Source organism: Taurulus bubalis (genome assembly GCF_910589615.1).
Source record: "Taurulus bubalis genome assembly, chromosome: 10".
Lineage (NCBI taxonomy): Eukaryota > Metazoa > Chordata > Actinopteri > Perciformes > Cottidae > Taurulus > Taurulus bubalis.
The window spans coordinates 16,578,221-16,650,309 of record NC_136598.1 but is presented as its reverse complement, the minus strand read 5'-3'; the positions used below and the strand labels follow the sequence as shown (position 1 = coordinate 16,650,309).

General features: G+C 39.5%; 1 protein-coding gene across 1 annotated transcript; it reads right to left on the bottom strand.

Annotated features, from left to right (window-relative positions):
- Positions 1 to 14,258: 14,258 nt before the first annotated feature.
- Positions 14,259 to 63,221, bottom strand: LOC306742952 (leucine-rich repeat and fibronectin type III domain-containing protein 1-like protein; the record flags this gene model as incomplete). Its single annotated transcript, XM_079225412.1, has 8 exons — positions 14,259 to 14,311; positions 19,073 to 19,722; positions 58,922 to 59,302; positions 60,329 to 60,486; positions 60,595 to 60,838; positions 60,998 to 61,251; positions 61,498 to 61,649; positions 63,029 to 63,221. The coding sequence occupies 8 exons, from the start codon at positions 63,219 to 63,221 to the stop codon at positions 14,259 to 14,261; spliced, it is 2,085 nt and encodes a 694-aa protein (XP_079081538.1).
- Positions 63,222 to 72,089: the final 8,868 nt, after the last annotated feature.

The window sequence follows — 72,089 nt, the reverse complement described above, 5'->3', positions numbered from 1 at the left end:
AAAGTATTTTGATTTTCAAAGTAGAACTCTCGACCTGTAAACGTATTCAGCGATGACAGTGATGATCATTTTGATGAAGATGAAGGCTGATTGGCGCGATTTGGCTTACTCATACCCTGCTACTTTATTTTTTTAATCTCTATCTATTTCCTTCTTGACTTGAGACATGTGGCTTTCATCCGGATCTCAGGGTCTGAAAGAAAAAGGAACACAAAAGAGAGATACATTAATTAGCTTGCATTTAACATCGTTTAGAGTCAGAAACAGTTGAAGTTTTGTCAAAACTTGTCATAGCTAATGGTTAAAGGTGTTTGGGGTATTGATCCACACTTGAGTTATATACAACCCAAAAAGTTACAGAATGTCACAGTATTCAGTGTTTCCCCTAGGTTTACAGCTTTAGGGGGGGGGAGCGACTGACGGACATACTACATCGTGGCACCTCACAGTACTACAAAGTAATACTTCACAGTACTAGTGACTCCATCTGTGCTTTTATAAATAATAGAACATTGAAATCACTTTCAATTAAACCAGATTGCTCCATCAGACAAAAACAAATGTGTTATCACTTTGTTAGAAAAATGAAAATAAAGTTATATCCGTGCAAAAAATAACTAATATTTAGTTACAACTAAATAGCTTATTGTGGAAAACAACAAGCTATTTTTTTGCAAAACAGAATGAGTGCAGATGTGTGAGCATAACGTTGTCATTAATAGTGGCTGCAGTGAGCTGCTTTCCTCTACAACTCTTTTTAAAACGAGGTAGATTTGATACAGCCGTTCTCAATTCATGCTCCATGTTGAGCGACGCAACAGCAGAAAAGACAACCTCACGGAGATCTCATAAAGATCGGCTTTTGGCAAAATGACAAGAATCGGCGAGTCGTACATGCGCATGTGACCTATTAACGGCGTACGGTAAAATCAGCATTTCCTCTTGCGCCCCACCTGTAGTACGCCCCAGTTTGATAAATACTGACTTAAAGGAAACATAGTGTTCATTTATTTTAATGATGACCACCAAGTGAGCAGGCTTTGTCACTTGAGTGTGTTTTTCGGGCTTTTGGAAGAATATTTCCAGAGCCTCAGAAACGTCATTGATGGAGCGCCAGGCTGCAGCCTGTTGGATGTTTGTCTTGACCTACAAATACCTTAACTGTTGGGCTTTAAACATGAGAGCTCATAGCTTAAAATAGTGATAGCTTAAAGCAGCAAATCCCATTGTGAAAAGCACGCGACATATTTTTCGGCGCTCTCTCTGTCCACTGTGTGCTCTCCTGTGTGCATCGCATCGGGGCGGAAAGAGTTGTAGACGCGACCCAGAAATTACAAGCTGTCGTGTACGATCAATAACATACGGCCGTTTAGTTTGTTTAATAGCAGAACAAGGTGCAGACCTGTTCTATAGGAAACTACTAGGCCAGCCACTATGTTGCAGGCTCAGACGCTCAACAATGGAAAATGATTTGCGGCAGCTAAATAATATTTTTTTGGACCAATTAAGTGAAATTGGAAATTTTCTCACGGCACACCTGACGATCTGTCACGGCACACTGGTGTGCCGCGGCACAGTGGTTGACAATCACTGAGCTAGAAGTAATGTGATGTTTGTCTGTATAACATTTGTGCGTTGTGTTTCATGGGCAAAATGCTGACAATGTGTTTCGCTGTGTGTATATTTGTGTGATTTATTTCTTCTTCTATAAAACAAGGCCACACAGCTTTTGTTCTGTCAGTTGCAACTCTTTGGATCAAACCAGGCCTAATCAGCAGCTGATTACAGCTCAACTTACGAAGAGCATTTCATCCACCTGAACTTGCAAATAGATGGCCATGACTGGCAACTACTTCCTGAGCAGCTCTGATGTGAAACGTCTTCAGCCTACATTATTTACTCAAAAAATGTTTTCCCTATTTGAAAAAAGAAATAAAACTAACAGTCAGGCAGACACATTTCCAGCTTTCTCATTATTGGTGCTCTACTGTAGATACTGGAACAAACTGGATTTGACATCCAGTGAACTCAAGTGTTTCACAAAAAATAATCTAATTTTGTTCAACCTTATACTGATCCGTATAATATCTGCATTCTGTTACCAGCACAACTGTTAAAACTGTCAAATTACAGGGTTTCTAAAATAGCATCCATGTCAGAAGAACCCCGAATCCAGAAATAACCTTAACACTTCATGATGTCGGCTTTCAATTCCTCTGTTAGAACAATTTAATAAATGCATTCGGTTAAGTGACGATAGATTTATGGGAAAACATGTAACGGCTAGCCCACCAACCTCCTTGTTAAACTTGGAACAAATCTCCCACTGCTGGCGTCATTAGTCGTGTAATGTGAGCATGCTAAAATGATTAGCTGTCACATGGTAAGTATCCCTTGTGGGGGAAACCTGGTGCGATATTGAGTGGTCGCAGGAAGAATATGGTTCAATATTAATAATAATAACTGGACAGAACAAATAATCCCTGCTTACACCCAAACTAGATCTAAGGAATTTGAACTGACTGTCTAACACTGGCCTTCTTTTGGGATACGCACTCTCTCTATGAGTGTTAAATGTTGTTAAATGTTATTAAATGTTTGTCCAATTGATTAAACCACTGACCGCCCTTCCTCATACACTGCAACATGCGCATGAAATTGTACTGACAAAGTGACATGGAAGTTGTCTCTTATGTGACTCTCTTAATGTGAACCATAACTTCATGAAATTCAGGTGATGAGTATTCAAAAAGATGTATCAACCCATCTGGACAAGGATGCAATGACACTACCGTGATTTCAAAGCTAATGTCTTTATGTCAGACTGCTTGGTATATGTCAAAAACTGTTATTTAACATGTGAAGTAGTAATGCATCTAGTCTTTGGTCCAAGCTGCGCCATACATGGACAAAACAAATCCTGCTGTGTATAGCAAATGAAGACTAATCCCCTAAAAACCTGTTAAATAATGACAAATCTAACATCTAATGCATAATAGACCTTTACCCACAAACCCATCTCAACAAGTACGTGATGTGATAGACGGAGCATTTACCGGCAACAAAAGACACTCAAACCCCAGAGCTTTGTTCCCCCTGGTATTTTAAAACAAAAGCTTGTCTCTCAATCTTTATTTTCACAGCGTTCCCCTTGAGACCATTATTTGAGTAAAGCTTTGATTCCGCCAATAAGCCAATAGACCACCGCTGAGCACTTTACACACATAAACACATAAAAAAAACTCCAATCTCTAAATTCAACGCCCTCAAATCTCACCATTGTCTTATTCTTTTCCCAATACAAATACACAGAAAATCTCCCGATAGAACAAGCCAAAAGCCTTTCTGAGGCTAAAACCTTGAACCTGCACAATATTTTAATTTAAAAAACAGTCCCGTTTACCAACAGGGCCATTTTCTCTCCTGCCTGCAGAAGGAAATTGTTTTCTGCCGAGAGAGATAAATGTAAAGGTGCTAACTCAAAGTCCCTATCGTCAATAGATGTGTGAACACGTGCAATGCCATCGGTTTAGTGGATGTGCTATTAACACGTTACATTAAGTGTCACATGTAAGACAATATAATACATGGAAATCACATTAAGACTAGGGTGTACTTATAAAAGTGACTAACATACATTAACACACTGCATACTTAACATTCAAATTATATATATTTTTAAAACAGTGTGAGAGTTGATGCTTGTTAAATTATGTTAATTAATATCATACTGCATTAACATTCTTTAGTAAATTACATAATGCACTGCAGTGATACCGGCTACTGTGCTAAACCTTATATTACTATGTCAGCCACATAGATGTTTAAGCTTCTGCTGTAAAGTACACAACATAGTGCAGTAACAACCTCTGCAATCTTCAACCCTGAACTAGTTTAAAGGTAACATTGCAAAAATACAGCTGCCACTATTTCTGTTTTGCTGGATCATTTTGTATATATGTGTGTGTACATATATATATATATATATATATATATATATATATATATATATATATATATATATATATATGTATTTATATATATATGTATATATATATATATGTATTTATATATATATGTATATGTATATATATGTATATATATACATATATATATATACATATATATATATATATGTATAGCCATCATCAGTAGTATCCTATTATATCTTTACTTTCTGCTGCCACAGCTGCTATACCGACACGATCTCTCACCCATTCACACACACACACACACGCACACACACACACACACACACACGCACACACACACACACACACACACACACACACACACACACACACACACACACACACACACACACACACACACACACACACACACACACACATATATTGCTGCACCCTCAATGGCCTCACAGGCTCTCAGTGCCAATTCATGATTATTCTGCTGTCTTGAGCCAGAAGTTTAAATCACTTTCATTGCTGCAGTATGTTGACTGACTTGCTCGAAAGCAAAAAATATAACATTGCAGCCAAAGACAACCACCCACACTGTTTCATTCAGCACTGTGTCATCATTTAAGTATTGTATTGTTTTCATTGCATAAGTAAAATCATCACTGTTGATATTCTTTGCTTTAAAATTCAAATTCTGAAATGTATTTGATGGGATAAAGGTGCTGGTGACTTTGATTGAATACATGAATTGACAGCAGTGCTTTTTAAACGGTTGCTGCATTGCTGACCTTCAAAAGCTGACGCTGGAACACTAACACCAAGATCTTTTTGCAGAACAAATCCCACTGGTGCTCACATTTTAGTGCTGAACACCGCCCAGAAAGCTTTTTTTTTTTTTTACTGCATCAGTAGTTTAGTATTCACAGCTCTTCAGATGCTTTTCCTGGATGGGCAACTAGCAGAAATGTCAACTTTTTGCTGTGACTGACACATGAATCCTATCACTGAATAATTCAGGCGCTCACTCATTCATCCTGAAGTATCAGCACTTGCTCTGTAAGGTAATATTGTCCTCACAAACGTAGATGCATCATTAAAAATGGCACGGGATCTTTCCCCGGACATTTTCTTTTGACTCACTGAGTACATGTCTGTGTGTTGACGTATATGTTTAAATGAGGGCATCATCTGCTCCGCTGAGTAGATATATTTTTTCAACCATTTAAAAAGGGGATAAGGAGTCACATAATAAACACTTACGAAAATAAACATGCATTGTGTGTACGTGTCATCTATTATTCATACTCCTATGTTTTCTTTCTGAGGAACCAAAGGCACCTCACTGCTCAATACAGCTGGAGCTCAATACACACTTGAGTAATCCTCCACACATCCCACTCGCTGTTCTCCCTGTTCTTTTTCTACTTCTCCTTCTTAACTCCTGCCCATAGCCTTCACATATCATATCCTCTTTTAAAAAAAATTAAAAATCTTGTCTTTTCTCTTTTACCGCCTCTTATTCATAAAGCCGCTTATCTTGTGCAGCCTCTCTTCTTTATTTCGCTCTTCACCCGAAGAATACAATTCAAGAAGCCAACACGGACATGGTACGATTTCAGCTGGAGCATCTGAACATACCCGACGACCATGTTAGTCTACACTGAACAAGCATGTGTATGCAAATTATCTCACGCAGCCCAGCTCCTCTTATGTTTCTCTCCCTTGTATAATTTTTTTATTTTTTTCTCCCCATACGTTATCCCTTTCTCATGTACTGTATACAATATGGAAGTAGTTTCTGTGACAACAAAGGTTTCTGAAGAGCAATTGTGAAGCTCGTGGTGATAGGCTTTGAATCTTGGCACTGCTGACACAGCCTAACTCCCGAATAATTCAAACATGGCCAGAGAGGTGGATCGCTGTTGGAGCTGAGGCGGGCCTGTGTGATGCAGCAAAGGAGACAGCTAGCAGTAGTGGGGAACCGCCTCTTGAGTGCTCCTCTCTGAAAGCATTGTCATTTTAGACAGATTTTCTGCTTGCACTATCCTGAGCTAAAAGATGTAAACTAACTGACCTGTCAGTGCACCCTAGTTGCTTGTTGTTGCTGACCGTAGCAGAGATACACTCAGACCAAATCCCTCCTTTGTTTCCAAGAACTTAAAGAGTTCTTTCAGGTCAAGGGTCATCCAGCTGGGTGTTTTTTTCTTTCTTCCAACATGTCCAGAGGACAGGGAGGCAAAATTAAATTTGCTTTTGCATTTGTTGAATGCAGTACCCATCCGACACAACAGCTATTTGTGTGCTTTGGGGATAGATAGCTGGTAAAGCTCTATCCAAGGATTGTTTTGTATTCTAAAAAGGACACGAACCCTGCGGGGTCCGACCACGGCTCTACCCAGTTAATTTATGTACTACATGGGTAGGTGGGCTGTGATGACTAACACTTAGTCGGTCAGGATGCTCTATAAGCAAAGGCGGCACTCTTTGCCGAGGGAGACCTGCTGCTGCTACGCCGTGTTCAGGATGTCGAGCAGCGTATGCTATCTAATGTATTGTGGGGTTTGTACGTATTTGGATATATTACCCATCAAGTCTAGTCGAGGGCTCCAAATGTACTAGTAGAACTAGGGTTCCAATTTAGTAACCATTTCATCCCTCTGTTTTCTATTACCTGTCCTCCCTCTGCACATCCTTCTCAATTAACTTTTCCACCCTCCTATTCCTTTTTCTCTGATTAACTTTAGTGAAGCATTGTTCACCTTGCCATACTTTTGTAGGACACTCCTCTAACATCAACATTGGGGTACACACACACACACACACACATACACACACACACGCACACACACGCACACACACACACGCACACACACACACACACACACACACACACACACACACACACACACACACACACACACACACACATACACACACATGTATACAGTTGAGAGATACACTCTTTTCTTGGATAGAACCTCCGGTTAAAAATAAGTTGGAATGTATGGAAGTCTATGACATAATGACTCTACTTCTCACTTGATTTATTACCTCAGTAACATTTGTGAACATAAGTTTATGGTCTCGGTCGCTAATTTTAAGTCTTCTTAAATACAGCATGATGTTAATTTAGTTATGGTCCAGTTTATAGTAAAATAGACTATAAAGCAGAGTATGCTTTAGGACAGGCTTAATGTGATTGACAGGTTGCTGCTGCTATAAATACAGCATCTCTACATAACTTATTAATTGATGTAGAGATTCCAAATATGTTAACCTCTGTTCATTGGCTGGAAAAAAACAACAACAACATTGTGAACTCGAGGCATCAAAACGGCAGTCCACAAAACAATGGCTTTTCTTCTTTTGTATGCTTCTCACTCAAGCAGCATGAAAGTCATGTGTAATGAGTGCAGGATGTGTTGGAGAACCTAATGTCATTTTTAAATATTCAAGCGTACATGCATGTGTGTGAGAGGGATGTCAGATAATTCTACATAAATGCAGTGATGTATGCATGGTCACATCTAGCTACGTCACCACCACATCAGCTACCAGATATGACAGAGGGTCATAGAATAGCCCAACAGTACACATAGAGGGAGCACACATTGCATCTCATCTATATTCAATTCGTAATAACAACTACAGTATGTGTGTCTCACTGTGCCATTTTAGCCTCAAATTAAATTAACTGAATGGTTGCTCATAAATGCCCCTGCAAAACGACCACAGATGGAAGCTGTCACAGTAAGTGAAAAAAGGAATAGTTCGACATTTTGTGAAGAATGCTGGTTTTCTCTGTCTTATAGAGTCTCTATACAATAATATGGCATTAAATAACTATTTTTTATGTAAAGCTATAGTGGAGTGATGAAGTCACTCTCCCTCTGTATGTGTTGTAATCCGAGTTTCTCTGTGTGTTGCTTCCATAGCCAGGCTTGCCTTGAGGGTCTTCTGGTGCGTGTTAATGTCTGAGCGTGCCTCACTGGTTAGCGCACAGCTTCTGCTCTGAACTCTGCTCATACAGCGGTAAAAGCTGATAACCAGAAAACTACTATTCTGAAAAGTTAAGCCAATACTGAAGTACCTTAAATCTGCATTCTCTATAATGGCCATCAGGGAATGGCTCCTCTGGTTGCAAAAAGCAGTCTGATTCAGTCTGATTGTATCGAAGTCTATGAGAAAATTACCCTACTTCTCACTTGATTTATTTTCTCAGTTAACATTGGAAACATGAGTTTATGGTCTCAGTTGCTAGTTTCAAGTCTTTTTCAGTATTGTACAATATCCGTTTTGTAAATCATGGTTTACATCTCACATTTAGTGTGATATTGACGATAAAGCCAGGTTAGCTTAAGGGCTACCTTGTGATATACAGGTCTCTTACCAGAGCCGTATAAGGCGTCTCTACTACGGCATCACTACTCTGCAGTCCAAATATAGTCACTTCCGTTCACTGGTTGCAAAAAACAAGATGCCGAAGGTCAAAATCCAAAATGGCAATGGCCAAAATGACGAACTTGAGGCTTCAAAACTCCAGTCCAGGCATGTCACAGTGTAAGTCAACATCACAGAACTTGTTGAAAACACAATTTAGCCTTTTTCCCAAACTGGCTCAATAGCCGAACCAAGGCATCCATAATCATGTAATGCAATTACCATAATCATTGTTTTAACACACAGGACATGCAGCTAAGTGGATGCCAAGTAAAGGGTTTTACAGTCCCTCATGGGTTCAAGATTTTATACCTTCTAAAAAAGTTGGAATGAAATGACTACATGTGTTCTAGTGTGGTGTACGACAACCATATTAATCACCATAAAGGGGATCACAAAAATCGAAGTCCTTTCTACCTGTTCTCCCACTGCATCCTACCCCTTCGGTGTAACAAATTCAGCATTAGATACTGTCAATCACTATAGCCTAAAATATATTTATTCCATCATGCCTACCCACCAGCCAATACGCTTTTCACTTGGATTAAAAATAGAAATGCAGCATACAATCTATTCAAAATATTTATGTCAATGGAAACAAAAACTGCAAAAAGTCCAGAGATAAAAATAGATGACAGACCGGTATTCTCCTTCACTTTGAAACCCAACTGAAGGCACTTTCGGACATGCACTTACAGAGGTATTTCTATTTTTAAACCATGCTTTTAGTTAATGCTGTTTTGTGTTATCTCTCTCTGGTGTGTGTGTGTGTGTGTGTGTGTGTGTGTGTGTGTGTGTGTGTGTGTGTGTGTGTGTGTGTGTGTGTGTGTGTGTGTGTGTGTGTGTGTGTGTGTGTGTGTGTCTGTGTTTGTATGTAAGAAATAGGCAAGATGGCTCAAACAATCACCAGCAACAACAGAGAGAGGCATTGTTTGCTATGAGTAAACAGCTTCTGGTGTCTGACATGTGTAACCATACTGTTCATACTGTCTTGAAAGGACAGTAAAACACAGATGCACAGTCGTAGGTGCATATAAGGGGAACACTATAATGCTCTTACTTGTGTCTGTTTACCTCGTCCAATAAGGATGATGGAGGCATTAATATTGTCACTGAACAAACAACGAAAAGTCTTTGTGTCACTTTGTTATATTTTTAAATTAGAGATAGTTGTCAATACTGTCCGTGCAAGATCTTGCAACCATAACTTACAGGAGAATATAATGTATTTGTATTGCTGCCTCGTCAAAACACAGAAACGGCAGAAATTACTGTATTATCTTACTTAATTCTGTCCTTTAATATTATGTATCTGATATTAGCATATAATAGGATATCAAAATACAATTGCCAAACAAACAAAAAAGATAAAGCATTATATGGACTCTTCTTTCTTATTTTGTTTCCCTGGGAAAAGATGAAATGTAGAGACTATCATTAAAAAATCATCCTTCATTCATTCATGGGTGTCAGGCTGAATAGATTATCTTGTCAAGTAAAGTAACAATGGGTATAGAAATTCCATAAAATCTACTTAGTTATTTAGCACAACCGCACAAACAATTAATCAGATGAACTGAACTGCAGATAGAGTAAATTATTGTTTCTTAACAATGAAGGGCTAACATATCTGTGCATGATGAGATGTATTACTGATAATTATATGCCATGGTAATTGTATATGCATCTTTTAATAAGCTTATTACATACTCTTAGGTATATAATATAGCTATGTTGCTTGAAATAAACAATGCAGTTTGCAGCATCATGAATCTTTGATTAGCAAATGTTTGGACCAATGTGTCCGTTCAAGTCCAGTAGAGAGCACTTTAAACAGCAGTTGTGTGCCAGGAAAATGACATGGCAAAGAATGATTCAAAAGTGTAAAGGGCACTATTCAATTACTGGTGCTGTGTTTGTTTACGCCCACATTAAATGGGATATATCATACTTTCCCTGGAGATTAAAAAGGTTTAAATATGTTAATATGTTTGGCTGAGATATATAACATTTGACTACAGTTGATGCTATCTCTCATAAATGTCTAACTTAATTTTGAGAGTGAAAACCTCTCCAGCCTGGGGACTGGATGAGTTCAATTCTGCTGCAGCAGACATCAGCCTCTGCCCGTGACGAAAGAGATATTGCTGACCCCTCCCCACCCTCCTTTGTACAGGCAAAGTCCATCCCTGAGGCTGTGGTGTTAGCTCATAACCATATCCTCCCATCCAGCATATTATATTCTCCAACAGTATTTGATCTCTGCCTCAGGCAGGCAGGAAAAAAAAACAAGAGACATCTGATTGAGAGGAGAAGAGAGGAGCATAAGATAAAGAGTGACTCAGACACTAAAGGAGCGAGAAACCCCAACAAAAAGGGGGGGGCATTTCCTGTGGCCTGTTGTGATGTTGTGAGTGGAGAGTGGTAACGGAACCGATCATTAGCCAGGGTGGCTCTCTAATTGTCTCGCTGACAGCAATTAGATGGCACTCGTTAAAGCATTGCCCTTATTAGGTTACAGAGCACTCGCAGCAGGAGGAGAAAGTGCAAAGTGTAAGTGTGTCTTAAACTATGGGGCAGGACCCAAAATTGGTGGAAGGCCAAGGTGACTAACGGTGGGTCACCATTTTTCACACTAATTAATGAGACCAGGTCTTTGGGTGGATTGACTCCACATCTGTCTGCTTGTTTGGTTAGGTTAATGGGTTAATCAGCAGAGTACTCACCTGTATAAGTGGCCCTAAGGAGATGTTAGTGAGGCTGGTAAAGGTCCACAAGGTCCTCACCACTCCCATCCAGTGGAAAACAGACATGGCCCATTGATAACAGGCTTGTCTAGTCCAGTCTGCATCAGATCACTGCACAGTCTGAATCCTTTCGCAGTGTACAATTCCAGTTGAGGCTCGTCTGCGTCCAAGTTTGAGTCCATCTCAGGTAAGGTTTTTGTGTTATACTGTATGTGCTTTCCAGAAACAGACTTCTGATTGAGAGATAACAGGGTCCAGTCAAGGTTGAGATCCAGCTCCAGGACCAGCTCAGCTCAGTTCAGTTTAGCAGAATTGGATCAATCCACATGGATGAATGGAGTAGTGCTACTTTGAGTCAGCCATGTTGAGAGTCCCTTATGTTCAGTTGAGAAACAGTGAGCCATTGTCATTCAAGTACTTAACACATCTTCATATCCAAAGCCAAAACAAATTCAGTGTCTTTCTGTTTGTGCAGCCAATCAAATTGTATGTCCGAGTAAAGTGTGATTTTCTATGTATAAGTTTTACTGTCTGTCTGTAAATATTATCCACTTGGTATCATCATTTTGATGCTGCTTCAGATGATGAGGAGTTTATTCATATTGTCTTTATTTTGTTACATATCCACTTATATCTTTATGCTTCCTTTTTAAATTACCTTCTCCCATTATATCTACATCTACCGAGACAGGAAATCCAGCATTCAGTGTGTGTGGTTCCATGAAAAAGGTGATTTATGATGATCATACTGAAGGCTGGATCCTGCAGCAACTGGCCAATCAACAGCCAAAAAGACACCGGGCCTTGCCACATCCAATCCAGACATGACAACCAAGATTGGTAGTTAATAGTAAATCAGACAGTATAGGTCTTTTACCCAATGGTACTCATGAAAACAAAGTGATGGGTACGGTAAACAGGAGATATAGGAAAGGATCTTGAGGGCTTTTTTTCTTCAGTTTTCACCAGCTTTGCCCTGGTGGGGACGTTCTCCACATCTGCCAGAACAACAACGTCAGGGTTCTAGAAAACAGAAGAGTAAGAAAAAAGAGAAAGCAGAATATTAAAATGACTGCATTAGTCTGGAAGGAAAATGACAATACTGACTGAGCAGTTCTAAAAAGCACTATATAGAAAACAAGGAGGTTAAAAGGATCAATAAAACGTCAGGGATGTAGAGTAGGACATACGGTCTTGATAAAAGGATAGAAAACAAAGGTTCTTATAACAAAATATTTAAAACAGCAGAGGTCTAGAAGACAGTCTGGCACCTGTGGGATCTGTAATACGAGTTAGTATTCTAATTAACACAGACCATCAATAATACTCCTTTCAACATGTGTTAGTGAGGCACAATTGAACTTTAAGCCACTTTAGCTTTGAGTTGAACTAAACTTGATCCTACAGCCTGACTTTTAACATTCTCTGAAGGTGCTGTTTCCTTTGTTTTCATAACTTCTACCATCATTTAAAAGACTAAGAAAAATAAACTTTTGTATTTTGTTTACCTCCTGAGGGAAAACAGAAGAAAATGAAACAAATTGAAATTGGAGGGAGTATACATTTTTTTTTATACTTTTTCCTTTTGTATACTTAGACTTGATTCAAAACAAATGGAAAAAAAATGGACATGGCTAACAATTCAGGATATTTAGATTTTCAGTCCAGTTTTACATAATATCTATTGACTTTTTTTTTCTGCTGACAATGGTAAGCAAAGAAGTGCAATAGCTTGGAGACTGATGAAGCTGTTCTTGCTGGGGCAGAATATCGCTACAGCTGTTATTTGTAATGTGTGTTTATCAGGAGAGCATTTCTTTTCTATATTTGTCAGGGCGGATATTTGTTGACTGCACTTATGTCCAGCCAGTGCTTATTGTGTCAGATAAAGAATGAAGAAGAGTCTTCTTAATGCCGCAGTCTATATTCATCAATCACAACCACAACACATCAACACTGTCTTATCCTCCATCACCCTCCACTCCTCTCCCGTCTTCTCCTTCATCACCCTTTGCACCACATAGATGGATGAAGGTGATACCAAGAGTGGAGGGGAGGTGGCGGTATGTGAAGACGATAACGCAATACGAGTGGTAGAGACATGGATAGAAAGGACATAAGTTATAAAAAGTTACTACAGAACAAAGGTTTTATAAATTGAAAACAGAAAAGGAAAGGAGAGGCAATACAGGAAGATTCCAGCAGAACGGAGGCAACGGGAGGGATGAGAGAATGAGTAGTACAAATTCTTACAATTAAGAGAATCAAGGAAAAAAGGAAAAACAAGTAAGGCAAGATAAGAAGAAATCTATAAAGGGAGTTAAATACGACAAAAAAGGGAAGAATAGAACTAGGAGAAATAAAAACACAATCTGAGGTGGTAGGCCGTGGATTCTGTACCACAGAGAGCAATGAGAAAATAAGCTAATAGGGAAACACAATTATAATACATGTAGTGTATTTGTGAAAAACAATTACATTATAAAATGGCTATAATTTTTTATTATAAAAAATAAATGAAAAATAAATAATAACACATTTTAATTTAAACTTTGTGATTCTGTTTAGGCCAGCAGAGAAGGCTTAGCAGGCCCAATCAAAGTGACACATCCACTGCTTGTTTTTAAAAGTTACTTATTTCACTATCATTAATGACAAAGGGGTACCATCACATCATATTTGAGAAGCTGGAATCGGGCAATATTTTCAAGAAAGGACTGAAATTATAAATTGATGATAAAAATATTCAATTTAATTTCTGTCGATTGACAAATCGATTATTTAACTAATTGTTGCAGCTCTAGGAAGAAATGTTGCTGTTGTGAGCACCACCGATTCAACACGTCATTGTATTATGATGGAGGCAGAACTCACGATGGTTTAGATTTCTCATAACATCATCAGACAAAATCACTTGAGGAAAGTTACAAAATGTTAGCTTTTTTAATTGTGAGAATTGACCTGACCAGAGAAGAAGAAACCCCAAAAGAAAGAGTCAGATGGTGGTAGTGACACAGGGTGAGGGAAAGGGAGAAACTGTAGGTAGACTTTAGGGGGGAAAAAAAATCATGGGACTGTTCAAGTTTTAAATGCCAGTCATTACTCTTTGCTTGATGTGTTGACACGCTCTCTTTGTGAGGCCAAGAGACCTTCAGATCTTAAAGTCTCTCCATTCGACACTATGAGGCCGCCTGTCGTCTGCTGCTGGAGGCGTCAGAGAGAGAGAGAGAACCAGAGCCAGAAAAGGCAAAAAAGTGAGAGGGAGAAACATTGAGAACAACAGTGAGAATCAGAGAAAAACACGGATACAGATGCAGCAAATCAGCACTGAAAACATTGGGTACAGAAAGGAAGCAAAAATGATAGTCAAAAAGCTGGTTGAGAAGAAAGACCAGAAGAAGTGACAGAGAGAGTTTGAGAAACACTGTGTGAGTGAGTGAGTGAGTGAGTGAGTGAGTGAGTGAGTGAGTGAGTGAGTGAGTGAGTGAAAGAGTGAGAGGGAGGGAGGGATTGCGAGAGATGAATTCAGAGAGACAGATGGCAGTGAAAAATGAGGCCGGGCATACGGGATGACACTGAAAGAAGTGGTGATAGATTAAAATATATGGAGGACAGACAGGCTACAGGGTCATGGATGGGCCATGGGGAGAACACGTTCCTGCACTTCACACAGTCACAAACATCCCTGCGTTGTCCTCGACTATCTGGTCTAACCTCGTGGGAACATTTACACTGGCTCAAGGCATAACACACAGATGCATAGACCTGCAGGGATTTTGTAGCCAAGCTTACATACATACACACACACACACACACACACACACACACACACACACACACACACACACACACACACATGCACATTTTTACATTTAATGTTCGTCCGGCTGTTTTTAAACTAATAGCACTTTGCTTGAAATAATCATGAAATGTTTTATAAGTATATAATTAGTGATAATCTGAATAGAAAAGTACCCACTTAGTATTCAGGTTAAATACATACTTCTGATGCTGACTCCACATGCAGCATCATGTGAGACTGTGATTGTCAATGTATTGTATTCAAGCCTCATTCCCTCCTGGTACAACTGTACTCGGATGTCGGACAAAATTCTCAGTCCTTTGGTGGAGAAAAAAGCATTTAAAGGCTCAGCAGAAATGATCAGGTGAGCCAAATAAAGTGAGTATCTCTCAAAGTTATTGAAGAATTAGAACGACTCGGGTGTGCCTTCTGCCTCCTTTTCGAAGCCGTGGCAGAGGGACACAGTCGACAAGTACATAATTCTGTCCTTAAAAGTCTCTGGAATTGAAGACTTAAACCGCTGAAAATTGAGAATAATTTTTAAAACTTTAAAATGCATCTTTGCAGAGTGAGGAATGTCAACTCTGTTTTCAGTTTCTTACAATAATTTAGGAAGGAATCACTAGCACCAATAGGCACATCAAAATTACTCTCTTGTTAAAATAGGTTAATATGTTTCTAGTCTATCTATGGCAAAACACAAATTATCATTTAACCTGTTTTAAAAAAAAATCCTATCAGCACTTCTCAAAACAAGATTTATCAAATTCTAAATTACTTATCCAGTTCACATATGATTGTAAACAAAACAGTCTATGAAAAGCAAACAAACACAAGGCGAACAATCACCCACAATGTGCCAATTTCTTCATGTAGGGTTACATATCTGACAACCGTGGGCCTTTAATGGGGCCTCTCTGTGTATCTGTCAGCTGCTCTGTTCCTCAGGCACTCTGACTCACTGCGGTTCTCTCTCTCTCTGATCAGATCAATGTTGCCTTTCTCTGCAATGCAGCAACCAGTGAAACACATCAGACACGGCTACACCCTGAGAAACCCCAACAGCCTCCGTATATACACATGAGTATTATCCCTCATTGTGGGTTGCCCTCAAAGTGCCAGCGATCCTGGAATCAAAGAGAGGGAACAAAGAACACAAAAGGCCAGTGGTAACTTTCCCTCCTGGGTGAAGTGTTAAAATGAAAACTTTAATAATTGCTTTGTTTGTCTGTCTTGTTGCAGTCTGGGATGCTCTTTGGAAGCTCCTTTGAGTGACACACTTCAGTCAGTGAAGGTTGTGAAGAGGTTAGAGCTGTTAATTAGGCCTATAGAGGAAATCTTTGAGTTTGCACATATGGTGGCACCTCATTGCAACAACAAAGAATAATCCATGCTAATTCCTTGTCCCAGTTTGCTAAATTAGATCCTGTAAGAGCCCAAATGAGCACTCCTCGACTGCTCGGCTTTGTAACTCCTATTTGGCCTTCAACCTTCCGAACAACAAACTTCCCCTCACATAGCTTCAAATGCGAGAAAAACCACAAGAAAACCACTTGTTTTAACATTAGCCTATTAATGAGAATGGCTCTTGACACCATAAAAAAGCTCCAGAACTCTACTTTCATAATATCATTATAGACTGTGATGTGAGCTCATTTAATTTCTAAAAAATGTCTGACTAACTAAGATCCATCCGGGTTCACAAAGGTGAAAACTTTCCCTGAACTTGATTGCTAAGCCGCTCCGCGCTGCAAAGATCTCTCGTCCCTTTCCCGCTATCAACGCGAGGCTCAATGACACCTCATTTCAACCCACACAGAGAGGCCAATTGAATTGACATATCAGCCGCAGATAAAGAATTTCAACTCAGAGGTTTAAGCCACTCATGTGAAATGGTGTCTACATTTATTCGTTCTAATGAAACCCCCATTGCCTGAGTGGATTAATGTTAAAGGTGAAGAGCACTGAAGTGGGCTTAGCACATGAAAAACCGACCCGAAAAGAATATTGTCATGCTCTTGCGGATTACTATTGTTATTGTTATTATTGTAGCTCTATTGAGCATTTCAAGCCATCTTTGTGATCTTATGCAATATTCAAAAAAGTTTGCATCAAAAAACCTGGGACCTAATTACATAATAAGACAATTTGATCTAATAACCTTTGCTGGCAATGACACAAAAGATACATTAAAAAATAATTGCCATCAGTACCTGTTAAAGCATGTTAAAGAAAGAGAATATAATCCTATTGTAATTACGCAGCACTGTGCTTTTACCATCATGCGTTTTGCACTACTTAGATAATACTGCGAATAAGCATCAACAAACCTCAATGAATTATAGATATTATTGAAAGTTGGTGTTTCTCACCTACAGCTGACAGCTATTTTCTGTCAGTAAGCCAGTATAGTAGCAACTACTGTAGAAGCTAAAAATACTTTATTCAAGCTGGCACAAGAGGTCAATCCACGGGCAGGCGAGAGGCGAGACATTGAGAGTCAGTGAATGGTAGCCTGAAGCTCAACTAGTACTAATAGATTTGAAGCTGGAAAATGTAAAAAAAATAATTATAAAATAAAAACTGTAATATAAAACTTCAATAGAGCAAATTGGGTTGTGAATGAGTTGAACCTTTGCCTGTCATTAGCACTCACTGGAACATCTTCAGAAAGTAGTTTTTGATTCCAGCACAGTCTTGGATTCTTTTAATGTCTAAGTGTCAGAGAAGTTGCATCAGAAATCTTGGCTCTGCTGTCCAAGGTCTTGCAAACGTCTTACTTTATAGCAAATAAAAGCTCTTTGCTTTTTTTTCCTGCGTATTTTTGCATTCCTTATCATTGAGGACAAAAAAAGAAAGCACACTACAGGGCAACATATGAACTGTGAGTGTATGCAGCTGTCTACACTGTTTAACTTTGTGAAGAGAGGGCCAGAAAAGCTTTCAGTGGTGTCAAAGTGTACTTTTGTCAAATTCTTTTTTATTTTAGTTTTGTATTTATTTTATCGGGTAAATAATCGTTTTATATAGAATATTCACAGCATAGACACTTATGAGAGCATGTAAGCCCCTCGAAAGACTTAATAGTGTCTTACGCAATGTCACTTTTTTTTTTTTTACCAAGAAAGCACACACAGATGTAATACATAAAAAGAGGCATCCAGGTTTAAAAAAATTGCAAATGTATAACTTTCTCATGATATTTTTTTCAAAGGATAAATTAGGGTCTGGTATTGAACTTTAGGCAACCTCCAATAGCCTTTCTTTTTGTACTGAAGGAACATTCTTTTTTCACTCTCAAGAGCTCTGGTTGCGTCAATGAAAACAAGCCTTCCCAGGGTGCTTAGTCCAACAGTGTGTAGCCTCCTAAGAGAGGACGCACAAGGAACACTAAGCGAAATAATGTTAGCTGGGGTGCGATGGGCAATCCCACTTGCATTACCAAATGCATCTCTCCTCTGATTCTAAACCACAAAGCCTTCTCAAGAATTATGCATGAGAAAAGGCCCAAGAAGTGCTGTTTCTTGCACAAAGGTCACATCATCAGGTACATAAATTACTTAAACAAAATAAACATAGTAGTTTCTTTAACCCCTTAACAGCTTGCAGGCCTTTGAGTTACTTTCCTATATTCCTTGTAAAGTATCCTCCATCGTTCAGAATTTAAGTTTGGTAATTGGCAAGAGCAAAAAACTAAAAATCAATGAGCTTGCAGGAAGTGAGGTTTTAGGTTAATTCCACTACACTGTATGGATGGAATTTTTTGCTGAGACGAGCAATCTGATGTATCAACAACCATAGAGAGTTTACTATGACTTCAGATGCTACTTCAGCTCTACGGAGAGAACAATTGTTCTCTGTCTCTCTTACTATTTTCCCAGTGCACCAGGATGACATCTCTCTTCATTCTCTCCTTCACACTCACTCAGATTCTCACTGTACCACACACTGTTATCATCTTGCTCAATTTCACAGCCCCAATTACACATTGTCTATTTCTCATCCTCCATCTCTTTCTGTTGGACTGTATTGTGTGCCTCTCCCTTCTTCCCCTTTCTTTCTTCATCAACTTCCTTCCGTCTTTCTTTCCACCTCTCTGAAATGCCTCCTTGCTCTACTGCATGCCTCCTCTATGTCTGTCTCCCGGTCTGTCTCTCTCTTACCTGCCAGTTCCTTGGGGGAGGTGGGCTCTTTGGCGACAGATGGCGGTCTGATTTTCATCTCAATGGCGACCCTGGAGGAGAAGCGTGCCTTGGTGGGCGAGAGCAACTCCTCATTGGCCGAGGAGTCAGTCCTTGTCATTGTGCTCCGTCCGCTGCTCGCCTCCTCTACCAATGCCACAGTGTCTCTCAGAGTGTTGCTAGGCGACATAGCCCTGGATGGTGCTCGCGCTTGGTCTTCCTGACTGTCGGGCATTTTTGAGGCAGAGTGAGGGAAGACTTGGACCTGTGCGCCTCCTCCTTGCCCGTTGCTCTGCGGTCTTGGCGCTGTCACTGCAATGGCTGCTTTTCCGTTTGGTGGTGCTTGGTTGCTGTAAACCTTGTATCGTATCATCAAGATGATGATAAAAACCAACACAGAAGCAACAATAATCCCTCCAATAATTATAATCATAGTGCCACCCAGGAAGTGGCTGTGCAATGCCTGGCACTGGCTGAACTCCGTGTCTGTGGTGAACGACAGACAGCCCAAAGGACGCGTGGCAGTCAGTGAAGTGATGACATCATCAAACACGGCCAGGACACAAAGATCATAGTTGCGTCCAGCAGCGAGATCCCGAACCAGGAAGTCATTGCTGCTGGATGGAATCATCCTGCCAGAGCAAAAAAAAAAGACACAGAGAAATGATGTCAGGCAATTTATTAACTGTAAACTAATGGATAAACATCAATTGGTTGTAAAAAAAGTATAATTTGTTAATGGTTATAGGAAAAAATAGATGCATACACAAGTCTTATATTCCAGCCAGTGTACAGTAGATCAGCTGAATATGCAAAATGTAAAACATTTTGACAGGCAAGCATACAATTTAACATGTAAGGAGAAAAATATCTAAATTGTAAATTACAAATTTACTTCGGTTTGAATGATCTTCCCTTTCTCAAAATCTCAGTTTTCCATGAAATGTGTCACCAATTACACAGTTCTTTACAAGAAACGTCTTCGGAAATTATATGGAAGGATAGAAGATACTACTTTAAAAAAATGGTTCAACCAAATTGCGGATAAATAGATCAAAATAAATAAAAGTGACATTGAGTGACTTGAGCACCAGACTGAACAGCATTGTCCTGGGTCCTGGTGTTCACCTGCATTTAACTACATTTCAAATTTAAGGTCAGAAGTTAAACTGCTGGACTATCTTGCTTGCTAAATGATGTCACAAGTTCTCATCACAATGACATTGCACGGTGAAACTGCTCTCATTGAAGCCAGATGGACTAACACAGGGCAACGTACCTGCCAACACAAACTTGCTCTATCCAACTCTGTCTGTTCATTCACCAAACAAGCAACGCAGAGCAATATAACAAAGAAAGAAATAAAAAATCCCTGCCCAAAATGACTTATGATTACATCTGCTTGTATTGCTCCCTTGTATTCTGTTGTGTGCTATTATATGAAAGCAGCAGCGGTGACACATGAACCATCATCATATATTTCCATGTGGTGCCGCCTGTGGCACAACAGCCACCTCATCGTTCTTATTTCCCCACAGAGTTAGAATTCATAAGCCTGCGACCTGACAGACACTCAAACAGATCCATCCCCCACAGCTACAGAGATCATCATTCTCTGATTAAACGCATTCCTGATTCTTACCATTGTCAACTTCTATCTCGATCTTTCCCAGGGTAAATAGTGTAGCTCTAGCTTTTCTTTGGCAGGTTGCATTCCTTGGGGAAATCCAAAGGAGGAAAATCTCCCCGGTAAACAGGAGCAGGTGCTTATCTTAGTTTTCCTTTTTCTTCTTGTCTCTACTTTCTCTTGGGGTCTTCAATGTAACTAGTGGAATTGTCAGACAGCCATATGTCATTGCTACAATTGATCTAAATCACTTTTCCCTATGTACTGTAAGTATTTCTGCCTGTACCCATCCCTCCCCATAAATGTATTTCCACCTCTGCATGGAGACAGACAGGCTTTGCGATATAGTCTGAGGGAAAAATAACTGATGGGAGGCTAGTGTGTGTGTTTGTGAAAGCCAGTGGGCAGCAGGGTATGAACTGGCCTAGTCTCAGTGCCAAGCTCATCGATGGCATTGAACCCCAACCAGGAAGTCTATGTTGGCAGATAGCTCTGTGTGTGTTTCTGCGCATGTGTGTGTGACCTTGTATGGCTGGGAAATCTGGTGTGAAAGGATCTCTGGACTGAGTTCCTAATAGGAATCGAACCAGGAAACTGTATCTGCCATGATGTCTTGCCGAAGGTTAACAGCATGATTCAAGAGCAGAGCTGGACTGGGGTTCCTGGAATCAATTTGAAAGCGGTATTGGAAGAAAAAAAACATACTGTAGTCATGTAAAATAGCGCTTTCGTCCACCTTATTAAACTTCAAATACTACACACTGGGAAGTCTCCCAGCTGTGTTTGAACAAAATGATACCATGGTTGTTTCTTTCTTCTTATCTCTGCAGTGCAACAAACTAAATGATAGTTTATTAAGGAGAGAAGCGTCTGGGAAATCAGTCGGAGACCTCGGGTCTCATTCATAAAACAGTGCGTAGGATCCACCCATAAATGGAAGGGAATCCACCCTAAAAGAATGTACAAATAAGGAAACTAGGCCATAAAAACTTGCATACGCATACCTGTGCACATATTTCATTTATGAATCCTAAATCCACTCGGAAATGTACACACATAGATCAGACTCATCCTGACCTCCACACACCCAGATTCGACCATAAATGCTCAAGGCAAAGCACCTCATGAATGTTGATGCATAGAAATAGGTCTGCTGATTAATAATTATTCACGATGAATCACAGCCACTAACGAGAGGAAGAACAACAAAAGGATTTTTTTTTCTGACACAGAAATCAAGGTGCCTGTGGGTGAGGTGGTCCCTCAACATCCTCCACTCTTAATTCTTCCATTCCCATAGTCCTCACAGTGCCAGTGCATCTATCAGGCAGCATTACGCACCAGTGTCACAGCAGTATTCATATGTTTTGAGCAATCAAGACTGATTGCTTCCAAAATGATATCACCCATCCTAGGATATAATTTGAAAATGGAAATGTATTAATTTATTTAAGATATGTTATTGTGAACTTTTTCCCGCTAAATAGGACTCGTGGAGGAGACGGAATGTAATGATTGTGTGAGGGCTGTCATTGTCTTTATTTCCAGAGGTTAATTTACACCATCCATATATACCGGTGTTGAAGATGTGCTGAGTGATGTGACTGGAGAAGGCAGAGTGAGTGTGACAGTCACCGCGCTGTGACCGTATCCCTATCAAATAAACCATAAAATAATCAATAAAATCTATGGTACTATGTCCTTTCCACAGCACTGAACATTGAGTAAAACTTGATTTGATATTTGAGTTGGTTTATATCTTTTACAATTGAAAGGTGCTTAAGGAATAGGTATGGCTCACTAGCACAAGTACAAACACTTCTGGTTTGAAGGTTTATGATGTGATAAACTGTATCTATGATTACATAAAGATGGCTCTCACACTTTAACTCAATTTCTTTCTTTTTTTAAATCACCAACTCGCCATCTGCGTCGACAATTTCCCATCTCCATAACATGCATGGGTCACATTTTCCGTACAGGTGGGCACATTCTCCCATCAAGTTTCCCAGTGAAATCAGTTGATTGTCTTTTATTCAGTATCATGATGATTATGGTAAGTGGTAAATGGACTGTACTTGTATAGCGCCTTTCTAGTCTTCCACTCAAAGCTACTTGTCATTAGGACTAACCCAATAGGACTAACTAACATTCTACACACATTCATACACCGTAGGCACAGCCACGGGAGCAGTTTTGGGGTTAAGAGTCTTGCCCAGAGATCGACATGGGCTAGCGGAGCCGGGGATCGAACCGCTGATTGAAGGACGACCCTGCTCACCACAGAGCCACAGTCACTGAATAAAATGTGATAGTTACATCCTTATGTGTTCTGTCTCAGGATGCATGATTTGATGTGCTTCTGTTATCAATCAATCTGCAAATTAATCCGAAGTGCAATAACAGGCCAAATTAAATGTTAATTATAAAGGATCTTCAGCTAGAATTTTGGTAAACGCATGGCTAGTGAGATGTTACTGAGGACCTAGCGCATTATGTGGAAGTTAGCTGGTGATTCATTTTCATTTGTTTTAACACAGGATTCGCCAACAATCCTGTATTCATCATTAGCAATTACCTCACGAGGAGTCTCTACTCTTGGCATGTATCTGTAAACACCCCACCACACACACCACTGGACCTGGTCAGATGCCAGGTCATAAATATTAATTATGTATTACCGAAGCAGCTCGATTCAATCTAATCATAACTGATCGGGTAAGCCGGAATCAGTGAACCTCTTCACACTACCCAGGTAATCTTTGCACACCATCAGCGTTGCCTCCAAACACAATCTCGCCTACGATTGTCAGTATGGGCAAATGTGGTGGAAATCAGCCTTGTCCCGCCGCCCCCTCCCAGCCTGTAAGTGCTCTGTTCTTATTAGGAATCTAACCGGGAAACCTCCACTGCCCCGGGGCTTTGTTAAAAGGCAGCTGCAGATGAACCGAGAAGTGAGTGGGTGGGATAAGGTGGAGTGAATTCTAGAGGGGAATGTAATACCACCACCACCTACCGTGTTACTGACTTGAAGGATTAAATGTTCTGAACAGAATTGAATACTTTAATGTCAACGCAAGCATTTATGTACATTTTTTTAAACAGATATTTTCCTTTCCTATTCCAGTCAGAATGACTTCAATTAAGGAACAACCTTGGTGCAATGAAGGACATTACCAGACGTACAAAAGGTATCACAGAAACCTCAATTATATCTAATTAAATCGGCATATGGCATTTCATTTGCTCACTGGCCAGCATCTGTTTGTGTTTTGTACATCCACAGTTACAAGCAATCAATAATTAACTGTGGCTTGGAGTTTTGGGTCTTGTGCAAGTGTGTCATGTCTTTAGAAAAGAGAAGAAGAAAAAAAAAGGGACAAGGACTGCTGGGCAAAGCAGAAATGGTTCTGCAAGCCCATTTGACACAGCAATCATACTGGATGATTTATTCAGTTAATGGGTTCAACCACGGACACTCGCACACACTGAGAGCGAGTTAAACTGTGTTCCTTTCCTTTACAATTCAGATTCAAAGACGCACATAGCCACTGAGCAAAACTAATGGTTTGTACAACGCTGCTGCTCTCTCTTACAAACACCACACAAACGGATCAACAGTCAGTTATGTTTTGTCACTACTCGGTTTATCCTGGCACCCACAGGCACACATGCGCACACACGTACACATGATTGTGCGCCCACACACAGCTAAAAGACTGCAAGACACATTCAAACACACAAACGAAAATCTCACTGTTTGAATTGAACAGATTAGTACACGTCATGTGATCTTTCTCTGTGTACACATGCACAAACCTACTGACAATAGCCTGATTAATGTGTTTAAATGATCGCATAAACTGACAGCTCCTCAAAATAATCCCTTCCGCCCTATTTTTTTATTTCTTTAACCAGGCTGACATGATCACAAACAAAAGCTTTGCATTAGCACAAGCAATGCTGTTCTGATGGTGAGAGAAATCATACCAAACTGTAACTTTGGGCATAGCACAGCGCTCAGGTTTTACACTTTGCTGCTGCAGTCAAAGTGCAAAGTATTTAAACTTGAACTCCATTTACTGCTGACCTTTCAAAGTATGTCTAACCAGATTATGCTGACCAAGATGCAAAAATCACGATTACGTTTAACCCAAAAGTTACAGCCATAAACTGTCAGACACTGCTTAAAGAATATTATCACATGACGGAGAGAACATCTCACATGGTGCAAAAAAAATGGATGGAAAAGATGGACTTTTGGTGAAACAATCAACAGAACATATTCGTAAAATAGAGTTTCTTATAAAACATAATGTAAGTTTTAAATATGTGTTGTGCATTGCACACAAGCAAACCGTGTGTCCTATATTGAAGTCCTTACGGGAATAGGCTATAATTTTATGCAGTTTTAGCAGCAGTATTAGGGGACCTACTTAAGTCGAAGAATGGCGGGAAAAAGAGTGCTGTTAAGGCTGTTAATGCTGTGTCACCTGAGGTCGTACTGCCACTGAAATGAAGAAGAAATGGTCATATGAAAAACCTCTCACCACATCAAGGCGATTGATGACTCCAATGGGATGCCATCAAATAGTTTAAGTTGTTTTGCCATTGTACATGTTCATGTTGGTGTTGGACCTGTCCATAATTCAATACATCGACTACGAACTATATAAATGCCATAACAGTTGTTTCAAATGTGGGTTACTCACATAACGTTACTGTAATTGTGCTTAAACACTATTATACTATCACGATTACTGACATTTACCTAGTTGTATATTTCCTCTGCAGTCTACTGTTTGAATTCTGGTTTTAATAATGCCTGTTAAAACAAATTGCACCCTCATTTCAACCATGACAATGTTAACCTCCACTGAGATTCTAATGGCATTACACAGTAACTAGTTGAAAGAGGGGAGCAGGGCACCCTCCCTCTGTGCTGTGGCAGAGAGCAATCTGTCACAGCACATGTATCATCCTGAATACTGAATAGCTATGGTAATGTTGCTGTCTCTGCATATTTTTCAGGTGTGATTCAAAGAAAATTGTTTGTTCCTGTCCTATCAGGCCTATTTTCTCAGAGAATACATATATCGGCATGCTCTCGATTACCAGCTTTTCATCTCTGCTTTCAACACCACTGCAACCAAAGATGATAAATTACTGTCTAGATTGCTGTCTTTTCCCCAGGTTATTCCTCATCTCTGCAAAAGATTAACTGAATTTGCATACTTTCTCTTACAACTAGACCTGTGTAACCACATTATAGGCTATACATAGGTAGGTAGATAAATACTATTCTGCCTTAACTACTGAGCGTACGGATGTTCTACAGTAGTTCATTTATATTCTCCTGTAAACTAAATTGTTCTAAACTAATTCAATAAACTATACGGTTGTATACAATATTTACAAATACATATACCTGCAGTACCACAAACATACTTTTATGCCAAGTTTTATCTTATATGTCTGCGCTTAACAATGCAGGCTTTGTCTGCATTTACTGTTAGACTTGATTGTACGACCATCATTTTGCTGTTGAAAATTAAGTAACTTAGCATCACCAGCATCAGAATTTGCAACATACATAAGTTTTGATTTAATAGTATAGCGGGAATAGTGAGTCTTATAAAGAAGCACATTAGGAAGAAGTAGGTCAGGTGTCATTTACAAGATTGACGGGTATGTAGACCTTGCTTGTGTCACCTCTGTTCTAAGCGCAGTCCCTATACCTTACGCCTAAGGTCGGATTGTCTGCCACCCATAACTAATAATAATAATATTGGTATCCAGCTTAAAAATATTCATATTTTGTTTCTTTGATAATACACTCCGGGCTTTGTTTTTGCATTCATAACAACAAACTTAGACAGGCAGATAACACATTATTCAAAATAATGTTTGTATACGAAATGTGTTGGTGGTGTGAACGTATTTTGTTTAAAACCTGTTAGATGTCTCTCTCTCTCTCACACACACACACACACACACAAAGACACACACACACACACACACACACACACACACACACACACACACAGCGTCTGTACAGTGTCTGTACAGTGTCTGTACAGCAGAGGCGTTGTCAGTCTGAGGCTGATGAACACCTTGGTGTCTGTGGCCAAATGGCATTAAATAGATGCTAATAGACCCCGTTATCAGCAGCTTTACGTTGTTCGCATGTCTTTATTGTCTCGTCTCAGGCGAGAACAGTGACAGTTTGGTTCAAGGCCCTTGTAACAGCAGCCGACGGACAAGAGGCGCCACACAGCTGACTCCTGTGTATGCGCCCGTATGTTAATGAGTGAGTGTGCCCAGTCTGAGTGGGGCTGACATTTCCGTGCTCACTGCGGATATGTATACCCACGTGCACATCTGTGTCTGTGCATGAGCCTGACATTTTCATTCTGTCTGCATTCAGTTATGTTGACTGATGGGAGGACGCTTTGTTTGTAAATACTGTCCATCAATCAGCCCTTGGGCCCTCAAAATGCGCACGCACGCACACACACACACACACACACACACACACACACACACACACACACACACACACACACATATGAGATGTCATGAAGTCACATCCGGAGCCCTGGGTTCTGACTGTTGATCTAAGCAAAACGTCAAGTGAATATTTATGATAATGTGCCCCGGCTGTTATAAATTATTTAATATGCCAATTATTCCTTCAGTGCAGGCAGTACAGAGTGGGAGAGGGCAAAGGGTTGACAGCAAAGTCCCTGCAGCAGACACGGCCCGTCCCTCCTGCCAGACACACTGCAAAAAATGACACAAAGAATGTCACTAAACTGGACATGGATGGATGCGTGGACCTACGTTAAACTTCAATCAGAAAACAATATTTATGATGCTTAGCACACGCATCTAACATCGCGGTGACATTGGCAATCTTGGACATTTAATAAAATCCTTTTTAGAGCTTGACATTTTTATTCCTGCAGTAGCCATTAGGTATTCACAAGACCCAGGGGACAACATTTGATGTTACAAGGTCTAATTATAAAAATAAGTGCTACATAATTAACCATTCTGTGTTGACTTCCCCTTTGGGACCTTGTGAGCTGAGGGCCTGGTACTGTTGCCCCCTCTGAGGAGGTGAGCTGTCGGCCTTCATCTTCCCCTGGAGAACTGAGTTAGTATTTTTAGGGTTCCACTGAGCGTCCGGATCTGTTAGATTTCCACTCTCGCAGTGTTTTGACAATCTCTCTCTTCCAATTCTTTGCATTATTATTAACATAGGGTCTTTCTTTCTCTGCCTACAACCTGCATATCGTTTTCCCTCCTCCGTCATTACCTTCACTCTCTCTGTTTTTCACATTTTTAAGCCTCCATTTTCCCGATGACGCACATGCACAAGCAGACTTTAGAGTTGTGAGACAACCTTGCAAGAAGATTTGCATTTAAATCATTTGCACTTTTATAGTATATGTAACTCTTTGTTAAGCACCCACACTGACGCGCATAACACCTTCCCATACGACAGTCACATTGTCAGGTGCTGCTGCCCCTGTTGCTTTCTCAGACATCGTTACAATATCCTAACTTCATTGTGTTCTGTAACTTTCAAAATTTGCATTCCATTAAATGGATATTGTATTTAAGTTGTCTTAACATAAGAAGAACTGAGAGATCATTACAAACAACGTCTCACTGCGCATATGTAGTCAAGCACAGTCCAATGGCTCCCCTTACATTTGAGACATTTATTATCTTATATCTGCCACAGGTGCAACTATCCTAAAACTAAAAGACTGTAATTTTAGGATTTTTTTCATCTAAAGAGTTAATAAATCAAACACATTTTATTGTAACATTAAATGAAGCATAGATGGAGTTCAGAAATGTATGTTTGACATTTCCAGACACATTATGTGTCTCCAGCACCACATTTTGCCACGATGACACACACACACACACACACACACACACACACACACACACACACACACACACACACACACACACACACAGAGAAAACAATACCAGCTTCACTATGACGGCTGTAAAATTGAACTCATCCAACAACAGCACGTTTTGGCCAATCAACGTGAATTAGTTCGCTCACATCCCACTGACCACTGGGCTGTCCAGATGTGAACAAAATAAAATCATATTTGCAGCAGTGACCTATTGATCTTCTTTTGTGGCCAGCTCATTGGAAATGAGTGACCGGCTAAAAAGCAAGATGGTACACAGTCTCTTTAGTAGTTGTGAGATGGTTGCTCGTACTGTACAATGTTACCCTTTTACCTGTGTCATTATCATCATTGCTCATCATCTATTTTCTGGCCTATGTTAAGTGTTTTGTCTCTTCCTTCTTACTCTGTTCCTTCCAATTTAAACTATTATCATTTGCATCCTGCTGCCTCTGCTCTGCCTCCCTTCGTCTTCTGTGAATGTTTCCCCTTTTTTTTAAGTAACACATGTTTTACAGATGCATACAAATGGAGGCAGCGAGCTGACCTAAAGGATACATGTGTTCTTGCTTTCGTTCTTTGTTTGCTGTTGCACGGGCACAGGGCAACCTCCAAACAAAATAACTAGATTTCATTACCTTGGAGTTATAATTGAAGCGGCTGCATTGATGAGCATGAACTCCAGCTGTCCCCTCGACTGAACCTATAGACTGAGAGCCAATATAGAGCTAGATCAATTATGAGGAGCAGAGGATGATGAAAACAAAATCTAAATTATAGATCCATGCAGTAGAAGATTCTTGCCTATTTGTTTTGAACTCCACATGCCCTTTTTTAAAATCAATTTAGGTTTTTCTTTATGTTTTTAGCAGAGGATTATTATTGATTAAGTCAGGGTTGATGGAAACTAATGCAACGTTATTCATAGAATCCTTCTTTTGCAAGTTACTTTGTGCCTAGTGTGGATTTTGCATTAATGAGAGTGTTTCAGCTTGTAATTTAAAAATATTTTGAAAAGTATTTTAACATACTGTGGCCTTTGAATTTAGGGAGAGTGGCAATCATTTTGTATACAGTAAATATGAACTTTGCTGGGGAATCTCAAATAGGGAGGAGAGCAGTAACACAATAATGGTGGAAGAATCTGAACATACAATCTATTGTAGCTAACGAGAGGCCGACTATAGACACTCACTCTGGAAACTCTGTTTGACTAACTTTTCCTTTTTTTTCTTTACTTATTCTCCCATTTTTATATTATATTGCCTTTTCTCCTCCTCCTGGCCTGAAGACACTTAATCATGATCCACCTGGCTCCGATCATTCTAGTCCAAAGGGAATCCCCGAACCAATTTTGCCCATTCTCTCATTATAAACTTAAAACTCAGATAAAGTTTCCAATCCTTGATTCATCTCTGAGAATTGCGATGTCCATAGTTACAGTTTTCTTTTCTTCCTAACACGACTTTTGTGATGTTCTCTCAGGGAGAGACACAAGATGAAATTCGGAAAAGTTCCTGAGCGCCTGCAGCAGCAGTAATGAGGATGATCCTGTCCATGTCCCAGTGTGATGGTTAATCATGATATACTGTACACGTTCAAATGTCCATGTTTTAGTTTGTTTAATTACACACACACACACACACACACACACACACACACACACACACACACACACACACACATACACGTACACACACACACAACTACACACACAACATTTTGTTTTATGTTTAATTATATGGGAATCTAGTATTTCTAGCAAGTCGTAAGTTTGCTGAGTTGGCACAGGATAAAAGTACAAAAACCAGGATGTCTGTCTTCCAACAGTAATATTCTATGAATAAGACACAGAGACAGGCCACTGCAACAGCTGCATCATATCTGAGATGCTTGTGCAGATGTTGTTATACTATTTGAAGTGAAATACCAAAGAGTAATCCCCATTATTACTTTTGATAAAACTATTTCCACACCTCTCACTTGTCCACTACACAAGCCAAAATGACATTTTGTCATACAAGTCTGCAGTAGTGGGATCAGTAGAAGAAAACAGAAACGATCACATCCTTGATTACATTCGGCTTAAAGATGGCTACAAAGTTCATGTCTAATAATAATCTTTATGTGTTCCCCTGTAATTTGTATTCATGAGTGCAGCATGGTCACTTTTCTTTTGAGATTGACCACAAACAGGCAAAATACCAATTAACATTATCTTGTATGGAGACTATAATGGGATGGGATTCTGATTTCGCTGGCTGACAAGAGTTGAAGCGATTATAGCCTGCTAGAGGCCTCCCACATGTGTTGGGAGCATGTGGCATTGCAGACTTTGTAGAGAAACATTTGGTCTTTTTGTCACAGTGTGTTCCGGACATGGTTAGGAACTCAAATCTGAGCTGAAGCCTGAGAGTATCTAGTTCTGTGACATCATGATGGCATTTCTGTTTACAAATGATGTACTCCCTTTGCTTAACAGACTGTGATTTCCTGTGTGCAGTGGAGCGTTTTGCTGCTGAATTTCCGACGGTATCAGCTTTGCTTCCCTCACAGAAAAGGGTCATCTGCCAGTTAGATGAAGCAGCTGCATGAATTCAGCAGCAATAGTGGACCGTGGCGTCAGAGAGCACAGCCACGATGCATAAAATCATATTCCCCAATCAAGTTTTTATTTTGACCTTCACCTTTGTCCGAGAGCTTTAGGTAGTGACCAAAGGAATAGGATTATGTATTCACGCAGCCAGAATGAGGTTTCTCCACACGCTGACTGGGCTCGGTATGCGTGACACAGTGAGGAGCCAGGCAGTCCAGAGGGCCTCGCATGTAAGCTCCCACTCCTCTGTACTCGGAGGAGCCAGCTGACGTTGTTCGGCACCTGGCAGGGATGCCAACTCCTCATGTGTGTCTCTTTTAATGTATACCAAGCACGGTTGACTGAGAGGACAGCCCAGGGCAGACCCGGGACTGGCGAGGCTTAGTGGGCTTCCACCTGGCATGAGAGCTCAATGGGATCCAAACTGCAATAACTGCAAACACAATCTGGAAGAAAATATGGTTCTTTTACTACTTAATTGAGGTGCTTTTGCCGCTGCTTGTTGCTTGCTTAAATAAAGGTGAAAAATAATGAACTGCCTGATTACAGGACCTGATGCCCATATTTGGCTATTGAAATAAACTCTGACTACCGGTAGTTTTCATGGTATGTATGAATTCTGACTGCCCACAGAGGGATTTATTTCTACTTGATCATTCAATCCAATATTTTTAGAAACCTGGCCATATATACTGCTCTCCAGCTTTGAATTTGAATGAAATTGATGCAGAAAAAAAAATCCTGTTGTCAGGCATTATGTTTTATACTAGTAGAAAATAAATTTATTATGACAAGTGAGCATACATGGTCCAAAAAAGTATTGCCAAGGAAAGCTGATTATTTATTCTTTTTCATTGTGTTCAATGGCTGGATAATACAAAGGTAACTTCCAGGGAACTCTCTTATCACAGCTAAGCTGCTATACATATATAAGCAGGGTTATTTTTCCATTAAACATGAACAGTTCTGCCAAAAGAAGTTTTTGCTTTGATTAATATATTTTTCTCAGACTGATAATATAACCGATCATACTACAATACCTCAGTTCCATTATAACTCTTTGTGTGAACATGAATGCTCCTTTTGTCTGCACCTTTTCTTTCACAAGGTCACAGTGGCTTTATTTGACGGCTGAGCAAATTGCATATGGAATCCCACAGTAATCCCACACCTTATAATTCCAGATGTATATACCAAAGAGTAAGTACTTGATAGCGACAGTAAATTACTTAATAATACACAGTTAGTACGAGACATCTGTATAATTCCCTCTTCTCTAGGAAGAAGAACACAGGTACAGTATGTCTTGAATAAAGTATGATTTGATCAGGGAAATGACATCTTTCTGTGGGGACATCTTGCTGCTCAACATGGAACAGACCTTAAGGGGCATGTTGCTCGTGGCATGCACAATGCAAAGTGAATGAGGAATGAAAGGAAAGTGGTTGCGTAAGTGTGGACTGGAACTGTCTTTCTTGTGGCAGTTGGAGTTGACTGACGTACATGTAATAAGCCCAATGGAAGCACAGGAACAGGCTACAAATGGCACTTGTGAGTGCAGCTTAAGTAGGTCAGTTTATTTAACGGTGCTCCCCACCTGAAGTTACATTAAATCTCCAAAAGCTGCCTGTGGCATGCTCTAATAAACGACTGTGATTTTACACTTGTGCTGTCGCAGTGTTTTCTGCTTCAACAGAGCTCAGCTTCACTTATAAGACTGCTTTGAAAGATCAATATTAATATCTGGTAGACACATGATTCAATACTAACAGATGCATGACCATTACTCTCATTGAGTCAGAGAGCAGAGGGGACCCTATATGAGATAAAGTCAGCGGTAATCCCCAGTATTATTATTGTCTATACAGTAAATATAATCCGAGACTTAACATTCAGCTTAAACACTTTATATATTGGTTAACCGGAGCCCTTTGATAGCAGATGTCCTATACGAGATAACTATTAAGTAATCTGTTATAATAATATAGAAATATTATAGGATTTACTTATGGCTTAACCTTGTGATTGAAAAGAAACAAAGTCCTTTATGAGAAAACACAAAAGTAATTTTCAGATTTAATACTCTGGAATAACCTTTGGAAGTATATTATCACACATTACACATAAATAAATACCCATGAGGAGTTATTGTGATGAAATACTCCTTTGCTTCATTCATATAAATATGAATTGTCGTTGACTTACGTCTGCAAAATAGTTACATGTGTTTTGATACCTATTTCATTCATCTATTCACATGCGGTTTCAGTTCAGATTTCCTCTTACTCTGCTTTTGTGTGCAGTTTCACATGCATTACATTTTACTGTATTTTAATCTACCCAATTGGTCCTATATGGCTGTAATGGTGAGACATTGTATTGATTTCTTGCCTCTCCACATGCATACAGAGATCAAAGTTCATGGTCAGCTAATAATATAATACAGGGGATTTGAATAGGGGCTGTATTCACATTAGGACTGTGGGATGAAGAAGAACATAAACTGTACTTCTCAGTGAAAAGAATATAGAATATAGAAGAGGATAGCTGTTGCAATGTGAGTAATGTCCTCTGCTGCTGCAGCTGCTATGCAGTAAAGATCGTTGACTTAATACTGGGACCCACCCCCACATTTGAGTGACCTTTGGAGGACCTTGATGGGATAACCACATGATATTTATTTATTCATCTTTTGAGTTAATACAGTACTTTAGTAATGGCCTGTGCTGTAACCTCACACTATGACTGTTGACACCACGTGTGTTTTGATCCTGTCAGAAAACAGTTTTTTAAAACTCAATACCACTGCAACATCTTCTACTGTTGAGGCAAACTTGATTTCTATGAAAATAAATGAAATAATTAACTTAATTGTTTGTCAACAAGATACATGATACATAATAACAAATGGAAAGACAACAAATGTCTATGTCAGTGAATTACACAATATCTATTTTGTCTCTTTTTGTCACATCAGGTGCAACCTAGATGGTTTTTCTCTCAATATGCAAATCAAGATTGATGGGACATTGCTACAAGAGCTATTTGAGCCAATCAAAAATCTGAAAAGACCCATAAGCATTTTAAATGCGACCCATGGTTTGCATATTTAAGATAAAATAAATGAGGCCACAGCCACAAAGGAAAATCCTGACAGGGAAAGTGATTTGATTACTTTGGAATTAAATCACACTTGATTCTACTTATCAGTGTCCTGCAGCATGTCTATGTACATTTGACCTTTTTTATTTATCAATCTATTTGAACATTTTACTCATCTCCCCTTTTTTTCTATTTAAATGTTTTGGTAATGTCACAGATCAGGATTAAAACCAACAAGTACATTTCATTTACCATAAAAGATTATGATTAACAATGAATGCCCAGTGAAAACGCCGAAGCAAAAGTTTAACAACACAAGCCACATCTGCGTGACAGCAGGGACTTTAACAAAATAGTTGTAGATTCAGCAGCCATAGATGAACGCTCTTCCAATACACTCAAACTGCTTTTAGATATAACGACTCGATAAATGCAACGTATCAAATGATAATTATTTCCCTAACACCAAGCTGTACCTCTCTTAATAAAAGTGTCCCTCTAAAGCAGCACAATGAGCCATTCTGAGGATGTCTTTATCAGAGTTAAATACCCGTAAAGCTGCCGTTGTTTCAGAAGACGTGTCTTTATGAACTCAGGAAGTTATTGACCCCATAACTCTAATCGCTGTATTTTCCTCCCCCCTTGTGCTGCTTCCCATTCCAACAGGACGAGATAATCTGGGCAGAGATTATTGTGAGATTAGTTGTGTCTACTGTATATTGTGTGTGTGTGTGTGTGTGTGTGTGTGTGTGTGTGTGTGTGTGTGTGTGTGTGTGTGTGTGTGTGTGTGTGTGTGTGCTCTGTTGAGGGCAGCTAGATTATAGCTAGAACTGATGCAAAGGATGCACTGAAGGAGGACGAAGGGACAGGTGGGCTGATTCACAATTCACATCAAACACAGAGTCAGCCTGAAAGAGACAGCAATAAAGGTATAGACAGGACGCCACAAGACAGACAGTGACATGTGGCTCTGCCTGAATAAGGCTGAGAGGTTGTCAAGTTGACTACCATTTAAACATAAATGAATGTTTTTATAGAAAGTAAAAACCATACAGGAATTATGTTGCATATTTTTTTAAGATTTGTATTTTTCGGTACGAAACAGCAGTGTACAATGCTACGCCTGTGTCAGCTGTCCTGAATCAGCACCATCCACACAAGAATATAAGGCACCTTTTAAATATTGAAGGTCAAGCAGCTGAAATAGGAGAGGTGCATTTAAAATGCTATCCAAGCCAATATTGACCTCATTAAGCTGTCAAGGTATCCGCCACAATGGGACTGATCCACATTACATGAAGTTTCTTTGTCAATGTCATAATAAATGGTTCACTGTTTCTGCTATCAGTTGCATTCATTCAGTCACTAAAAGTTGCAACTGTTTATTTTTTGTATTTTGTATTCTTCCTTTGTAATACCCCAGCCAACAGCAATCTCTGGCCTAATGTAATCGTACATACAATTATGCTAATAAGTTCCACTCAATAAAGTTGAAAGACTTTATATTTTGCCAAAAGAGAGCACTGGTCTTAGAAGAGATTTAGTGTTGGAATCAGTAACCAGGAAAGAAAAAGTTAGATCCATGCACTCCTACTTCACAGGGAAGTGAATTCTCTCTTCTCTCTGTCTTTGATATACCAGAACAGTTTGGCTTGAATAATCCTGGTCCCTAGTTGAAAAGAAGCTGATTGTTGAGTAATTGCCTTCACCTACATTTTTTAAAACTCTTGAACGAGACAGTATTCCAGAATTTCTGACAGAGATGAAGAAATACTTTTGTTTCTCAACGAAATTTGCAGTCACTTGAAAATAGGTGATAATAAGTACACATCTGAGCATGGGGGCATATTGTAGCATTGGCCCATACGTACACAAATAAACTCGCACACACATCCCTTTGCTATCTGGACTGTCCTCCCCTTAGAAATAGTAATGTGTTTAATACACATTGATAGACATTACGCAGGTTTCTGTCGCCATTTAATTATCCAAACAGCTTCTTCTAGTGGGTGCACTGGAGCCGACCCCAGCTGACATTGGGGGAAGGCAGGGCACATATAGAGACAGACGACCATTTACACTCACATTTACACCTACGGGCAATTTTAAAGTCTCCAATTAACCTGAGCTGCATGTAGAACCCAGAGGGAACCCACGCTGCCACGGGGAGAACGTTCAAATTCCACACAAGGACCGCCTAGGATCGGGGATCAAACCAGGTCCCCTCTTGCGGAGAGGTGACGGTGGTAGCCACTATACCCCCGTGCAGCCCGGTTCCTGTAGCTCTAAGTAAATAACGTGCATGGTCTCACACACACACACACACACACACACACACACACACACACACACACACACACACACACACACACACACACTGACAGTCATAACCAAGCAGGGGGAAATGCCAGTCTCTTTGTCGAGCAGAAGAGCCTGACCAAATCAATTAGCAGGCAGGGAGAATGGAGAATACTGGATTCAATTAAACTGACAGCTTTCCCCATAGGCACACCACTCACTGGGCCATTATTCAACCAAACTGTGCATTTGTGTGTATGAAAAAGAGAGAGAGGGAATGGGAAAGACAGACAGGCTAAGAAGAAGTGTGTGTGTGTGTGTGTGTGTGTGTGTGTGTGTGTGTGTGTGTGTGTGTTTGTGTGTTTGTGTGTGTGTGTGTGTGTGTGTGTGTGTGTGTGTGTGTGTGTGTGTGTGTGTGTGTGTGTGTGTGTGTGTGTTGGAGCGAGTGTCTGTGTGTGTGTGTTTTTCTTGAGGATGAACTCATTTCTATCCATCCGCCCCGAGGTCAGCTTGCTCTGTTAGGGATTTAGACCCACATAAACACTGTCACAACCTTATCCCTCCTTCAGCCATCCTCAGTAAGCGACCTATAGTCCCTAATACAAAGAGCAGCTCTTGTACAATACATACAAAATTCATAGGCGCATAAGTAGGAAAACTGCTTTCTGACACTGTCCTACAAGAGAGCAGAATGTTCTATCAGTCTTAATTATAGCCATATGTGCGGCAGTGATGTTGTTCGGGTTTCAGAGCAGCATTTACAGAGCCATAGTAAGGGAGTCCAGGGGCATTCAGCCTAGGAGAAAAACATATATAACATTTCAAAATCAATAAGGTGAATACATCTGCCAACATGCATAATGTATGTAAAAAAGACACAGCACAATAGCTGAGTCTAGGTGGGTGTGTGTGGAGGTTGTGCTTGATTGCTGGTGTTATTATTGTACCATGAGCACTTTGTTCTATCCATCTGCAATTTGGGTCAACTTAGCGATTTTTGTAGTTGGTTATTTAAAATAATGTATTCGTAATGTAAGAGTGTTGTGGTTGCTGTTTATGTTGTTTTTTGTCCGTCAATTTTCATAAGCACTCAGTTTAGTTCTGAAAAGACACAGAAGTAAATTATCAGCAGTCCGAACAGACCTGCAGAGGATTATAGAGTGCAGACTGGCTTATCTGTCACTCTGCCTGCACTGAATAATGAACAGAACCTCTACTGTTATCGCTCTTCATCTCTGTCCTTGTCTCATCTGTCACTCCACGAATAAACAGAGAGAAATGCTATTTAAAGCAAAGTGTTCGTACACTGAATGGGACAATGAACCTGACCAAATCCCTTTTTACTATGTATAACTATTAGGGAGTGACTGGAGTCACAGGAGGCATCTTGTTTACAATACTCGGATATTATGTTGACTGCAGTAAAACAAAATGTCGTTTTTTGGAATAATTTGATATGCATATAAAACAATGGAAAGTTTAGCTTCAATAAACATACATTATTCGAAAGCAAATAACACACTCTGCTGTATACACATGACACCCAGCAATATGCAGAGCGCTGTCGCAAAATGTTTCGATAACTGCAGTCAGGAAACTCCTGAAAATAACTTCCAGTTTATCCTTTTTTACTTCCATTTTCCTTTTTGTCTGTAAACTGGGAGTAAGCCATGTGTCACAGTCACACTTAGTTATCACTTAGTTCCACTAGTATAGTGAATGGGGGTTTCTGTATGCACATTTTTTTGTGTGGAGAGTGTGCAGAGGGAGAAAAAGATCTCCAAACTGCAGTTGGTGTTCCTCTGATTAAAGATCAAAAAGCTCAGCGTAAACAACAACCTTGCCTTTCCTCGGGATACAGTAAGGTATTGTTTGATGCACCATTAAAAATGGTGAGAAAAGATTCCAACAACGTTGGGCTGAAATTATTTCTTGTTTAAATTACTTAATGTCATGATGCTAATTCTTTTCATCTGGGCTTCTGTAGAATATGCGATTACTAAAATAATCGATTGCTGCAGTCTAGAGCAGCGACAAGCATGCTTCCTCACTAGGAAAATAATTAAAGCAAAAATAATAATCAGGGCTCCAATTTGTGAGAACAATCACAGTTTTCTAAGAGCATGTGTACAAATGCTGTTATTCTTCGCATGATTCCCAAAACACAGCAAGTGGAGTCACATGGCTCTTCAGAGCTTCTCAACAGCACTGTCCATGGTGCTGAAGAGAATGATTCATTTAATTTGGCCTGATGTCCTGTAACTGTTTAAAAGCAGAACACATACACTAAAATATAGAAAACATACAATATCATACAATCAACACCATTTCCATATTATCATAACAGATCACTGCTATTTGTCGCCCTAACAAGCCAATTGTCTACACAACAGTGTTGGCTATTGCGATTGCTTTTATCTTCCAGCAAGTTAGTGTTCTGCTAAATACTGTACTTTCGGATCCTTGTTAAATTATAGCTTTTTTTTCTTGATAATTTAATCAAAGTTTCCAAACAACTAACTATTGGATATTCTGTATATATCACAAATGCTACATTCGGTATCAAAGATTGATCTAGAGACGTGCATTAAAAGCTGTCCTGCTGCGCTCCCCTTTGGTCCTCCAGTGAGTCACCAATGCAAATGCTTTGTAACCTTATGGTGGACTGTCGTGTTTTTTTAGATTAGAAAGTGTATATAGCCACATTACTTTCTTTCATTGATTATGTACATTTATACTTACAAGGTGTTGAACATCTGTTTCCTGTCAGGGTCTCAAGTGTACTTTGTGATCATGCTGCTTTAGATACTTCACACATTCATGAATAAGGCATTCGGTAAAGGGCCATTAAGAACTCAAACACAAACAGTTATAGCAATGAGAACATTTGCATGGAAATTGTAAGAAAGGGAGAACAATACGGCTTCCTCCTTATGGCAAGACATATTCTGAGCTACTTTCCACACAGGTTATTTGTCTTTCTGGCTATTTGCATGGAGCTATAACTCTGGCCATTTTGCTTGCTTCTCTGGTTTCTAAGTAAAACATCTGCTTGTCCAGAGGTATATTATATTTCTTTTTAATCATCCTCTCGTCAATTCCTGCTGTCTTGTTCCATACAAGCCTGTTATGGCTTATGATTGTTGGAATTACAGGGGATGGAAAACAATACCAGTGATGTTATATTGTGATAAGATATCGAGACAACATGGTGTGATGCGATGTATCTGATATATTGCAAAAATGGTATTGCTACACTCAATTTGAGGCAATCTTCTATGTGTTTCCTCTGTCTAACGTTTTCTACCTGTCTGTCTCCCTCCACATGTCCAATTCACTTTGCAGGCTCTTTTTTCACACTGTCACAAGCAGCAGTAGAATATGTTGCTATTTTTGTGACCTTGAAACGTACAAGATTGAAGAACAAAATGGGAGTTGCATGCAAATAAGGTAACATGCGGCAAGGTGCTAGTGTTTTTTTTGTGAAGCAATTGCAAGGACCAAGTCTCTCATCTTTCATAGTTTGGTGATTTTGCTTGCTGGCGTGAAAGGAGTATATGCTAGGAATGTGCAACAGCGACACAACAATGCTAAATAATGTGAATAAATCAGTGAGTAATAACAGTAATCTATATTTTAAAAAACAGTCAAATAGGCTCTCTGTACTCACTGTGAATATGTTTTTGCATGTATCTCTCAACCAGTTCACAGCTAAACCATCTAAACCAAGTAGCATCAAGTCTGCTTCTCTTCCTGTCTGTCTCTGCTTGTTTGTCAGTAATGTTGGCACACACACACACACACACACACACACACACACACACACACACACACACACACACACACACACACAAAAACACTTAAGCAGTTAGCACCTAAACCAGCTGTGATAGGTTAGATTTTCAAGAGCAACACCCAGCTTTCCTCCCATTTATCAAAACTATCGATCCATAAACCGCACATGGTCCATCAACCACACAGAGGGCGAGAGAAGGGGGCGCAAGAGAGAAACAGATACAAAGGCAGCGAGACCGAGTGAGGAGATTACATTCATTTAAAGTGCAGAGTTGACAGTAGGAACCATGTACTAAATTTAGCACATCCATCAGAGATTCAATACAGAAAGGAAGAGAAGGAATGAGACAAATGGAAGAAAAGTGTAGAAGGGGAAATGAGGGAACATAAATGTAGAAGACAGAGAAGAGAGAGAAATGAAATATTATGAAATGAGCGGTGTTGACACTAGGGAGCTTGTATTTAGTTCAGCTGGCGGATTAAAGCCTAATTTTACATCCATCTAAATGGGCCATAAGGGGAGAGGGTGCGGCCGAGGCTGATGCTTGTTAATGGCTTAAGAGTCTTGTAAGGGCTGGGATAGACGTTGAGTTCAATGACAAGTTGTACTTGATAGATGCTGGAGGTTTTAGGGGCTCAAGAAAAACAAGTTTTCAGTTCAATACTGTCAAGCAGAAGATCCAGGCCTGCTAAACCCTTCAGTTTTAATGTGGTGCTGGTGCTAAATGAAAACCACTTAACTCCCAATTTTGATCATGTTTTACATTCTCGCTTTAATTGAATGCATCGTCTCTCATTCTCAACAAATCCCACTTATTTTTGTTTTTGTCTGCCACTTCTAGTCTATGGTACCAGACAGTATAAATATGGAATATATATGAATATTTCTAACAGAGCTTTCTAATAGCTTTTTAAAAATAAAATACATCTGCCATGGTAGCATGATACCCTGTATTTGGCAGATGGCAGGTGCAAATATCATTACATGCCTGTATGTATGCATGAGATAAAAAAAACAAGTACAAATCAAAGAAACCAGAGATACAAATAATGTGTGCATAGAGAGAATAGATGGGGAGTTAAAGATGAGAAACAAAGAGAATGGAGTAAAAAATAAAGAACGGAGAGACTTCGTTTTCCAGCTGGTTTAATATTTCAAACAGTAAAAGAAAAAAACACATTCATGTTTCTGTTCTGTGCTGAAGGGAGCTGGCTTGGTTACATGTTTACACCGTCACACATACAGTCTTTGCAAATGATCTACTTGGCTTATGCAAATGCAGTGTCAGCAAATGCAATAACACTATTAAACCGAACTGCATCAAAAGAGACCACACAAAGCCCTCCGTACACAGCCATGTTCAAAACAACACACTCTCACAGCCAAACACCTGCCTTTACATAATTAATAAATATTTCACTCAACATTATGCACTCTCATACATAAAAGAGGCACCCAGGCATGCATGTACACAAACCATGAGCTAGATCAGCCATTATTAGGCTGTTTACTGGTCTGTGTGTGCATCAGGCGCTGACATAGACATGAACACACATTCACAAATAAAAATTGGGATCACAGGAAGTGGAGCAATGAGTTAGTTGGTTATGATTATTCTCCTCTACAGACAAATGCCTCTCTCTCACTCACTCTCTCTCTCTATCCCACTCTCACCTCTTCTTTGTCTTTGTTCTTTCCATCTCATTGTTTATAAACCTCATAATAAGCACTCACACTTGTTCCATGTGTGCCAGGTTTCGATCCAAATATATCACACAATTTAAAAAGATTTCTTGAAAATATGAATGAATGCTTGTTTTCGTCCACTACCAGTATGCGATTATTTAGATTTGGTTCATCGAGATAAGCACAAGGTAGCCCTAATTCTCTGATGGGAAAATCTTTATACAATTGCAAAAGAACAACAAGATGATGTAATTAAAAGAGCACCGGTCAAAGGTGCAAAAACAATATAGAAAACTAGATGTAAATATAACATTTGTTTATTTCATGTTTATTTCATTGTGTCTCTCCAGTGAATCAGAAGCTTCGGTGGACTTTGAAGTGACAAAGCTCCATAATATATTTGCTAATTCAGTTTCCATTGCACTTGCTTTTATCAATACACTGACTCTTCCACCTCAACTAAAACTTTTTGGGGTTATTGCAATATTTCCTTTGGTGTTCCCACTTTGTTTGTTTATGCGCAAATTGAAGATATGCATAAAAACAGGTGGACGGAAATTAAGTTTTGGTCTTGCTGTGTTGTCGTGTGGGTGATTATTTAAGAGCTGGTCATTATAGACAAAACAAAAGAGAGAGTGTAGCAAAGGAAAGAGGAAGGAAGAACAAAAAGACAGACTTAAAGTACAGTGAGAGCAGAATACTAGCCTCAGTATTTAATGGCAGATGCCACACATGAGCGTCAAACACATTCAGTACACATCCCAGGGGAGTATAACAGACTCAAATGGGCCAATTAAAAGAGACCGCTACTGAGACATCGGCCTATTAGCAGTGACGGGACGCGGTTTTCAACAATTAACAGTGATTGCTCAGTGCCCATGTGAGGCCATTAACTCAGGACACGAGAGACACGTAAAATGCTTAGGTTTGAATAAACACAATCAAAATCAACTTGCCTCTGACATGAAGATTGCCTGACCTTTCAGCACTTCATGCCCACTGGCACTTTTATGCAGCAGCAATATACAAAGATCTACATTTTAACACAGAGCCCTCAAATTATAAGGGCCTCTATTTATCAACAACTGTGAAGCTTCTCTTTATTGAAAGGCAAGCTGTAAAATACAGCCTGCCTTTCAATAAAGATAAGCTAAAATATTTATTGAGCCATCCTTTGCCAATTTCATAGCTTGCAATGTTCACAATATACATATTATCTTTTTCTAAACAGGTTCAACAGGTTGTGCAAAGCACAGCAGGATGTCAGTTCTCATATGCTCCAGTATTTTTTTAGAGGGGCCTAAAGAAACTGAAGATATCTTATAACATAATGTGTAACAGCTCTTGGTATGCTTCGTATTAAATGTTAATTTCCAAAATACAAGATAATTTGCTTGATAATTTGCTTAATAATTTTGTGGTTTAAAAAGCATTGCTATCCTGTCCTCTCGTGTCCAACACTTTTCCATTATTTTTGGAGATTTTCTACATAACTCTTTATGAAGTAATCGGAACAAATGTCCATTCAACAAATAGTCTCCTCCTCTCCCCATGTGCTGCTGCAGATAATTTAATTTTGTTGCGTTTCTTTCTTTTTTCCGGTTCCGACAATAGCTTACCAGTATTTGCTGTAATTGGTCTAAAAGTCTGAATCATCTAAAAAAAAACGTTTTCACACTAAAAAGATACCAAACCAAGGTTCAATTGATCCAGACCAAGTCCACCTCTTTTTGTCGGACCAAGGAAAACACATGTCATTTTGGTTAGAATCAAACTGAAAAGTGAATTTACGGAATAAAGTAAAGTGGCAAAAGACCTTATGAGCATGCTAGTCGCATGCTAGAGGCTGCACCTCAGTACAGCAGTACTTTGAGCTAAACGCTAAAATCAGCATGCTAACATGCTCATGGTGACAATGCTGATGTATAGCAGGTATGACGGATGCGCGTCAGTTTTATTATGATGGCAGCCAATTAAAAGAGAACACAATGTTTTGTTCATACCGAGGGGTACAAATGTCTGTACCAAATCTCATGGCAATCAATACAATATGTGTTGAGATATTTCACTAAAAACTGCAAAAGTTAACCTTAACGGGTTACTGCAGACACAAGGTCTTGGGATCACATCGATGTCTGTACAAAAATGTATGTCAATCAATCTCTGAGTTAAGATATTTCAGTCCGGACCAAGATGGTGGACTGACAGACCGACATTGCCATGCCACAGTCAGATATGCCAACCCGAGGGCGCTGATTCCACAGTGACGATAGAGGTCACTTCCTAATGTATTAATCACGACTGATTTTAATTTCATTTAGTAACCCTGTAAGAATGCATCAGGTTTTAATATGATGGCTGATAAGGCAAGCTGTCAATATGTAGTTAATTGCATGCACTTTTATGTTGTCAATCTGATATTCTGCAAATAAAAGATGAACTTCCTTTGTTTCTGTCGACATTATCTGTGGCTGGGTTTTCCATAATTTGGACAGCTAGCTCTGTTCATGACTTGGCATTATGCTTTCTTAAGTTATTCATAAAAAAAAAAAAAAAAGCAAAAATACACAATACGAACATAATTTCAGCCACAAAAGAGTTGTTAGAACCCCAGATAGCACATTGTCTGGGCATCATTCCAAACTCAGTAAGCCAGTTCTGTGATAGCGCTGGTCACCAGTAGACCACCATTGCCCCTTTGTTTACAAGTACTGACACTAATCCTGGGGGAAACCACATATCCCCACATATCCATAGCACAAAGGCACAAGACAATGGCACCAGATACCACTGGTAGTCAAGGGCTAAGGAAGAAGTGAACACTCAGCAACTGTTTGGCTCAATCTCAATCTACAGAATCACAGACTTTGAGGCGCGCTCCCACAAAGTCTGTGAGGATTTAGTTCTGTCCCACTGTCAAATATTTGAGTGTTTGAGGGCTTTCTCGCAGACATTTGGAGTCCTTTATGAACCCTCTATGTAAGTCCGCATTAGATGTGGAATTTGCTCATGGGAATTACCCACAATTCATAGCAACGTGACGTGAAACACGGGGTAACCAGAGGGAGCATGGAGACGTAAAAAAAAACACACATAGGTGTTCAGCCCAGCAATTGACATTTACACAACAACATTAAGGATTAAAGATGTGACATAAATAAATCTGAGGATATATATGTATTTTATTCATTGAAGCTAGATAGATTATTTGAAATGAACTCATCTTGTGAGGAGAGAGCCTAGAAGACGCTCAAATTGGTGAGTAAAAATAAAATAAAAAGTAATGTGATATGTTGCAGCAAAGTGCTGTCCCGTTAGTATTTACACCAGTTCAATTCCTCACAGCCTCTCACACTCAACCACTTAACAGGTGACGTCAGTAAGTCCTTGAGGGTTCAGGGTTTGAGGCCTGAGGAAGGACACTGAGCATTGGGCGTTTCACTTTTGATTATTTCTATCTGGCAGCACTTTGTCGAGGTGTGTGTCTTCTAAAGTTCACTGTGACTGTTGATGTATATGCTAGTGTGTGTCAATGTGCAGAGCCTCTCCTGTTTACACTGAGGTTGTTCCACCTGCATCCCTCAGGCTCAACGCATAAGACAGGTGGCTGTGTGTTCAGCAGGTTGCTGATCCAGTTGTCTCAGATTCAGTGTCTCAAAGCAGGTCCTCTGTGTGGAGCTGAGGCGGGGTCCTCCCTCCTAATGAGGCATCATTCCCTCCTCTACCCTACCACATTATTTTCCTTTGCTCCTTTATTTCATCTTTCTTTTATCTTCCACTCATTGTCTGCTCCCTGCCCTGCTCCCCATCCTCTCTCCCTCTCTTTTCATCTCGCTCTTTGTCCTTCTACACTCCTTCACTGTTTTCTTTAGTTTTCTTTCTGCCTTCCCAGAGTGACTCTTTTTCTCTCCTTTCCTCTTCACCTTCTCCTCTTTTCTCTTTCATCTGTCCTCAAATCTAACCTGTAACTCCTCCCCATGCTTCTTCCATCTCGCTCCACGTACTTTCCACCTTGCTTCTCACTCATCCCTCTGCCCTATTTCACTTCTCTGCCTTGCATCTCAATAATATGAAAGTTAATGGATAAAAGAGAAGTGAAAAATGAATGTATGCACTTCTCTGAAGTTATTGTAAGTCAGTACAGATAAGAGCATCGGTTGAATGCTTAGAAAATGTTGATGTAAACGAGGATCAAAGGACAGCACACTGGAAGACATATGTGTCTGCCCAACCCTGTTTCCTAAAAATTATGTTCCCCCAGAACTAATACGCATTCCCAATTACATTTGATCAGAAACGTATCTCCTCCCTGATTATGTTTGTGTTCGAATATTACACATACGTTGATTATACACGTATAGGTTGATTAAACACGTATGTTGACTATACACGTATTTTTGTTTTATTGTTTTTATGTTTGCGTTTGACATATTACAAATACGTTTATAATCGTGTGTTTGTGTTATTGTTTTCTTGCTTTATTTAAGCATATTTTAATTTTTAAACTCTGCGGAGAAAAGAGGGCCGGGGTGAGGCCAGTGACAGCCGGCCAGTGACCGTTTGCCCGCCGTTGTTAGGCCAGTCTTCAGACTGCTTGCACCGGGGCTCGGTCTTCAGACGCTTGGCGTCGCCGTCGGTAACAGCCTCCTTCGCGCCGGCTCCGGTCTTCTCTGAGTCGGGTTGTTTGTGAATGCAGCCCAAAGGGACCCAACATCCGGTTTTCAAAATACTAACTGATGTGAATGTGTTCAGAACATTTCTGACCACATCCAAACATCCTAACTGTACCAGTACGTTGTGTTTGACATATTACAACATTTCTGTAAGACCAGTACAGTTAAGATGTTTGGAGGTGGTCAGAAATGTTCTGAACACATTCATATCAGTTCGTATTTTGAAAACCGGATGTTGGGTCTTGTGACTCCTTCCGCCCGTTTGAATATTTTTCACGTCAGATTCTGCACTTGATGTGACCACAGAGATCCGAGTGTCTGCTGATGATCGCAGTGGTTTACTGCACTAGATGGAGTTTATCACACACTTTGGGCTGCATTCACAATCAACCCGACTCAGAGAAGACCGGAGCCGGCGCGAAGGAGGCTGTTACCGACGGCGACGCCAAGCGTCTGAAGACCGAGCCCCGGTGCAAGCAGTCTGAAGACTGGCCTAACAACGGCGGGCAAACGGTCTTCGCCTCTCGGTGCGGCCGACTCTCGGGCTCCCGGTGCAGCCGGCGCCCAGCCCGGCCCGGCCCGGCCGGCTGTCACTGGCCGGCTGTCACTGGCCTCACCCCGCCCCTCTTTTCTTTTTTTCTCAGCAGAGTTTAAAAATTTAAATATGCTTAAATAAAGCAAGAAAACAATAACACAAACACACGATTATAAACGTATTTGTAATATGTCAAACGCAAACATAAAAACAATAAAACAAAAATATGTGTATAATCAACATACGTGTTTAATCAACCTATACGTGTATAATCAACGTATATGTCAAACACGAACATAATCAGGGAGGAGATACGTTTCTGATCAAACGTAATTGGGAATGCGTATTAGTTCTGGGGGAACGTAATTATTAGGAGACAGGGTTGGTCTGCCCGATGTCATTTGGAGGGTTGTTGGGAATACAGCTAAATAATGACTAAATGCCAGACTGGCATTGATATGATAAGCAAGATAGATACATATTGTCCATTATCAGCATTGCACAAATGGAAAAGTTAAACAAAACTATTGAAAATGCATCCCTTAGTTGAAGAAGATATGTCTGGTCTTTCCGGCTTGTATGGGGGTTGCAAAGTGATTATAATGACGAGGTTTTATGGGAGGATTAATCTACATTTGGAATGTAATGACTGACATGTTGGGCAGAATAAATCTTAGAATCATAACAGCCCCTATAATAAATTAACACGGTCATGACTCAAGTTTATGACCATGTGTGAGCCAAAACATTTTATGATTGGGAAAAGGTTCATAATTAAATATGAAGCACCACAACAAAATTTCTCGGTGCAGTGGATTTTAATTACACTTTACCACACTGATGTATGAGTTAATATCATCCGAAACTGAATATGTGAACACAGGTGACTAACAGAGAATGTGTAGGTGTGTAGTGAAGACACGGTGCATAATCTACTTTCACTCTAATTTATTATGTGTAGATGCTCCCGCTGGAATCAATTCACTATGGCAACCTAAATCTCAAAATACCATGGATCAGGCAGATGTTATAAATAACCATTTAGTGTTCTGTGATACTGTAAAGTAATTATTTAGTAATACTGATAAATGATTAACATCATGGTTGCGATGGTAGATGCTCTTTTTAAAGAGAGCTTCTTAAAGAGTTTAAATACTAGTAGTAGTAAATCACATATGGAAATCAAATACTGGGAATATAATACAGAAAAATCTTCCTGAGGCTAAATTAAAGTAATACCAATACATAGTTTCTCTATGACGGACATGCAGCAGTTGCCTGCATGTGTTAAACTTGCGTCATACAACTCAACGCGTTGGTTCATTGAGATTAACATCTGGTGGAGCTAATTCACCATTCTGATGCAACGGGGGACAATGAGACAACTTAACTAAAAGATCATCAGTCAAAGAATGACAAATTATGGAGAAAATGTGATGAAATATGGCATTTATGTTTGTTTTAGAGCTGCAACTCACATTTACTTCGATAATCAATTCATCAGTCAATTATTATTTTAATTAATTAATTAGATTAAAAGCGCTAAAAAGGTTATCGCTCATGTTCTTGTACAATTTTTTTTTACTACACAATGGAGATGTAGCCATACACTGCACCCCCACCCCATTGTGTATATATTTACACATATTCCATTATTTTTTATTTATTAATTGTTATTGTATTTGATTTCTATTTTTCAGCATCTGCCATATTTGTATTGTCTATTCATCCTTGTTTCTTATAATTGTTTTAATCATTTCCTAATCTCATAGCAGTACTGAACGGACACCTTTAACCTTTTCATTAGGAATTTGCTTCCAAACTTGGATACAATATTAATTATATGAGTTGATACAGACATTTTAAGGAATAAAACCTATTACAAATTCACAGATCAAACTGTATTATAAGTAGTGCGAACTGATTTGTCTACGGTGAGATCTCAAATACTATAACCCACCAGTTTTGTCCACAGCTAATTATATTGTGCTCTGATAATGTCAGGTGAAACACACAGCGTAAAAGTGTGACCCAATCCTGTATAACACTGGGTGGAGGCATGTGTCTGTTTATTTATAGAAGGAATCTTGGATTAGAAGATATAAGGAAATAGTAGAAGACACCTGAGAAAAGGAGTATGAGGATAAGGGTATGAATAATGGAGGGATCAAGTAAGAACAGGAAGAAAGAAGAAAAGAGAGAGAGGAAATCAGAGTTGTATATTTCAAGTCTATACCAACAGTTCTCACGATATTCGATACAGCCACAGAGCATAGCATCAATGCCTTTGTTGTAATTATGTTTCAAACGACCTGCAAACTGGCCAGTTCCTTATTATCGGTTCACATGTCACGTTCTTGAACTACATCAAACCTAAGCACTGACACACTCACACCCAAACAAATGTATTCATGATTGGGAAATCTCTACTCTTAACAAGTTAATGCATTTTCTGAAAGAAATGTGAGACATGTTTTGGACCAATTTAGCTCTTTATGCAAAGCAGTTTTATTAGAAGGAGAAGGTACAGAGAGGAGACTGTTCAAGGTTGGATTCATTATGTACTGCACATGATGGGGAAGTGACTACAAACCCACACATTTGAAGAAAATACAAAATTAATTGAGTATGGAAAATGCTCGGTATTGAACATTTTTTGTTTCAAAATCTATTAGTGAACAGCTATTAACGCATGCAAATATGGTAAACAGGGCTAAAAGGGTTTTCATGCTGTAGTGACTTCGGATTTCAGCACAAACATTAACCCCAACTGCAAATAGGACAAGGACAAAACAGCCGAAGACTTATAGTTAATCGCATCCTACTGGACTGCTGAACTACATTGGACTGCTAAACACTCAATCTATTGGATTGGTTTTCCATGATTGGGATTGGTTGGACTTGTCTTGTTTACTATTGATCATCATCTGGATGGGTTTTTGTTTTCTTTTTGTTGCTTTAATTAGTGTGTTGAAAATGTTACTTGATGGAATACTGTATTTTCTTCATATGTTATATGCATTCTCTATCCATTCATAATTTGTTCCAATCATTCATTTGTGTTAATTCATTCCTGTTCAGCATTAATGGGGGGGGGGCTGTAGCTTAGCCACCCAAGCATGGATCAACACTGGGTGTCTGCAGGTTTACCAGGTTACATTTAAGACTATTTATGACTTGTTTTAATACAATATATAATACAATTATATTTCAGTCATACTGGATAAGGTAGTATGATTTGTGATGAGTTTTTTCTTTTACGTAAACACAGTTCTGCTCACTTCAATCATGTACAGTCCTCACCTCCAACTCCATCAGAGCACTAAGTACACACTAGTTATGCACCTGAGTTCGGAATTTGTATTGGTCCCAATAATAATTGGAGATGGCCTAAAAATAGGCTTGGGATTTTGTCACAAAGTGGAGGAGTCAATGACTAAATAAATTAATCAATACATGTTCTAAATATTGACACCTATGAACTATGTCGTGAGGTTTCAGTCTCTCACAGCTGCTACCACATCAGGAGGTCTGAGTTCAACACTACTAGGCAGCTTAAAACATAGATAAATCATGATTGAATACTAAGCTTGTGCAGGCACATGATGGAAACTCAATCATTAATGAAGAGTTTATTTACTCATATTTCATTGAGTGTTGCGAGATGCAATCTATCCACCATCCCTCAGCTCTTATCCCTACTTAACATCCAAATCCCCTTTTTTCCTTTCCCCTCATCCTCTCATGTTTTCTCTTTGCTCTGCTCCTCCCCCTCCTGCCCCGGTCTCCTCCTTTAACCCACCGGCTCCGTCTTTGCTCTATCATTTAATAATTTTCTCCCCTCACTCTCCTTCTCTCACTGTCTGCTTTTAATTACTATTCTACATCCATGAAGAGTTGAAGGCTGGGTGTGTTGGGGCTGGAGAAGTAATGTGAGTAGCGGGCCAATAGAGAGGGGGAAACAACCTAGGAAGAGTGTGTGGGGGGGATGCAGGATAATTAAACATTGATTTGGAACGAGGATGAGAACGGCAACAAGACGCCAAACAAGGGGATTATAGGTCAGGCAGCCGACGGCGTTCTGCTGAGCTCTGCAAATATCCCGGACAGAAGAGGAAAGGGAGGAAGCAATAAGTGTGGGGATAAACAGAGAGGGTAAGACTGCAAGTTTAAGAATAGAAAGAGGAGGAAGCATGGAGATGAGAAAAGATAAAAGCAGAAACGCAAAGGGACATGAAGTGAGAGTAAAGATGAGGACGGCAACGTAAAAACAGGGATAAAGCTAAGCCTGAACACGTGGGATATACGTAGGAAAGTGATACAGACTGAAGAGGAAAAAATGTAAAAAGAAAAAGGGCGTAACACATAACAAAAAGAAGCTTGACGGAATATAGACTTAGGAGAAGCTTACATGAAGAAAGAGAACAAGAAGAGACGACTAAATAGACCATGTATTCAGTGTCTTTGAACTTAACCTCTCTGATCTGAATCATTAACTCCGCCCGTAATTGGCACAAATACAGCAGGTACCAGTGATGCCAATGTGTGTGTGTGTGTGTGCTTCACATGTTAGCATGTGTGGACAGTCATTTGTAATTGGGCCCTTAAGCTCATTATTACGTATGCAGTGAGTCGTTCAATTAAATGACAATGACCTAGAGCAGGCTGACTCCTCATTGCCACCAGTGGAATTGGGGATTCTCACACGAGCGTGCATGACTGTGTTGCGCAATATGATCGACCAGATATATCATTTTGGTGATATTGTACATTCTGTTGGTAAGAACCTGAATATCTTCCCTTTGGTGTTAGGGGATTGGTATGTCGGTGTAGTACATTTGGGTGTTTGGTGTGTCGGTGTAGTACATTTAAGTTTAAATCTCGAAATGAGCTATCAGGATCTTAAACCCACTAATTTCCTGAACATTGTCACTGTATAAAAGGAAGATATTATGAAAGCAAGCTGCTGCCACAAACTATGGCAAAAAGCCACAAGTATCTGTAAGCCAAAAGTTCTATTATTTCCCTTTTCATGGTCAAACCGAGGGTTTCTAGGATTCTTTTTTTCATCCTGTTTTACTGAACTATTACAACTGTATTTTTTAAATGACAGATTCACTGCAATATGGCCAATATGAGTACTTACTGAACTGTGCAAACATCAATGGAGTGCAATTTTGTCCAGTAAGTCTTCCGTATATTTTTGTCTTTTTCTCCCTTCCACACAGGCAGACCTTCATCCTCACACACTAATACAAATATGCTGTAACGCAAACCTTTTTGTGAACTGAACAAAGAGATATCAAATGTTAGCAAGTAACCAGCTTGATTCATTTAAACTAGAAATACGCTAAATTCGTATTGCAGTAGTTTATCATGCAGCAAAATTACAGTTCTTTTATCTGATCTTTTGTATCTCTTTTCCTGTTTATAAGTGCACGTCCTGTCTATTATGCAACTTGAACCTTTTAAAGCCTTTAAACAACAGCCTTGTCGAACAGTTTAAAAACTTGCTAAGTGTTTTGAGCATTGAACGGCAATCTAACATCTTACACATTATAACTAAATATGTGAAACAGTAAGTCCTCCTCTTTAAAATCACAGATTACTGGATGGGGAACTTTATAACTGCTCATTAAAACCAGGTTTACTAAATTGTGAAGTTGTGAAATAAAATTAAATCAAGATAATTAGCCTATTGACCACTTAGCCCAAGCATGTTTGATTTACTTCATTTCGTTGGTCGGTTAGTTTTTCAACAAAATCACATTAGTATATTTGGGGCTATGAACTGTAACCATCACAACGTATGCATATCAAACTTGTGAAAATGGACGGATGCACATCACACATGTAGAGTCTTGTTTGTGCTTAATATAGTGTACATATGAAACTAAATGTTTGCATTCTTCATGCACTCACCTTCTCAAACTCACTCACCTCCCTCCCTCTCTTGTTTCCCCATTCTGCTCGTCACCCACAGGGAGTCCCACCTCAGCCACCCAGCTTTGCCTCAGATGCTCTAATGCTATTAATACCCCAACACCCTTTAACCACTCACCAACCCACACATACACACTTAAATTAAAACTACTTATGCACTGACATCAGTTAATTTATATTTCAGTTTAATAACCCGTGGCAATTTACTCTTAACACCATACCAAGCACTCTAATGGATTTCAGCAATCTATACTTGTATTCATTCAGAAGGGAACTGACAGTATTCTTGAGTATTTTAATAATAGACAATACTCATCTGTTAACCTATTTTTCCAGAGCTGTGGGAGGAAAGCGTCCTATAAATGCAACAACAGGTCTGGTGATTGAGTTTAACAAATAATGAGGCATCGGTGTCAACACGTGTTTTCATCTCTAAGGTACAGAAAGAGCATTTGCATACGTCACATAATAGGCACAGCATCTCTGAGTAAACTTCCACAAGAGCAGCTATCTACTGCTCGTGATGGAACTGTTATTAATGCATGTTTCCAGTCACTATATCCTGAGTCTGCTGCGCTGAGCAGATTTGATGTGTCTGTCCATTATCCAAAGAACCACAAAACACGGACAATGCAGAAAAGGTAGAGAGACAGGCAGAGTTATGCCGTCTGTGTGTGTCTTTGTGGGTGTGTATCTGTTTCTGTTATTGAAAAAGGTTCACATTGACCTCTGTCTGCCCTTGCGTGGTGAAGAAAGTGTGAGGGGAATACAATTCTTGAGATCAACCTGGACAAACAGTAACACAGACACAAGCATGCACACACTCAAAAATCGTATCCCACATACAGTGTACTTGACGAAGTACTGACTTGAATTTTAGAGAATAAACAAATGCGTTGTCCTGAAAGACGTTTTTTAAGCTATATCTATTTACCGTGTTTGTGATTGTTTGCTTATGTATGTGTAATGGTGCTTTGCAGTGATGGTATAAGATTAATGTACCGTAAATGCACCTTTAAAATCCTGTCATGCTACCAAACCAGAAAATAAAGTGTGTGATTTATGGAGTGGCCCCCGACAGTATGTCTGAAGGCAGGCACAACACACTGCAAAGTGTGGAAGCCCATTTCCGGCAGTAAAAGAAAAAAAATATGATAATAAAAAGTAATTATTATGAGATAGAAAGTCATAATTATGAGATAGAAAGGCCACTGAAGCGCATGCACACTTGCTATCTCATATTTATTACATCATTTTGACTTTCTATCTCATAATTATGACTTTCTATCTCATAATTTGTTTCTTTTACTGGCGGAAATGGGCAAAAATATCACGTTTCGTAAAATCTGACTAAAATATCTGCAAATATAGTAAGATTGTTTCACTTATATTACTTAAAATAAACTTGTCTCGTAGCTTTTCTGCCTTCTTCTTTCTTGTTTCAAGTGTGCACATTTTAGTGATATTACTGGAAGTATAAATTACACAACAAGGTAGTCACACCACTGGCAGATCATAAGTAAATTGTGTTGAAGGCTTAAATGAAACTAATTTCCTTATGCAGATATTTTTTGCAGTGCAGGATTCATCTATGGGCTCCAGCTGGCTTTTGTTGACAAAGTATAGTATACTGGAAATGGTAGAGATACAGCAATTCATGCTACAGCTGAGGCGCAGTTTCCACTTCAATTTTAATCCACAAACAGGATGCTCTGTATGGCAGATCTCAACACTGCCAAGTCAGATTCCGCTCACAAAGCATTATGTTGAGCTAGACCACATCCATTAGGTGATCAAGTTTGCATTATGACAGTAAATCTGCATACCTTTGCTATGCCACCGAGTCACAATAACTAGCACTAGCCCTTAGAAATCACATGCTACATTTGCGCTGCATGTACACTGCAGCTTAACATACAAGTTTAGCTCTCAAATTCTCAGTGAAGGGAATTACTACACTATAGCATGAGGCCTAAAGGTATAGGCTTGAAATAAACACCTAGTTGGTTGAGTTGTCCTGTAAGTAATAGTAACATGTTCTAAAGCTGTACCATATTTGGTCTCTAATAAGCATCACCATGGTTACAGGATCACTCATAGCAATGGCAAGACCGCTGACGGAGATTGAGTCCATTTAACGTGTGCGCTTTTCCTTCTGTCTTGTGAAATATGTAAAACACATATAAAGATTCACTCTGGATGCAATGCAGACCACATAATGACCAAATGTCAACACCTAGCATTACATCGCCTCAGATTGTTCTGACAGACACTTACACAACATTCTGAAATGAAAAGTGTACTTTTAGGCAAATATAGCTCTGGATTGCTTGCTCAGCCGCAGAGAGCAAGCCAATCTAATGCCGGGATTGTTTGGTTAGATACAAATAATGCGCTATCTCTGGTGAGGCACTAAGGTCAACAGCAACCTACTGTACATAACGAATAAACACTATAGGGGAAAACAGTCTCTCTTTCTGCCTCACATGGACAGCAATACATTAATCAAATGAAAGCAAGTCCCATATTAATTTATAGTCTAGCGCTCCTTTACATAATTACCATACATGGTGTAAATTTAACGGAAAATAAAAATAGAACGGAAGAGAGAAAGGCAATGGGTGATTAGCAGGAGAAAAATACAATGCAACAAGGAGGGGGGAAGGGGAAATAATCGAGGCAGGAAATGTGATGAGGGAAAAAAGGAAGCTTTACGAGGAGGCATCAGATTGAGAAGAAACTAGGTGTAGATGTATTTCATTCATCCAGGTAGTAAAACGTTGAGTCAAAATGGAATTATCTAGCGCAGTGAATTTTACTAATTTTCTGAGAGGCTTTATCTGTTCCACTGTCTGATGGTTTAGTCTGACCTATACCATACAACAGACCCTATATATTTTAATGGGTAAAATAACTGTTAACTATTTATGTCACTGCCTCAGTATTTATGCAACACACAATTTCAGAAGAAAACATTTGGGGCCTTCTGAATAGGTAGAATAGCTGAATAGCTAAAATCAACAATTCATGCAAACGGGGCTCCCCACCAGCCACACACACACACACACACACACACACACACACACACACACACACACACACACACACACACACACACACACACAGCAAGAGAGACATTGACACTAGAGACACTTAGAGAAGCCTCCTGAAGACACAGGGTTAATTAATACACTGCCGACCAATGGTTTTTCAAATATGCACACTCGAATGTGCACGCAGACTCACACAGACTCTGTGTTTTTTTGGCATTAATCATAAGTAGTCAGGGGCTTTTGAGACTGTCAGAGAGCCCTCTTTATGCTTGGAAACTTCTTAAAAAATCTGAACAATTGGTGGTCTTTTGAAAGTGAAAATGATAATACATTAAGTTGCCTGCTGAAATAAAAGTTCAATTTAAAGGTCACTGAAGGCAATGTATAGATAACAATATGCTGCTTCCGATGCTGTGGAGGATGGAGTTATATACTCAGTGATGGAAAATAATAATAATAAATTAAACCCAGTTGTAAAATGTATTTTGAGCATGTGAAAAAGAGAAATAATTTGTAAGAAATGATAATCCGCTGCCAAAAAAGAAGCCCAAAATTACCATTATAGAAGCATTTTTGATGATTGCCGTCATCGCAAACTGCTGCTGCTTACAATAAAAGCCATCTTGTGTTTCACCAGTTGAACACTTTTGATGGGATCAGCAGCAGTAAAAATTATTGTTTCTGATAGCAGTCATTTGATTCAGCTCTTACACAGTGTAAAGAGAGTGCACAATAGACAGTGATGCTGATACCAATTATATAAGATGTCTAGGTCTGGAGGTCTGAGTTATACAGTTTAATATTGTACACATCTAGACAATCTGCTTAATAATGTGAGGCTCATAAGATTGACAGCTACCCACAAAAGACCTACACACACCTACAGTGATCTGTAAGGCGGGTTATTATTTGTCCCCTGCAGTGCCCACTAACTGCATCCAACCTTGAATGGGCAGGTGCAGATGGGAGGTTGCTATGCAGGAGATGGGTAGCCATGCTTAGAATCATAAAAAGCTGCTTGTCACCCACAGTTAGCTGAGCTGTCTGAATATACGAGTGTCCTCCAGTTTAGAAATAACATCATAATCACTTCTCGAAAATCCCCCAATTCCATATCACACAAGTGTTGACTTTTCACAAATGAAGAAGTGCTGTCTGATTCTCCTGTCAATGAGGATGGGTTTGACACATTCTACTGTCACAGTTTTCTTTCTTTTTTCAAGAATCCTTTTTCCCCCAGTGACAGTTCCAGCTGTTGAGGAAAAGTAAAAAATAATGCTGTAGGGCAGTGAAGACATTTCTGATTTACTTCCGTAATTATAGAGTGATGGGCCTTTATTTGGCTATAATATTTGCACCTTTGTGAAAATGAAATTAATTAATAGTCTGTGATAGTATTAAAGACACCTGTCACTCATAACAAGATCTGGGAGATTATCCCAACCTGTTGCCATGACTACTCCTCAACATATGAAAACCCATCAGGACAAAAATAAACAGAGCTTTCCGAGAATTTTGGCAGATAATGTTGCTAGTGCGTTGTTTTATTTTGCACATAGAGAAAATGTGGAAGATGCCCCATGACCACCAAGGTTTCAAATAAATCTTAATTGAAAGATGTGCAAGTGGCTCTATGGCCGTTTACAGAAATGTTGTTTTTTTACAGCTAAATGACTGTTCCTCATAAACTATTCTGCTACTGTTGATAGTGCAATTACTGTTGTGACACAATAAAGCACCAATTGGACCATCCATTAAAGTTCTTTGAGTCTCATGCACAGGTCCAGCATGCCCTTGCTCTAGTTCAATGATTAATATGATTTGCTACACAATGACCTTTATACCTATTCAAATGATGAACACTAAGTGAGGCTTACACCACTATCAAGAAGAATTTAATTAAAATGTAATCCATTGAAATTCAAAGGGAATTTCATTCTAGTTATATTTAGACTTTGGATGACAGTGTGCTGTAGGTGCAGTAGCATGGTGTGCACACAAAGCAGAAAACCTACCTGTTTGTTTATGTGATCAACTCAAATTGTCTTTCCTTCTAGATCGAAACCTTTGCATTTGACTAAATGTTGTAGCGGTTTGATAGTCACCAGTTTAAGGGGTGCCAGTCAGTCAAATCTGACAAAGGTAAGGAAACTAACAATGTGTGGAAAAAAAATCATATTCCTCGAGCAATAATATGAAACAATGTTACAACAAGATCAGCACATCAACGCAGGACTGAAGCAAGTTGATAGACAAGCTGAAACACAACCACAATCACATTTGGCTCAGGCCAGCGAACCCAGCAATGGCTCTGTTCCACTACAGATGTCTTTATCATTTCAGCTGATTAGACTTTTACGACTGGATGACTGGTTAATCTCCATTTGTATCATCTATCATCTGCTCTCATCTTCATAGCAGTGGCTGATGCCTCCTTATTAACGCACACATGACTGCACACAAACACACGCTGACCTTGATTTCTCAAAGAGTCCATGGCAGTAAAACTGTAATAAGTACAGATAATTAAACCTCACAAACAGACAAATCATGAATTATGATAGTGTAGATAAACAGACCTGTAAACCAGGGTGTCATCCCCAGAGCTGTTGTACTGGACCTGGAACATCCTAACTCCAGTTGAAGAAGTCTGACTGATCCATCGAATGAGGGCAGAGTTCCCTGTCAATTCCACCAATGAGACCCTCCGGTCTGCCCCTCTGGTCTCGTTGTTTGGCAAAGCAACCTTAGAGGATGTTAGGATGTCAGAAGGGGCCGGTTCAGAGGACGGGTCTCGGCTGCGGCTTGTGCTGTTCGCCAGATGGGGCATCGCCGTGACAACAAGCTCTACCCTTCCTGTAGATTCACCTGCTGCGTTGGAGGCAATGCAGGTAAAATTACCTGAATCCTTCGGGGATGTGACATTGATCTCCAGGCTTCCATTTGGGAAAACCAAAGTTCTGAAACAGATTGAGATGCATCATAAAGTGAATAAGTTCAATGCATTGACTGCAGTGTAAATGTTACAGCAAAGTAACAAATATATACTGTAAAAAAGTTCAGGCAGTTGGCATAGTCAGGACTTTATATGAGCTTGGAGGGGATTGAGACAGGCCTTTTCCCGCCCAAGTCATTTAAGACATGTTCACTTCTGGTTACAAAATGTTCCATTATTATGTTACTTTGAATCTAATAGGCAACTCCCTTCTAGTCCACATATCACATTCACATAAGCCCTTCTTCTCTGTCACCCACAAAGGAGCCAATTGGTAATCACTGTCCTTCTGATCAATCCATTAAGTCACACCTGTACTTTGCTGCCTCCAGCAGCTGATGCTGCCAACTTTCACCACCAGCATCCAACCATACTCTATTCAGAATCAATGCTGCGACAGCCATGATGGGGGATAGTTGAGGGGATAGTTGCTGACAACTTGTGGGCTTCATCCCCATAGGTGTTAGCCTACACCAAATTGTATTTTCCAACAATCCAACAATGCCTCATTTACATTAAATAGGTTTTACTGGACAAAACATCTAAAGATGCAAAAATAAATGTCAAATAAAAAAGTGTGTAAGAAAGATATAAAGGTTCTGTGATATATTTCAAACTGATGTGTTATAGACAAAGAAGGTGTGACCTTAACAGCTACCTTCTAATCCTGATACAGAGTTGACCCACACAAGCCATGTGCCTACGCCCTGCTACTACAGCCAAAAATACATGAGACAACCCTGTCTGACTTTTTGACTTGGCTGCGCTGAGGTGAAGCAGTACAGGGAGGAATATAACGGCCGCTTTGCTTGTACCTGCCAACTGGGTTGCCAGTTTTCTGACATCATTTAATATGGAGCTGAGTCAGATGCCCTAAATTGACACCGCTACATTATTTTTGAAAAATTATACAATCAATACACTTATTGAGAAAAGTAATCAATGGTAAATAAAATAAGACTATATAACTGTATAGAAATAATCTTAGTACCTGGAGCCATTAGATATAAGTCGCCCTTCAGGGCTGATCCAGTGGACTTCAGGCTCTGGGTCGCCATTTGCCTTGCACTTCAGGCTGGCAGGCTGGCCTTCCATAGCCACTGTATGAGGTGACTTACGGGTCAGAACTGGTGGGTCACAAATAAACTCCTAAAGGGCAAAACAAGTATGAAGTTATTTTTATCATCCTTATTGCAATTATATGGTTTCAAGGTTTTAAGATATCTTGTATTAGTTTCCTGCAAGTGAAAAGCTCACCTCTTCAGGTATTGTCCAGAAGTACTTGGCACTGAGGTCAGCAGGAGAGGCGCATGTTTCGAGGTCATCTTCTCTGGTCAGTCTTCTCAACCACAGAAGTTCACAGTTACAGTGAAGGGGGTTGCCACCAAAACTCAACACCAAGGAGGTGAGGGGCGAGCCTTTGGACTTGGCATAAACTGGGATTCTCAGGAACAATGGGTCCGGGGGAATTTTCTTCAGCTTGTTGGACGTCATGTCTAGCCTGTTAATTGACAGGGTTAGGAGAAGATGAGGGATGGATTAAGGGAGAAATACACAGATACAGTATCAGTAAATCAACAGTTGTTAAAATGATCAGTAAACCATCCTGTGCATCTTTACATTATCTGTTCTCACAACATCAGATAATCTATCAATATACCTGGCCAACTTGTGTAGGTTGGTGAATACCCCTTGGGGAACATTTTCTATGAGGTTATGATCCATATTTAGGGTATTGACATTGGTTAGGCGCCCAATCGTGTCCCAAGGCGCTTGGGCAAGGTTGTTGTAGCTAAGGTCGAGATCCTCCAGTGTGGATAGGAAGTCATCAAAGGCATGGGGAGATATGGAGTGGAGCTGGTTGTTGGCAAGGATCAAGTGACGAAGGTTGGTCAGGCCTTTGAAATGTTCATCCTGGTTGGTGAAAAAGCAAAAATCCTGAGAGAAGCATCACATCCAAATCATAAAGGAAATTGGATCTACTGTTCCGTTATAATTATCTTTCTGTCATTGTCGCTTTATTGTTCAGATATGTGTATCTATTAACCACTCATCCAAACCATTAAACCATTAAAGACCTTTAAATCTGTTTATCACTCCAATAATCTATCTGACTATTAATTCTCATTTACCGTCATTAAACCAGTCCATCAGTCTCACCTTTATCACAGTTAATCTATTAGAGTCTAGATGGAGTGCTCTCAGTCGCCGCAGGTCATTGAAGGCTGACGGGAGAATCTGACTGATGGTGTTTCTGGAAAGGGTAAGATGTAGCAGGCTGGTCATGTTGGCAAAGTCCTTTCTTCGAACAGCTGGGGGTTAACAGAATGAACACAAAGAGATGCTCTGTCAACTGAGTCCAAAGTGACCAAATATATTACATTAATAATTAATACAGTATTAAGTAGGGCTTGGTATCGTTTAAAATGATGATGCCAGTCCCATTATCAGTAGCCTTAAAGTGATACAAATACCAATAGGGAACTTCATTCGATACCCATCATGTGAATGAAAAAAATGTGTGTGTCCCATTAGATAGCTAATTGCCACCGCTCTGCACAGTGCTAATACAGCGCTCATATCACTGTTAGCACTGATAATGTCATCCCTCAAGCCAGGGTGGCGGAACCACATTGTAGCAGAAATGTAACCCACCCTCTGGTTCCCCTGCGAGCTTAAAACTGTTACGTTTTTTCAGCACTGTTGCTGTTACTAGCTTTGTTTGCGCTGCTAGCACTTTTAGCTTCTAGCTTTTCCGTTACCCTGCAGATACCTAGCCCTAGTATTAGTGAAAGAATGGACGTCAGGAAATATACATAAGCAAATAATAAATAGGTTTTAAAGAACAATGTGTGATTGATGACGGAACGATGACCCTGGTTCTTACAACTTTGATAGATGGATAGAAAATTAAGTATGAAATATAAATATATAAAAAAGAAAGTGGCTGTTACTTTATGGACTTTTCTGCTGAACTTTCTGCTATGATCATATTTGGCCACATGCCAACCCTTTTGTTTTAGATTTAGATTAGGAAACCCATGCCAAATTAGCCTCTCAAAGTCTAGACCCCAATGGTTAATGGGGCATCACATTATCTTACTGGAGCTTGTGAAAGTAGTTTTAGTTTAGTCTGTATGTCTTTTGTTTCAACGAACTATGGAAAATAATTTATTATAAATTGGGTCTGGGAAGATTAAGTAGCTGCCTTGCTGGAAGCGAAAGGGAATCCAGATTAAAATAAAAGGATAAAGCAACACTTCAGTTCTTAAAAATAAGTATTTTTCAACGTATCAGAGATAGTTCTTTGATATAAGATGAATCATGAATGAGATTTGCTAGACTGAACGACAAAACAAAAAAGTTTCAAAGTGTGAAAGTTAAAAAGAACCAGACTCATAAGGAATATGACTTGCGCCAACAATTGTTTTCAGTGCTATCACTCACATGTGACACACTCTCCTCACTGCATCAAATGTGCCCTTTGAATTTCAGTCATATATTTAAGCTGTCTCCACATATCTTTTGCAATCTACTTCTCAATATAATAGCACGCATCATGTTCCCTCTTGAGGAAATCATTCAAGATGATGGTTAATGAGGAAGAACTGACTGGACCATGCAAAATAGCTTAATTCCCTGCATTGATTCACGTAAATGGAATACAAGACCGACTGGAGAGGTATCTTACCTGTAATGAAGTTTTCTTGGAGCCGTAGCTCCACGGTGCGCCGGTCAATGGCCGCAGGAATAAACAGCAAGCCTGTCTTGGAGCAGAGAATAGCGAGCGATGGAGAAAGGCTCTGGCACATACAGCGTTTCGGACACGGCTGGCCCCTGCATGCTGCTGCCAGCAACAGCAAAGAGAACCACAGCCGTTCCATTATCCCGCACAGGGAACAGGGAAACTGGAAGACAGAAGGAAAAGAGCAATGAGTTTGAGTGGGTACAAAGATCCTCGAGACAGCTGGCAACTGGCAAACGGCATAAAGAAAACAAAGAAGAAAAACATACATATATAGACATTCATAAACATGTAAAGCCTTCTGTAGACTCAACAAAATGAGAGGTTCTTTCTTTATTCTAGTATAACAAAAACAGAAACATGAATGCTATTGTTGATAGCTTCATAAATCAGCTAGCCTGCTAACCACAGCACACTTAGCTTGTTAAAGATAGCAAATTCTTCATATGTAGAATCTATGTTCATGCATTGGAAGTGTTCTGGTATTGTAGTCGGCGTAGTAATGATCAAGTTTGAGCTGTCTTTGAATGCAAGAAAACATTCTTTGTGGAGAGCAAAAGAGGAAGAACGGATTGGCCGAAATACAATCTCGGAACCCATTGGCTATGGCCTGACGATGATTTAGCTTTCTATTAGTTTAAATTTAGCTTGTAAACAAGTTGCTTGTGGAACAATCTGGTCATACACCAACTCCAGTCTCAAATCTAAAGTTGCTTATTGGACTGTAAACTTGTTCATACAGTTTCAAAAGCTCTCCAATGTGCCATAACAAGTTTACTGCAAAGGAAGAAAAAGAAGAATAATGAAGGAACATGTGTGGTCCTGTAGTCTTTTTGATATGTAGTTTCTTTATCTTGTCTTTTCATACTGAGACACATTGAAAGTGTTGCTGCCAATGCCTGTGCTTCTTTTTTATTTCATGATAAAGCCAGGATAGAGGGAGAGGAGTGAGAAATAGATCATTGCACTGTTCAGAAGCTGGACTAAATTGCACAATGCTGGGAGCTCATAATGGGCTTCATCATTGTGTGGCTGCATGGTGAGCACACATTTCCTGAGGCACACTGCATGGGGTATATGTTAGATTTTTTTGGCAAGATGTAATATAGGTGTGGGATGTCAAAAAAGGTTAATATCTGTAACAATTATACTCTCATCTCTCATCCACAACAGCTTGTATGCTAAATGAAGGCTTCCTATGACGACACACCCCTCTGTGCTCTAATCCACATCAAACTGATATTTTTGTTCTCAGTATTTTGGACCAGTTTGGTATTTCAAATTAACAGTGCTGGGCATGATGACACTCTCAGGACACAAGGGACACACACAATTTAACACGGTTCCATCAAAAATTGTCAGAGAGATTTTTCTCTTTCTAGTTTACACAACTTCAGCCCCCTCAGGGACATCCTTTCCTCACTCCGTATCTGTTTCCAGCAACACCTGTCTAAGTATTCCCAACTGGTGTTGCGAAAAGTAATACCTGACGCATCACATTTACAATTGCAGTAGATGTTGACCTCCTCTGCGATTACATGATATGATAGAAAAGAACTCTGTCTGCTCACAACTGTATTGGTGACATTGTAGAGCAGTGCTGTGCTGGGTGGCATACCAATTCATTCCGTAGCTTGCTTTAGTTTCTTGTGCCGTAAGCACTGCGGTGGGGACGACTGTAAGTGCAGTGAGAAGGGACCCGTATTAACAGTGTACCCTTCTCACTCATGGTTAGAACTTTATACCACAGAAATTAATAACCTACAACAATCTAAAACTAATAATCGTACGTGTACAATTGTACGCCACCAAATTGCATGTTGGGTAAGAATATAGCTGCTAACTAGCAGAATAACATTATGTTAATAGCCTGGAGAGGCTTGGTTGCTATTGCACATTCAAGAATAGAAAAGAGAGATAGTAGATGAAGAAAGAGAAACCGGATATGCAAAGGTATAACTTGTGTTATACCTACATGAGACTACCCTGTCTGACTTTTTGACTTGGCTGCGCTGAGGTGAAGCAGTACAGGGAGGAATATAACGGCCGCTTTGCTTGCACCTGCCAACTGGGTTGCCAGTTTTCTGACATCATTTAATATGGAGCTGAGTCAGATGCCCTAAATTGACACCGCTACATTATTTTTGAAAAATTGTACAATCAATACACTTATTGAGAAAAGTAATCAATGGTAAATAAAATAAGACTATATAACTGTATAGAAATAATCTTAGTACCTGGAGCCATTAGATATAAGTCTATAAGCCATTAGATATAACTTGTGAGGAGCTGTGTTTTTTTGTGTTTTTTTAAGCAACTGTTTGTGCCAGTGCCAAACTGCTATATCCCAATATTATACCAACAACTCATACACACATATACAAACATGCACAGGTGCCCACTTTGTTACAACAAGTGAACTTCGGTCAGTTTTACAACTTCTGCTTGCCTATTAAGGCCTAAGTAAATCAAGTTTTGCAATAGTGACACAGCTAAATCAAATTAAATGTAACCTCAACAATAAATCAATAATAATAATTTAAAAAATTATATACTACATTCTTAAATATTAGACCACCTTATTTGTTATATTCGTTTTTTGGTTTTATACATTTATGTCATTTAGAATCGGAAATGTGCATAATTGCATAATTAAATATGACAAATACAAAGGCTTCTTTTTTACTATGGGGCACTCATTAGCATGGTTATCACGATTTGGAATTTAAAATATAATAACTTGAAAAAAAAGGCACATCTTATACAAATGAGCGAGAACAGGTTATCACAGGGATCATCCATTTAGAATTATTTGACCTTTTCTCATTGTTGAAGCCACTACATTTTCTTGGTTCGCCTTTCAGTGCAGTCAACAACCGTTGCAACGCACAATATTTCATAATGTATCTTACGTAATTGAATGTGCGACTCAAAAGCCTGCTTTGGTGTGTGCGTACACTAATCGATCATGGCTTTTGATAAACTCCTTTTGGACATTTGGACAAATCAGTTTGACTTTGCTTCAAGAATGTATTTCATTTTTGTATTTCACAAGTTTCACTTTTCAGTTTAAATTATCTTCATGCCATCTGCTGCAAAACAGTGAATAACTTAAATTGTCACAGATTCATCTTGGATCAAATTCAGTCAGTTTAACAAGGCAGCTAAATATGGAACCACGTTCACTTTTAACACAGCAGACATGACTTAAAACTCATGGTGTTCAATATTATCAACTCATCCACATCTGAGTGTGTGTGTGTGTGTGTGTGTGTGTGTGTGTGTGTGTGTGTGTGTGTGTGTGTGTGTGTGTGTGTGTGTGTGTGTACCCGTGGGCAGAAGTATATTAGCCTGCCCAGTTTGACTCCCAGGCTAATCAATAGCACTGGACTTGTATTTAGGAGGAGGCCTGTGTAAAATACTACTCCTCCATTTTGTTCCTTCCTTGATACTCCTAAAACCCTCAGAACATTGTTATTGAGGGATGATCTTCAGCATCACAAGATAAACAATACCCAGTGTTGCTATATGCTTTTCTCCTTTTGTCTTAGACTGCACTGTTTATCATCAATAAAGCAAATCTGCCAAATATATACAAACAAACAAATGAGTGAATGCAATCTGCTAAAAATAGATTTGCTGTTTTGTGATTCTTAATGTTATCCATCCTTTCACAATGTGAAACATACATCAGGAATAATGATTGCTTGCAAACACACAGATCTATCTGCCTTTTCAGTTGACTAACTCTACCCTTTTCACTCATCCCACTCCATCATCCCTATTGTATACTCCTCTAAATACATCACGTAATTTGTTAGCAATTTTCCAGTCGTATCATATTTATATCACTTGACCCTCCTTCACCCTCTATGATATGCCATCATTCTCTGCGATTGATGAGTTTTCTTTCACCTCAACTAATGCTCCCTCTCGGTTTCTATCATTCATCCCTCTTCTTGTCATCATCTTCCTACCTGCCTCTTACCTCTTCTTCCTTTCCTACTTCTCTTAAACCTTTATTTATAAACCATGGTTTCTTCTTTTCCCGTGATCATCTATTTTGCATACTTCCTTTTCAATCTTTCTCAGGCTCTCCATGCTGTTTCTGTTTTTCCCCATCATTCTTGTCTCACTCACTTTTGTAATGGCTATATTGTTATGTATCTACATTGTGTGCACAGTATATTGCAAAAATAAGAACCAATGGTGATTTTAAATGCACACATCTCTCAGTTTGTCCACCCACTCATCCGGCTTGCATTTGTACAGCTTAACTCCACAGCATAGTAATTTGATGATGGGGGAATGGGAATAATAGATAATAGTAATTATCATCAACATTTTCTATATTGTTATTATTATCATTATTACTTAACCATTCTCCTACTCTATCCACACACACACACACACACACACACACACACACACACACACACACACACACACACACACACGGCATGTGACGGTGCTTGCCCTGTCCTTGGTGCTGGAAGGCGGGAAGGATCTAGTGTGTTCCTGGCCCATAACCCAAATTGACCAAAACATGAAAAAGGGGCAGAAAGCCTCAACTTGAATCCCAAAGAAGAGATTGGGAAACATTACATAGTAAAAGAAGAAAAAAGAAAGTCACGTTTGACCAGGATGAACAATTCCCTTCAGAGAGTCTGGAGGGGGTGGGTATATTCTCATTAGTGTTGTGTAATTTAACACCTGTCACTGATCCATTCTCCTGATTACCCACAAAGACCTTCAGTTTGCTTTTGTCTCTTTAATTGTTTCTTTTCTTCCGTTTCTTTTCTCTCTATCCCTCCTGGCTTTTTATGTGCCCTTGTACTTGTCTTCACCTGTAATCTCTAAATATTAAAAAAAGAAATCTACAGTATGATAATGAGAGAGGGCAAGCTCAAAGTAGATTGGAACATTAAAGTTGTTGACAGTGATTTGAATGACCGTAAAATACTCTGTGAATGCCAACTGTTCAGACATCTTTACTGCAGGGTCGAGCTTAAAGAGTTCTGTCCTAACTCAAGGAAACTTCACCAGGTTCTAATAAGCTGTGATAATGACTGGTTGTCCTCTACACCAATGTTTTTCAACCTTTCTTGAGCCGCAGCACATTTTCTACAATAAAAAAATCATGCGGCACACCAACAACCAAAATGTCACATTGTAGCATAATACAGCATATGGTAGGTAATTAATGCGCTACATACTGGCATTGAGGAGTATTTAATTATTAGGCCGGCCACTATAATGCAGGCTCAGATGCTCAACAACGGAAAATTATTTGCGGCAACTAAATAATATTTTTTGGGACCGATTAAGTGAAATTTGACATTTTCCCACGGCACACCTGACGATCTCTTACGGCACACTGGTGTGCCATGGCACAGTGGTTGAAAATCACTGCTCTACACCCTCATACTTAAAGGCTCATGTGACATGATGCACTTGTAGTACATGAATACTGTTCTGCTTAAGACAAATGACACATTACAGTTTAAGCTTGGTCTTAGAAGAGGACTGGGATATGACTTAGTCTTGAGGCAACTTGGTCTTGGAATCAACATTTATAAAGCCCTGATTGGTAAACCAGTAAAGTGGTATAAACATATGGGCCTAAAATTAGCATTTTACCACCTTCTGCTGCATGTGTGGCAACAGTGATGATCACAAATCCTTCACGGAGCTGTGTTAAATCCATCTTTAGCCAACATATAACCCAAACAGTGCACTTATTATACGGTATGCTGTCCTGATGGCCTCATATTAGCTAAAACAGAATCCACTACGTACGCAAGAGGAACAGACTGACAAACCTTGTTACGGTCAATGAATCAGCAACACATTTAATCCAGTTGATAGGCACGGAAAACTTCTAATTGGGATACTAGGGGATTGGATGGTGCTGCAGCAGTAGTTTTAAAAGAACAGGACTGAGAGTCAGCAGGCCACTTCAGCACTTTTAGCTTCATCAACATAGAGTTGCATTATAGTTACATGAACCCATGCTGACAGTCCATTTTGTTTCTATTTTATGCAAAAGAGTAGCTTCTGGGATTGGAATCTGCCCCCCCAAAAAATTAATCTACATCGTAAGCTGCATTCATGTATCGTATTTTATTTTAATTACAAAAGCTGTTAAGGATAATGCGTCAGTCTTGACAAAGCTCTTAAGTTAACAGGATAAAAGAAATCCGAGCATAATCAAAATTAGCTAGTGAACCAAACCACACGTTAGGGGTGCATTGGATCCCAAAACTCACGGTTTCAGTCTTAACAAATGTAACTTTTAGAGATGTCCCGATCACTTTGCTGTCGATAGCTGGTATTTTTTTACCAGCTAAAGTCAATGTTAACACATGTTGCCAACAAATGCCAGACTGCCACCATCATTTTTGAAAAATGTCAGGTCTTAAAAATTGTTTATAATGTTTTTGTATGTCTCAAAGTTGGAGGTAAAGGACAAAAAGCATCAAGCATGATTTTGCAGTAATTACAAGAAGGAGCTCTGCACTGATATTCACTTTATACATGTGGCTGTGCAAGCTGCCACAGCATTGGGGATGTCTCCAGCAGTGACAAATGTTTATGTTTTTTAAAATGTTTTTGCAAAGTAAGGCACAAACACATTGACAGTCTCTTTGTTTTGTTTGACAGTATGATCTGCGCTTTGCATTTTTGTGAATCAATCAGCTTCTCCCAGGCAGAATATTTCTCAATGTGTATAGGGCAGATATTGTACCAGACTGGGATGCTACATTGCGGTGTTTGTGTTGAAAATGCTCCGATTTGAATATATTCTTCTGTCAAGAGAATGGTCATTAGTTATGGGAAAATGAAATGTAACAGATACACAAAGAACTTCAAACACAGCTAAAGGTGCTGTTGCTTTGGAGGAAATGAAAACAGTGTCTTAGTTATACTGAAGGGTTCTGAAGAAATCAGTAATTAACTACATACTGCAAAAATATGCCACGTCCGTTTTCTAAGGGAACAAAAATCGCCTTCACAGTTCATATCGACCCTACCTTTGAAGATTAAAGAGCCCTTCCTCACAGTGTATTTTTCTCCACTATTTGGAACCCAATCAATGGAAACTAGAGGCTGTATTTACTAATGTTCTATTTCAAGTATAGCAGATTGCAATGCTACGACGTTTACCGTGTTTGAAGAAGCAGAGAGCTTGAGTCTCCTTTCGATTACAGTAGACTTTCCTCTGATTAAGTCTGTGCGCTCCAGACAGGACAAGATGTGATTAAAGTAGCATAAAGCCAGCTAAAGCTCCTTTATTGAATTGCACACACACAGGATGATGGAGAACAAAACAACAACAATGTGTGCAACATTCACATTAAAGACATTCAAAAACCAGAGCAGTGGTCTGACACACAGATTAGCAGTTCTAAGAACTACAACGAAGAGCAAAGCGCTGTTATTGCAGTCCAATCTGAAGCAATTAGCAATGCAAATACACACTCACACACACACGCATAACTAAGCTTATAAGACCAATGGATAAAGACGCAGACTGAAGGAAATGAGGACAATTATCAGAGGAAACAGTCAGAAGACTTGAGCCAGCAATAACGGAGAAAAAGTGTGAAGGAAGTATCATTTAGTGAGGAAGAACGATTTGGTGAGAAGATGGAGGACAATTGACAAGAGTTTGTGATTGTTTAAAGACTCAAGGAAATACTTCAAGTGTAGGCTTAGCTTTAAGTAATTTAAGTTGCTCCACAGAGTTAGTCAGTAAAAAACATATCCAGAAGCAACTTTTCTCCTGTGGAAGACACTCTCAGTCAACTGGTGACTTGGCCCACATGCTCTGCTAATACCCCAGAGTGATGGGTTGATGGGAATCGTTTTTCACAATGATATCTGAAGTTCCAGAAATGAGTTCAGATCCTGCCTCTGGAGTTTGTTATCTCTGGCTTAACAAGGTGAGGCATGATTGCAACCTCTGAGGATGCTGTTATCTCATGTTCTTCCTTAATTGTCCGTCAAAGGATACCTTTACCGTGGCGGCCCATACTGCCTCCACCCAAGTCCTGGCTATGTGATGGTATGTCTTAAAAAATCTAATTTACTGCAAGGACCTCTGGTGATCATTTTTACTCCAACTGGCCATCTTTGATCTCAAAACCATCAAGGCTTACTCCTACTGAAGTACATCTCCAGTTACATAAACATGACACACTGTGTATCAACAACACAGAGAAGAAAACACAGCATGTACACTGTAATTGTCATAACTGTTGTCATAGCTGACAACAATATTGAGTGCCACCACATGCAACCTTTTACTAGAGGTATTTGGGGACTCAAAGTTGGTTAAATAATTCTTAGATTTTTAGACCCAACGGTGCTAAGACTTTAGGAATGTTATTGCTTTTGAGACCAGCAGCATGAATTAGATGTGGTGGCCATGAACATGGATGTAGTGCAGTGATTAATTGCCTTTATTATTACCTGCAATGTCACCACCATCATCATCATCATCATCATCCTGATTCTGTGCCCCATCATTCATTAAATTTGAATAACCCTATGATGTGATCTTTGCATTCAATACCATCAATTCATCCACATCTGAGTGTGTGTGTGTGGGTGTGTGTGTGTGTGTGTGTGTGTGTGTGTGCGTGTGTGTGTGTATTTCTGGCCCCTCACTGAGTCCAGCCTGCTTTGCCAGAGTACACTGCATCTCACACAGGAGATGGATCACCCTGTCAGCTTTCTTGCAAAACCACTGCAGAGTGTCTTCTATGTATAATTTACTGTATCTGTAAAAGAGCATGAACGTGTTCACGTGTGCATATCCTTACTAAGTTTTTTATTATATTAGCTTCTTTGAATATGCTCATGCAGCTGTGTTCAAGCACACATACCCTGAAACCTGTGTGTGTACGTTGCATACATTGTTGTGTGTGTATGCGTGGATGGAGGCGTGCGTGTGTCTTTAAGGGTCTTGCTTGCTTTCGTACATAAGTGCTTGCTTATATGT